Below are 71503 nucleotides of genomic sequence, written 5' to 3' on the forward strand. Positions count from 1 at the left end.
CATTCAATTTCTTATTTTTATTCTCCAGAGGACAACAACACTGCAGGCAAGCAGTGTACCAGAGAGATGAGTGATGAAGCTGATAGTACCTCTCTCACTATACCTGCACCAGCTATCCTCAAAAAAACCTGAACTTTTGGAAAACTGACTTACTAGGAAGAGTATCTTTCTTCAGAAAATAATTACAATTGATCTGTGTGACTTTATTAGCAGAAAAACAAAACACAGTTCATGTGTGAAAAACATTATTGCTGGAAATATATTCTCTAACATCTGATTATTTTTGAAGAAAACCTTGTTCTCATTGGCAAAGCAACCTTGTGCCTGCTTCTGTTGCACAATGTATGCTAACCTCTCTGGCACCCAAATTCACCAAAATTGGGATCACAATTAATTTTATTACAGACAGCAAGAGCTCTGTAGTTCTTAATTCCATTCTTTCCAACTAGCTCATTATTTGTAATTAATCTTTCTTCCACTCAAGAAGTGTCTGAGAGAGGGATGGTGCAAAACTAATTTATAGATAGATAGATATACACTCATATAATGCTTGGGAGAAATTAAAAGTAACCTTAAACCCCTATTTAAGGATTGCATGAGCTATCCAGGGATCAAACAAAGCACGTTTGATGAATGGATTTCTTGCCACTTTCAAATGGCAGGGATGCATGGGGAAAATACTAAACCAACAAAATTCTGCTGAGGAAGAGGAGTGGGCCTTCCTTCTTCTAAGAATTTTTACCAGTATTATGCATGTTTGTAAAAGAACAAGTGTTTGGGGGGGGAGGGAGGGAAACACAAAACTTCTATCTAAAGATCATTATTATACCAAAAAAATGGTGAATTATTTTTTGTCTTGAAATTAACAGTTGAATACTTTTTGTAAGTATAGATATAAGATGTAACGACAAGGCCTTTTAAGCAATTACTGCCCCACTGAAGGTACTTTATTCAACACTGACACTTGACCTATTCACTAAAGTGATATGTGCTTAGGGAGGATTAGAGTTATTTTTGTATTCAGTAACCCCAAAGTTCCCGTCATATATGGAGTGGGTAAGTTTATCTTCCCGGAAAGCAGGAACGTATGTATACATATGTATTTCTAGCATATTTGCTTCTACATGTTTTAAGCTAACCTCCTGCAGCCCACGGCAGCCGAGACCCACGTGTGCCTATGGCACGGGCGGCGATTCACGGGAGCGCGGGTGTGCCTTGGCAGCTTCATTCTCCGCTCCGTAGATTGAATGCCGTTTCCACAGACGCGACCCTTGGTCCTGGCGCCCCGCGAGCAGCAGCCCCGGGCCGGGGCGGTCCAGGGCTCACACAGGCAGGTCCGGGGGAAGCGCTGCCGGCAGCCCCGGCCTCGGCTGCACCCGCAAAGCAATTCCGGGCGCAACTTCCTTGCGCAACTCGCTCTCCCCGCACGCACGTCCCAGTTCTCCTGCAGAAGCAGCAGCCGAGTGTCACTGAGTATCTCCAGTGAGCCTCCCAGATTGGAGATGTTCCAGAACCGCGCGGACGGACACCGTGGGCTCTGGGACGGCCCTGCTCGAGCAGGTTGGACCAGGTGCCCCACTGTGGTCCCCTCTAACCTGACACACTCTTCGATTTTGCTGACCCTGGCCGCCCCGCCCCAGACACGCCGCTGAGCTGGCCCCGTCTTCAAAGCCATGACCAAGACAGGAACAGGGATGAGGGAGGCGGGGGTGCAGCGCGGGCAGGGAGGAGACGGGCCGTCACCGACGCCGTCCGCCCGAGGCCATGCCGCGTCCCTGCTCCCCGACGGCAGGACTACGACTCCCGGCACTCCCCGCGGCAGGGAGGGCGCAGGGCTCCCACGTGACCCATAGGACTGCGCGGCGATTGGTCGCTACCGGGAGGGAGGCGGGCCCCAGGGGAGCACTTCCGGTGCCCCGCGCTCGGCACTTGTTTGGATGCTGCCGTCACATCATGGCGACGCGCGGGGGCGGCGGCGCGGCGGGACCGACCCGGCGGAGCCCGATCCTCAGCGGCGGCGGGAACGAGGCGGCGGCGGCCCCAAGGGGCAGCTCCGAGGTGAGGCGGCGGCCCGGTCGGGCCCGGCGGGAGGGAGCTCCACCTTCCCCGCCCCGCCGGCTCGCGGCGCGGCGTTCCCCGCCTGCCCCGTCCCCACGCGGCCGCCCGGCCCGGGCGCACGGGGCAGGGGCGGACGGCGTCCGCGCCGCCTCCGCCGCTCCCGGGAGCCTGAATCTTGGGCTGTCCCTGAGGCCGGACCCGCCGAGGCACCCGCGCGTCCGGGAGGTCCCGGCGTGGCCCCTGGGAAGCCGCGCTCGCCCCGCGGGGTCGGGAGCGGCCCCTCGGCGCTGCCCGAGGGTCGCGGGGCGGTCCCTGCCGAGCGCGGGCGGCCGGGGGCGGCAGCACGTGGCGGGCCCGGTGCGCGGGGGGCGGGAGCCGAGGCTGAGGGGGGCCTGCCGCCTCCCCGGGGTCCCGCCCGCCGCCCCCCAGGACTCTCTCGGCACGGCCGAGGTGCGAGGCGGGAGCGGACGGTGGTTCTGCCCGCGGGGGTGGCGGGAGCCTTTTCTTCATCTCCGAAATAGGAAAAAAAAAATCAAAAAAAATCAAAAGGCCTTTTTTTTTTTCTTTTACCGTTTTCTACCGAAACCACATTGAAAGAAGGGCTGTTCCCGGTGATTTTACAATAATTCCTGGTTGCAGATCCGTTTAGGAAAAGCTTAAAATATCTGTACCTGGTCACCCAACGGCAAAGACTTAAAATACGCTGTAATTTGGCTGCTGTACGTAACATCCCTAGCTCGGTGTTTTTTGTGACAGAACTGCCTTGCTAATCTCATGTGCCTCTGAAGTATCTCATCCTATGCCCTTACATAAATTCAAGTGGCTTTTTAGCGGTAACTTTTTTCCATGGTACAGAGGATAATATCTCAGAAAGTTACTTGGTGGTGGTGGCTTAATTTGGCTGTTACAGAAGTCTGGCAGGCTATGGAGCTAGTTTTCTTCACCGAAAAGGACCGTCTTCTGCAGTGTGCATTTTTTTACTTATTTACTAAGAAGTAACTTGCAAGTAACTTCAATGTCTATTATGAAAGCAGATGATCATGATGTTAAAAGAAAAACTACCTTGCATTCCATATTATTTCAAATACAGTCAAAAGGAATTTAATTATTTTAAACAGGTGAAATATGGTGGACAACGTTAAGCAAAATCTATTTTGTACTTTTTTTTGTGAATTAAAAATCATTCAACACTCTCTTCTAGATTTCCCTCCCCCTGCCTTGATATTATTTTTAGGTTCCTTGTGACCTGTTTGCATTGGGAATTCAGAACTTGTCTACCCTGCTTTTTCCAGAGTCATACTGTGGGTGACTACGAAACTATTAAGTTTATAGTAAAGAGGAAGTGAAACCTCATTGGTGGAAGTGATTCATGCTATATTAAATGTTTTCTTAATTAGCACCTGTCTTAGATGCTTATATTAAAAAAAGGTTTTGTTAGATGCGCAGCACTTTGTCCCGTGGGTAAATGCCCTGAAAGCTTCCATGTAAGCTTTGGGTTCCTGCAGTGAATTTTTTGCTAGAATTACAGGAGGTGTTTGTCATGAATTTTTTAGGTTGTTTAAAGAATCACTGGCAAAAGCAGATTTTATATAAAAGCAAAAGTTGACAGAGTTGCTTGGCGAGGTTCATTCTGCTACTTACTGTGTGGTTAAAGCATGCAGAGAAAAAAACGCAGTAAAATCAGTCGGTCTAAAACTAAAATCAACCCAAATGAACAGCGTGGAGGCTGGGGATGGGGAAAGGGTAAGGATGAAAAGAAATAAGGGGGGACCCTCCTGTTGAGTTGCACGGTTCAGAGCGAATCCCCCCTGCCAAACTTTTAGCCCCAAGGCTTGACTGATAGTTTAGGCACAAAAGCACTTCAACTTACAGCACTTAGTCGATGCCTCCAGTTAACAAATTTAACGAAAGGTTCTGTAGAATTTACTGTCAGTACAACAGTAAGTCATTTACAGGCCTCACTCACTCTCTGACATAAAGCATTTGAGAATCTCAGCGAGCAGCATACACAGTCCATTCGCTATAGCATATTTACACTGCACAGGCACAGACTTGAGGAGTGTGTACCAGGTATGTATCTGTGAAAAACTCCCCTCAGATCCAGGGAAGTGCTCCTGTTGGATGCTTTTCCATCTTCTCAAGGGGCAAAGAGTTGAGCATTGAGGAGTGGCATCAGCCCAGGCTCCATCACCAGCGTTTGGCAGTGGTCCTCCAAGAATAGCAAACTTGGGAGTTTGCTGGGTCTGAGAGCTGCCCCCCAAAGGGAAATGCTGGCCGCAGCCTGCCGCGATCCGGAGAGCTCAAGGGGTCTCACTTAAGACCATTGTTTACAGAGTTACAAAAGAGAGGGCTTCAGTCATAATATTTTTTTCATCCTGGCTCAGTTTGAGTTGGTAACTTCCCTTGAAAACCCTGTAACAAAAATATTGTTCTGCCTGGGTTGCTATTCATGTTAAAAAAAAATAGTTTTCAAGGATGTTTGTTAAAAGCCATGAGCTTGTTAGATGTTTCTGTTTCCTGGGAACAGACAATGTTTCTAATAAGTTCGGGATGAGTTTATCCTGGGTGCTGTTTGTCAAGGCCGGTGCCTAACGAGGAGGCCTTGGGATCGTGGTGTGGGGGTGTGAGAGATGCACCACCGCTGTTTTAATGTCTTAAGCTAAATAAGGGAAGAGATGGGTTTGGTTTTTTTCCATTTGTGTTTCAGGTAAGTTAAAAAGCTTTTCTTAAAAGCAGGCATGTTGTATGTGTCATGAGGCCATTGAAAGAGCAGAAAACCCTGGTGTGGTTAGGAGTGACAGGAAAAAGTGAGGACTGTAAGCATGGTCATGTGGGAATGTTTTCTGAACCAATATCAAAGACCAGGCCTTGAATTATAAGGCCAGGAAGCTTAATGGTGGAGTTCTGCTAACACAGGGTCTTATCTTGAGTTTTATGAAGGTAAAACACAAATTTAGGAAGTAGTTGTTTCTTAATAGTCATCCTGCTGTGTTGGAACTTGTAAATTTGCAGTGCTTTGAAACTAGTGATGAGCAATGGTGCAGGTTCCTCAGTCTGGTGTTTTGAAAGTAGATAAATGAGTGCACAGAACATAGTTTTTAATGTAATGATGAAACACAGTGAAATGTTTGTTTGAAATGACTTTCAGATCTCACAACTAAGATCCTTGTTCAGTGGGGAAGCCACCTCAGAGGCCATTAGGTTTGAGAAAGGTATAATTAGACTGTGTGATCATTCAGGTCAGTGAGCACAGTATAGAGAAGTATTGCTTGGAGAAATAACCTTAATAAGCTAGTCTTGTGGTCAGAAGCATCTGAATAATTGTGTCTAGACCAGTGGTTGAAGGTGCACCTGCTATGAAATTCAAACCCAAATTGTGGGACATCTTAAAATGATGGGTTTCATGCAGAAGTTGCAAATAAAATTATTACCAAAAATGATGACTTTATTTAACATAACTGTTTGTTGAAAAAATGATTTGAGGAAAAGTGTATTGCATACATGTTTTCATCAAAATAAGCTTTTTAGCAGGAAAAACTAAATTGCTGGGATGCTGGCAGCTTAATATTTGTTATGAACCATACGCTTTTGTGATAAATATGACTTACCTTTTTTGCTGCAATTTTTTTTTTTTTTTTTTTTCTTTTTCTGCAGTGGATCAGGATAAGGGGTGTAAGGCTTTTTTGACCAGTTGTGTGTGAAATAAGTTTGAAAATGTTGTTAACTGATATTCAGATGATCTCTTTTGGAGTCTGATGTTGAGAAATTGATTATGTATTTACTTTTGTAGTTAGGTTGTCTTTGCATTTGTGAAAATCTGGTTTATGTATATATGTTTGTTCCAAAGCTTCTGGGGTATTTCTTGAAAGTATTAGCAATTCCAAAGCCTAAGGGTGGAAGAGTCTTTTCACAGTGCAGTCCAACTGCTACTGTACTGTATGTAGGCGTTGTTTTCATAGATTAATGCTAATGCTTATGTTTTTTAGGACAATTGGCTAACATACAGGAGAAAATGGATTCTGGTGCAGCTACTAATTGTGGGGTTTTCTATTAAAAGGCACAGAGAAGTATTTTCAGGTGGTTCAGGGAAAGATTGCATATGTGTATGCACAGAAGTATGGAATACAGGTAAACATGGTACTGATAATCACAGTATATTTTAGGTAGTGTTGTGTGCTGTAGACTTGTGTAGGTAGTAGAAGAAAAAAAATAAGTGGGTTTGTGATACATTTTGGCATGGTGGTAGGACAAGTTCTGTAGGACAAGTGTCTGTTCTGTCCTTATGTGCAGTGCATGTTCCTGAAGCTGTACTGTTTGAAGGAGAGCTGGCTTAGGCTCTTGTGATCATAGCCATTTTCACATATGGGATATCTGTCTTGTGTGCTGATATTTTAGGTATGAAATAAGGTAGAATTTTCTTGATGTGCATCTTTTTTGATTGAGGTATAAATTGAAGGAACAGAACAAAAGACTGAATGAAAACTTCAGGGTGAGCAGGAGCAGTGTTGCCAGTAATTTTCCTACAGTCACCTTCAAGTGGTTTGTCCTGTAACTCCTAAGTAGCTTGAAGATGACATGTTTATTCAGAAATGTCAGCATCTTGTGATAGCTGGTTTCACAGCTAGATAGGTCACACATATCTTAGTTTTGATAAATTTGTGATCTTACGCATTTGCACGTTACCCATGCAACATAGTCTTTTTTCCTCTCTGTAAATCTTTCTAGGCATATAATAGTCTGACTCTGGGTTGTCAGATCGTGATCCACCTGTGGTTGAAGATGGCTGGAAGCTGAGAGAGCATGGTAGCAGCTAGAAGAGGTAGCAGTGATTTCAGTAGAAGGTCTTTGCTGGGGTAGTTTTGTTTTGGTTTTATTCAGTCAGTACTGAATCAGCACTATAATACAATGTGCTGTGGGAAGTGCTCTGTTCTGGCTGGAATGTTAAACTGAGAAGTTCACTAGTCGGATAAGCACACATTTGAAAAGATGAGAGGTAAGAGTTAGGGTTGTTCTCACCACTGCCTCAGTAAGGAGAGAGTGAGTTCAGTGGTTAATATGGGTTAGTACTTAACATTCTCAATGTGTTGTTTATTATTCCTATACTCCAGCTTGAAGCTTCATACAGACCAAATCTGAAACTACCTATAGTTAAAATGTTTTTAAAATAGCATTGAGTAGCATGATTCTGGCTGTTAAAACTTCTGGCTAATATTTTTAATATCTAAAGTTACAGCTAATGTGGAAAATTCTTTGTTAGTCATAGTCAAGAAATCATCTAGATATTTGTGTTTGTGGCCCCTGTCAGGCAGTAGCAGACTTCTGGTTTTTAAAAGGAAAACACTTTCTAATTTAGGTTAAATAAGTTAGAATTTTAATATGTCGTGCTGCTACTGTCAGGTTTGCTAGAACTTACAGGCTACAACTTGACAGATAGAGTTTTAATGAAGAAGGGGGTTTTGTTTCAGGGGGTTTTTTTTGTGTGTGTATGCTGTTAGGTTTTTCTAGCTGCTGGTAGAGCCACTTTTTTGAACACAATATTCTAGTCAGTGGTCAACAATTTGTAATTTTATTTAAGATAAGAAACTGGATATTTTTACAAAGCCTGTCTACTGCGACACTGAGCTTTGGTTTTGCAGGGAGCATACTTGCTTGTCAGTAAGCTTGGATTTGTTCCATGTTCACTGGAAAACCAAAAGAAGGTTGACAAGTTCTGTATATTTTCACCATCTTTATAATTTTCAGATATGTTGGAGAGAAAGAAGACACTTGTACACAAACCTTTCTTCAGTTCAGTATTCTGGTAGTATTTCTGCCTTTTCTGTTAGACTTTGGAGAATGAGTCAAATTCTAAAAGTCCTTGTGGCTTTTTCGACAAAGAATAGAGAATACTCAGAGTTTAGAAATTATTATTGTCAGTAAAAAATTGAACTGACATCTAATTTGACTTCAACAAAAAGCTCTGCTGAATTAATGAGGTGGTGTTCACTTTGTGAAACTTCCAGATGCTTTAGAGTATGCATGTGAATTGCCAGCTCTGAATTGACATTTAGGTTACTATGATGGTTTGCTCAAAAAGAAATGGTCATTTTATGACTTACTGGTCAGATGTATGCCCCTGCTAGTAGTTGCTCTTTTTTTTTTACTGGAAACAGCAGAATTTTCTCAGATAAAAACCGGTGAAAATTTTTCAGTTGGCTAGGTTTGGAGCAGTCACAGACTCACACAGACTGCTCATAAACACGATCTTGTTGACGTTCCAGTCCTTCAGTAGCCGGTGTTAAGTGCGTACCTGTGGTGAGAATAAAGAATTGTGTGTTTAGTTCCTTGTGCTCTAACTGCGATTAGATTGACTTTTATTTTTTAGAGGCTCTCGTGCTTTGGCTTCTTTCCAATCATCCTGCTTCCACTTTTGTTGGCAGGATTGCCTATTGCTGTGCAGTGAACTGGGCTGAGGAACTGATCTGGCTGTAAACTATGTTAGAACAAGTTGCACAAATGTTATTGCTAGCCCAGAGAAGCTTGGGCACTGCTGCTGTTCAATATGTGACTGCAGCCAGTCAGCCCTTCTCAGCTCCTCTTGGAGCCGCGGTCAATTTTGTGCTCTGCTTTCAAAAAACACCTCCAAAGTCTATGGATATCAAAAAGTCTGGAAATGCTTAATGCTTTTGGGTGCCACACCCAAAACTTTGAGTTTAAAGCAGACTTTCTCTATGTTTTGCAAGACTACTTGGGTACAAGTATCTGAATCAGAAGTTCATGTTCTATGCAAATAAAAAACCTGCAAGTTTCAGCTGTTCTGTTGGTACTGCAGGTACTCTTGGTATCATGTTGTGTTAGAATAATCTGACCTTTCTTGTCTTGTCAGCTTAATGTGACACAGTGTCTTCAGCTTCTGTACAAATCCTGGGTTTTAGACAACATCTGTGCCGTGGTTTCAGCCATTGGTACATACAGAGAGGTGGAGTGAGCTGTGTTGTTTTCACATTTTTTGTTTTGTGTTTATTTGGCTGATCCTAGAAGGGTAAGCCCTTCCTGGAAGACCCACAGTTTTAGACAAGCCAAGGGGAGAAAAATGCGCATTTTACAGATGACTTTTCAGAGGTGTAAAATCTTGTAATTGGCTATTTGTTCCAGCAGTTCAATTACTGCATGACCTTTGTAGGCATTTATCAGTATGTAGTCTGACATGGTTGGAGAATAAATCTGCAGTGCATTTATATTTGTCCATAAAGCATGTGCATCATTTCCACACTTGTGAAGAGCTGTGCAATGTGAATCTTCCCTGGCAAGTCAAAAGTTGCTTTTTAGTATCTATAGAGATTATTTGCTGGTAAAAAGTTTTGTTAAAACATTGTCCTTTGAGAAAGACAATGTTAGCATTCCCTCTCCTCAAGAATGCATCTACCGAGATAAGGTCTAAAGAAAGGGACTTGCTTTAAGAATAGAGAACAACAAAGCTATTATGCATGAATATTGCAAAAAAAGATGTATTTGTTTAATGATTTTTAAATAACCTTTTCAAGCATGCTGAACAAATTTGGAGTTGAAATACATTTCACAGTATATTATTAGTGTTGGCTGCATTCCTTTGATGTTGGCTAATACCTTTTGAAGATGAAAACAGTCCTGTGCAGAATATAAAACCTAGTGCAAACTCCTGGCTTTAAGAATTAGCACGTTTTTAGTATGAAAATGTAAGGTAATCTGAAATTAATTTGTGCTTAAACAGCATGACTGTATAAATAAGCTCTGTTTTTATAATTCCTTATGATTTTAAGGAAATTCACCTTCAGTTCACCGAGAAAAAATCAACAAGAATTTTACTTTGGCCATGAGTTCAGCTCTGCTTAGCATGCTTCTAGCCATCCATGCACGTTGTACAGTGGGATTGGAAATGGATAGCAAAAAAACACCCAACCACCTTCAAGTATTGTCCTGAGTGCCAGCCTCTGCAGCGTAACCAAACAAACAAAACAAAAGCACGCCCAACCAAACACCCTTGGAATTCTCATCAGCTTGAAATGTTTCTAGAAATTGAGAGTGCTGTTCAGGTGATTGAGAGAGAAGTCTGCAGATGCTTAATAAGCTATATGGTGTAATATAGAGAACATCAGGTATTCTGCTCTAAAATATGGCCATGTCACAGCAGCGTTATGAAACAACTGATGATGTTTAACTTTTTGGTGAAGGGATTAAACATTTAGCATTTTAGGAAATCTTTAGAGAAAGTTCTGTTTAATTGAGCAGAAAGAATATATTCTTAAAAATCATAGGCAGTGGGAGTCCAAGCCTGAAGCCAGTTAATATTCACTTTTTTGGATAATTTCATTGACTGGAATTTTACCGTTTCCAAAGCGTTCCTGGTCCTGTTTATCATTCTTGTTATAACAATCAGTCTTCTCCAGTCAAGAGCTGACAATTGTATTTGGCTGTTGAATTAGTTCAAGCTCTTGCTCTGTGCCATTGAAACAATGTATTTATGTAGATTTTATTAGGCTTCTTCTCAGGCTTTCTTTTTTGCATTTTACCCTTATTTGTCCATGCAAAAGAAGGGTGGAAGTTGTCATTTTAGGCACATTTGCTTGACTGTTTACATCCGCTTCCTGCTTTCCATTCTGAAGGTGGTTGGTGGTGCCATGGAAGAAGCAGCTGGATCTCGGGAGATGGGGATGAATAACCAGGATCAGCTGATGAAGAGCAAGTGCGCTGAGTTGTCCGATACAGCATTGCAGTCCAACTGTTACAGCCTGGAGAACTCGGGCACCTTGGAGGAAGCCGAGTACATCACAAAGAACAGAAAGCACCCGGGCTCCACGTGCTGTTCCCAAGAGTCCCATGAGGAGATTCCTGGGAGAGAAGCCCGTACTGATCCGCCTGATGGCCAACAAGATCCAGAGAGTGAAAAACACAAAGAGAAAACTTTGGGTGTGTTCTCTTTGGCGTCTTGATTTTTAAATGGCTTTAATATTTTTGTAGAATAGCTATGGATTTGTTCTTTGTCTCAAATTTACTCTGTAGCCAAAAACTTGTCACCCGTAACAGGATATTTTGAGAAACTGTGTGCACTTCTACTTGGGAAAGACAGTTCTTAATGCATATGTAAGACTCCTTCAGCTGGCAATGCTATTTTTACACGAACTTTAATAATAATAACGTGGTAATTGCTAATCAACTTTAACGTTCTGGTTTAAATCTGGGCTTGCAGTGTTCAATGCTGCCAAAGCATGGCTGACAATCAAATTCAAAATGCTTATTAAGACCATATCTGCCAATACTTAACCTTCTAGATGTCTTTTTTTCAGATTTTTCTTTTTATCTCTGCAATTATAAAACAAAAATATTTTTGTGTTTTTATATTAAAGTAATTTTTGCTATCCTAGTTGTCGAAGGGTACATAGGTCTAGACAAATTTATTCTTGCTGATGACATCTTGTGATGACTTCCCATTTGTCATCTGTTAGGATTAACCAGCTGTCAAACCAGAGAACAACTTAAATCAGTCTAATTTCTCACAGATCTATATTTTACTTCTAAAGACAGGTTGCTTTTCTGGTATATGGTTTTTCTTCCTCAGTATCATTGTCTATCATCTGTTTATAGGAAAAGAAGTGTTATTATTAATGCAAGCCTTGAACACACTTTCTACTCCAGAAGAAAAGCTGGCAGCTTTGTGCAAGAAGTATGCTGATCTGGTAAGTAATTTGTCAAGACAGCAGAAGTTATTTATGTGTTAATATTAACTGTGGAATGCAGGAACAACTAATGAAGGACAGTTAGTGATTTTGAGTATTTTACAGTGATTCAGGCTGACTGAGTATTGCTTCAGCCAAACTTTCTTGTAGTCATTTCACTTCTACATGACTGCCCAAATCCAAAGAAAAAACAGGTTTTGATAACTTGGTGTTGAAGCATAATACTAGGATTAACAGAAAAGTTAAAAGTTCTTTTGGGAATAATAATTTTCCTAGTTATTGATAGCGCGTTTATGTGCTAGTGTTTTATCATTGTAGGATAAAGAGAAAGAACACGCTATCATACAGAGATTTGGGGGCGTGAATGTTCAGTTAGATTTAACTCTTTAGTAATTTTTGGGAAATGTGGGACTTTGGAAGGATCTAGGTTTAATTTTGTTTTGTGCTTTCTGATCATGTAAAGGAACGGAAAGAAATGGTTGCATTTCTTCAGTAACAAACCAAAAAGAAGCAGTTCATAAAGTGCACTCCTGCCTCAAGTAGGCTAAACGGTAGTTTATTCTCTAAAATAATTGATCACAAAATTGGGGGATTAGAGGAGAGGGTTCGTAAGTTTACTTTCCAGAATGTTCTTGGAGCTGACAATGCTTGACTCATTTTTCTTCAGACAGGGATAGACAGGAATGGAAAGACTGGCAATGTTGTGTGTATATGTTTTCCCATCGTATTTGTAGTTATAAAATGAATGCAAACTGAAGAGGTTACAAAAATTTTCTCTCTGTAGCTGTCAAGTGTATCATATGCAGATATTTCTGAAAATGGCTGAAAGTGGCTGCATAACATGGCATAACTCTTCTGAAATTTTTTTTTTCCTTTGAGGATGATCTAGCAGGTGGTCCTTACTCACAGAGGCAATATTGATTACTTAAGGACATACTTAGATTAGTTCTGTTATGGAAATCCTGGGTCCTCCATGGAGGTCTGTTACATTTTTGCTTTGTTTTTGTTGCTCTTGTGTGCTCTTGGTTCGTGTGAGTGCATTTCCTTTAAAACCAGCAACTTCTCTAAGAAGTCACTTTCATTTAAATGAGAAACAATGATAGTTCTGAATTGTAACTCAAGGATGGGGAACCCACCTAAAAATGAGCTTCAATATTGTGAGAGAAAAATGTCGTAAGTTAGTTTTTCCTTATGAGCAATTGCTTGTGCATATGATGTCTTTTCTGTTTAAGCAAACAGCTCCCATGTCACCTCACAGTGGTGATGAGGGCCTGCAGTAGGAGCTAGGCCAGTATGAATCCCTCAGTTCTGCAGAAAGAAAAGAGTCTGCCCTATTTCACTTTGAGATCTGATGGAAAGATCTCAAAACAAGTAGGGAGCACCTAGACCAGATAAATTGTAATGTTCTTCAAGAAGAACATTAGTAGGTAGTTAGAAGAGTTGTGACCTTGTTAAGGTTTTTGCTCTCCCAGGAGAGGATCAGTAGGCTGCAGGCAGAGTAAGCATTTAGTTGCCATCCTAAAAACCACTTGCCTTCCTCATGATGCTCAGAATGGCTGAGGAGCTGGGTGGGAGATTGTCTGGGTGTAAAAATAGCTCTGTTTCAGCTAAATGAGTGTGAGGAATGCCCCTGTTCCACTTAGAATGTTTAGGTCGGATCTGGTTGTGTCCCTTTCAAGATGCATTCTTTTCTTCAAGATAGTGGTGGAGAACCACTGGCATAGGTGTCAGCTTTAATGCCAGCAGAGGTTTGAACTGTTTATGACAGTGCACCTACAATGCTTTTTTTCTTTTTTTAAAGATTCATCATCTTTAAAGCTCACTGTCAGGTTTTTCAGTGGTGTCTCATGAAAAGGACTGTACAATGAAGGTAGGAATGCCTCTCTCCTGGCAAAAGATCTTCCACAATTTTTTTTCCGTAATTTGGAATCTATCAGGAGATCAGCCTGTGGTGCAGGGAGGTTTACATCCTTGGTGATACGTCTCACACTGGCACACTTTTACAGGCCTGAAGTTTCAGAGGTGTGCAGACAGCACGACCACTTGAAGTTGTGTTTTCTGGCCATGCAAGAAAAGGGCTTTTTATATTTGGATGTGAAAATACTCCCCTAGTATTTGGTTTCCCTGAACTACATGAAATACACATTTAATTTACTGTTGTCATGGAGGTCCTTAACTTTATTCTTTCTTTTGTGCTTTAGCATTATTTTGAGCTCTTTCAGAAAACCAGCATTGTATTATTCTTCTGTCACAGTGATGTTCCTCATTGCCAGCCCTCTTTTCCTGTGGTTTCCAAGGCTGAGGCACTATATAATAAGGAGCAATGTAACACTTAACATTGTTGCCTTCTTTGCAAAGAAATGGACTCTAATAATATGGTTTCTCAGGGAGCCCAAAAATCATGTATAATGGAACATACTCTGTGAGATATTAATGCAAGAAACTTCTCTTCACTGGATATTCATAGAATAGATTTTTAAATACGCATACAGAGTTAAACTGTCATCTACCATGTAAACAGCCTAAAGGAAATAGAACAGAAATTTCCTTCAAATGATTGAGACTGCAGATCTCTTAATGTCTGGGCTATGTAGTTGTAATAGTAACTGACTTGATTTGTTAGCGCTGTTAGTTTTGTCTGTTCTTTTCTGGAATACCACAGCATTTTACAAACTTGTATCCAATTACTGCTGCCCTTGGTAGGAACTCCTGCTGACAAGGAGCTCTATACAGTTCTGTGGTTTTTCTCTTTGATAGCAAAAACAAGACCTGTTGGCTAAACAGTTGCGTGTACTTTCAAGATAAGAGTGGGAAAATTTGTGACTTGTTGAAAAGCCAGTCTCAGTTGGCTTTTAATTGTATCTGCCACATCTTCCTTTCAGAGGGCTACTCTTAGCTCTGTAGATGAAGGTAGGCTGATAGCTTATAGTCAACAACTGGTACATGCTGCCTGTTCCTCAGAGGCAGATGTTAAATTGGAATTTGTATATTTTCATTTTCTGTCTTTATACATTTAGAATTGTCTGGATGGATGATGGCAGTTTCTCTTTAAGATCAACTTGAGGTTTTAATGAAATTTTACTTCCTTGTTTTCATCCAAAATGTTCAAAAGTTTCTTCAGTGTGCTCATCTAGATGCATAAAGATGGTTTCACCTATGTTTATTTAACAAATTTACTCTCTAACTATAGTTGGAGGAGAGCCGGAATGTTCAAAAGCAAATGAAGATACTGCAGAAGAAGCAAGCACAAGTTGTGAAGGAGAAAGTCCACTTGCAGAGTGAGCATAGCAAGGCCATTTTGGCACGTAGCAAACTGGAATCTCTCTGTCGGGAGCTTCAGCGTCATAACAAAACTTTGAAGGTTAGTTTATTGACATAAATGACAGTGCTGCTGGGGATGGACATCTTACAGATCACTGCTTGCAATCAGGACTGCTGCTTTTTTCCTTGTCACTTTGCACATTTCCTGTATGTGTAGGGGGTGAGTGGCATGTACTATAAGTGTAGCTGATTTTAAGGTAAGGAGTACAGGGATAGTTAACTTGCTGATCCCCCTTTCTCCCCTCAAACCAATTCACATTACTTGCAGTATTTGATCTTGTCATATTTGTTTCTGGGAGCAGTGCTGATAACTGCTGGAAAAAATAGCACAGGTGAAATAATAGCAGCACGAAATGGCAGGGTAACCAAAAAGCTTCATTCTATAAGAATATAATCGATGGGAGTGAAATGGAAGAGAGCCAAGATTAGAATCTGTGATTGCTGTAGAAAATTGCATTATAGTATCAATGCTGGTTTTTACATCTGAATAATAATGACACTTGCAAAGGTAGTTATGTAGCATCTTAATACCAGCCTTTGAATAATGTTCATATTGGTAAAGACAGAAATTTCTAAAAGTTTTGCAATTTCTGGATTCTTTTTCTGCACACTTTGCCTGGGTAGTCAGCATGGCATATTATGATTGTGGCTTATGTTAGTTCTAGCTCTCTAGAAATTGAAACTGTACAGAAGTGAATTACTGCCATTGTTTCTGACTCAAAAAGTGCATGGTTTGACCTGAACACTTTTAATGTTTTATCTTTAAATATTTTATGAATATTTATTCATAAAAGGAAGAAAACATGCAACAAGCGCGTGAAGAAGAAGAAAGACGGAAAGAAGCAACGGCACACTTCCAGATCACACTGAATGAAATTCAGGCCCAACTGGAACAGCATGATATACATAATGCCAAGCTCCGTCAGGAAAACATTGAACTGGGGGAAAAACTGAAGAAACTCATTGAACAGTATGCATTGCGAGAAGAGGTGCTTACAATACACTTGTAATGGGATTGTATTAGTTCCTTGACTGTAAGGATCAGATAATCATTGGAAAAGGAGGAGAAAACCCTTTATGTTTTGCAGCCATTTTATATATATATATTTTTTTTAATATTTTTTACTTCACTACTACGAGAAATTTAGTAGCTGTTTGGCTCACTGTCTGCCCTTCCTGGTTTTGAATATCTAAGTTCAAGATGCATTGGAGAAGGTCTTTCACAATGAAAGTAATCAAACAGAAATAAGTTGTCCAGAGATTGTCAAACCTCTGCTTTTAGTCATATTCAGAGCCCAGCTGGGCAAGGTGTGAGTACCCTGATCAGGCTTTGAAGTTGACCCTAGTTTGAGTGGATGAAATGGCTTCCAAAGGTTACTTCCAACATAAATACGTATTAATAGTTGAAGCTCTGCAGAATTATAATTTCACATTATAGTGGGAGGGGATATTAGAGTTACTCTGTCTTATTTCTTCCTTTTCATTAAGGTTGGGGTCTTTTGAGGAATCTCCTTTGTGTACATAGCTGTTCTTGTTGGCACAGAATCGAAGTAAGCTATCATGCTTTAAGAGCATATTTGGCCTGGTGTAATGGAAATGTCTCTGCTTTAGGGCTAACTGAGCTGTCTTTAATTGGCACCAGGATGTGAGCTAGCTGCTCTAAGCTACAGTGATGGAAAACAGCCAATTCTTCTTGTCCAAGAAAGAACTGAGCTGCATGGAGTTCTACAGCTAAGATTAGTTGGCTGGTTCTTAAGTTAGCACAGGAGGTTTGGAGTATAATTTTTCAACTGTTTCTGAAAGGTTATTTTTTTGTTTTGTTTTTAATCTGGATCAGTTAGAAAGCTCTCTGTAAGGTAATTCCCTACCTTTTGCAATCATGGAATATTTGTATCTACCTTGAGACTATATAGCGAAAAGATAGGAAGTTGCCTTGTGCTACTTTATGGATGGAAGTAAGACTGTAGAATGCAATGATTTGTGATTTCATGAGTTAAATAAACTGTTGTTGCAAACTTTGCTCATTTTGAGCTTTTTAATTATGAAGACTATAGCTTTTAGAAGTAACACAGTAAGGATTAGAAGTAGATAAATCAACTTTAGAACCAAGGATGTAGATTGCTTATTACAGGAGTTTTGAAATGTGTGGTGTGAAGTGACGGTATTGCACCAACTTAATGAAACAGGCACCTGGCTTCCATGGAAGACAAAAACGGGTAATTACAGCATATAAAAGGAAAAAAAGCCATGTCAAACAGTCTTTTACCACTTTCTCTTTTGCATGAAACTCCTAAATAATGTGCATCTCCCCAAACACTACTCCTGCCTTCATTGACCAGCAGACAGTCTGTATTTGACTACTATGATTTTGTTTTTTCCTGTAGCATATTGATCAAGTGTTTAAACATAAGGAACTGCAACAGCAACTTGTGGATGCCAAACTTCAGCAAACTACCCAACTTATTAAAGAAGCAGAGGAAAAACATCAGCGAGAACGGGAGTTTGTAAGTGAACTCTATATATGTTAAGAGAAATAAAACCCATCAAACCAGACCTTGCCTGTTTTCAAGCAAATACAGGAAATTGAGGGCCATAGTTTCAAAGTTAGGGTACATTTCAACAAGGAGACTGAGATTTAAGTTTTGTATATGATGCCTGGAACATTAATGCTAACAGGCAAGTAATGTTACTTGTTTGCATTTTCTCAGCAAATATGCTGAATATCATTTAAATTTCTCTTAGACTGGGGAACATGCTGCAAAACACCAAAGGTACTTTCTATGGTCAAGAATTGTAAGCTCTGTTTTTATGCTATAAGAAATAACAAATACAGAATAAAGCGCATGTTTTTCTGCACTGTTTGCCCCCCAAATTGTGTGTGATGTTTTATTTGTATGATGATAATCAACAATGTATTTGCAGTCTTCCAAGAAATTTTCTTCCAAAGAAGACAAACTTCTTTGACTAGACAAAAAACCTTGTTTTTTCTGTATAATCTTAAAATGACCATCTAGTGTTGGATTCTTCTATTTTTTTGAACATAGTTTCTGAGTCATAAGCAGGTAAAAATATCTTCAAACATGAACCTATGAAATGATGTCAAGTTGAAGTAAAATTGATTTGAACTAGTCTGCAAAGAAAATATGGTGACTGGGAGAAATGAAAGTTGAAAATAAATTAGAGAGGCTCCAAACAGTTATAAATAACATACAGTTTGCTAATTAACTATTCATAATTTAGCAGTTCAAACTTGCTAGAGAAATAGAAACATTGACTCACATTACTGGTCAGAGAAATGTCTCAGTAAAACTCTGCATGCTATCACATGCTTTAAATTGTATATATGAAAATATAGTATAGTAATAAAAAAAGTCTGTGTGAGAAAACATGGTTGAATAGCCCTTAGGTGATGCTAATATTTGTTCATTTTTAATCATAGACTGAGTTAAGCCATTTTTGGGATTACTTCTCTTTCATTATATGACTTTTTGCATTGTTTTTTAGCTGCTAAAAGAAGCTACGGAATCCAGACACAAATGTGAACAGATGAAGCAACAGGAAGCTCAGCTGAAGCAGCAGGTATCTTTTTTTTAATGCAGAGATCTTCAGTAACAATTCCAAGAAGAAAATACCAAGAGATTTGTGACTGTGGTGAACATAAGGCAACATCTGAAAAATCTTGCTCAGCATTGAATTTCTGGAGTTAGTGCTGTTCTAAATTAAGTGTTAATACTACAAAGACTAGAATATAGGAAAGGTTAAGAAGAAAAGCTTAGGAAAGCATGGCTTCTCTGAAAATACTGTTGTCTTGTGACTGTAAAGAGTTGTGTGGGGATTTTTATTCAGGCAGGTTTTAGAATCTGTTTCTTACTGTTTCCATCACCACCTGTTGTGGAGGATTGAGAGCAAGCAATGTCCCTTTTATCCCTGTGGTTATTCAGATTTAGTAACCTGACTATCTCTGGCCACAGACCCTGCAGTCTTCAATTTATTTTCTTGTAATGTGAATGCTGCAGCAAAATCCCCTCTGAGAGAGGAGAGATGGCCTCCAATTTTTGTGTTTTGGTTCTGGATCACTTTCAGTCACTAATTGCACGTGAGCTCAGCACGAGGCACAGGGAAATGGTAGTTTGAACCAATACCAGAGCAGTGGGAAGCAGGAGCTGTTCTCTTCACTGTGTATCTGTTACTGCTTCCTTTGAGGTTTTGTATGAAGTTTCTGTCCTGATTTCAGCTGGAATAGAGTAAATGTCTGTGTTCTGTGTTTCAGATTCACTATAAGAATAACATTTATAGCACACAGATGTTTTGGCTGTTGATAAATTGTGATTACTTTTAAGTCGAGGGCTGTTTTATGTCTCATGCTCTGCTAATGAGGAGGTACACAAAAAACCCCAAAAAACTGGGAGGACAGCTGGGACAGGTGACCCTGGCCAAAAGGCCAAAGGGGTGTTCCAGACCAGAGAATATCATGCCCAGTATAAAAACTGGAGGAGTTACCCAGAAAAGGGGCTGATGTGGGCTTGAGAATGAGATCTGGCATTGGGCAGTAGGTGGTGAGCAACGGTGTTGTGCATCAGTTGGTTTTTTTCTTTTTTATTATTATCATCATCATCTGTTACTATTGTATTTTACTTTATTTCAATTACTAAACTGCTCTTACCTCTGCCTACAGTTTTGATTCTCCCCATCCCCCTGGGGTGGGGAGTGGGGATGTGTGGTGCTTAGTTGCCAGTGGGGCTTAAACCATGACAGTGTCTTTGAAAGCTATTCCACACCCTTTTTTCACACACACTGTACCCAATTCTTTTTCAGGCTTTCCAGGAGTTAGGTTTGAAGCATGTGTGTATGTATGTAGTTAGATGCAATCACACACATCTCCATTGGACTTGAACACAGGAATATCCAGATACTTCCAGATTGGTTTTTAACCATGCTTAGTCTTCTGTGATTTTTTCCAAGGGTTACCCTTTATTTAAAATCTGCCTCTCTTGTTGTTTTATGTCGTTCAGTGGGCATAGTTAGTGGTTTCTTGAGGCCAACAGATTTTTTTTTTGTAGAATAAGATGAGCTAGAAAGTTCAGTGACAGTAATGGCAGAGAGTCATGATGTACTGCTGACAAGCATAATTCCTGTTATGAAATTCCCTTTACTCATAGAGCAAACCACAATATTTCTATGCTCTGAATTGTATTGTCCTGCAAACCCCAGTGTAAGAATTGAGAGAACCTACTACTCTTCACTGGGGATAAGAAGTTACTGTGAAATGGTCATGTATTAGAACATCCAATCACACGCTGATTCAGAATCTTTTTTTTAAAGCTATGTTATTAAACATAATTTGAAGCTCTTGGTGATTTATCTTGTGGTGCAGGGCAAGAAAATTTTCTGACATTGAATGTTAATGCTCTTGACTTTTGAAAAGTGTAATGCTTTTTCACTGTTACGTGAATTTTTTTTCAGTATTCACTTACCATGATTTTTGTTCACTGGGCATATTACGTTGGTTGTGAATGTGTATTTTGGTTTCTGAAATCAATCCTGATTATTTTGTCCCAGCCTTGGTTATTAGCTTTGGCTGGTTAAGGTGGAAAGTAGGTAATTCCTAAGTTTTAATTTCACCAACCAGGTGCTGAATTTCCTGTATATGTGTATGTCCACAGAAGTTGGTTTTTTTCCAGTGGGGAAGTAAAAATGAGGTAGTGATGAACTGTGATGTCTTCCAGCATTTTATTAAACATGATATTCTTTTTACTTCAGAATATATTGCTGTTCTATAAACACAGAATTCTACTTCACATATAATTTGAATAGCACATTTTCAGACAAGGTCTGTGTGTTCCTCAAATGGAAATGGTTGTATAATTTAAAAAAAAAATTAAGGAATTTCATGTTTTACTATTTCCAGTTTCATTTTGCTGTGTATGTACATATTTTTATATTTCTGTACACTTCAGAGTAATGTCCATGCCTCTTTTCCAATAGCTTTCTCTTTACATGGATAAGTTTGAAGAATTCCAGACCACCATGGCAAAAAGTAATGAGCTCTTTACAACTTTCAGGCAAGAAATGGAGAAGGTATTTATAGGATTACCTAGTTTCATAAAAAGTAATACAGAAATGCATGCTGTTAGTGGGTTGCGTTTTAGATTTTATGAGCATTTGCCTTCTGAAAATATAAAGAGTATTTTGACAATTTAATGTGGATCATAAGATAGAGATAAGAATTATGGAAGAGAAATGTATTTTTTTTTTCTGTATTTTGGCATACTGAAGTAATACCTAAATTGTAATTTCAGTGTTTTACCAAATATTGCTTCTCATTCTCTTTGGCTGTGCTTATGTCTTAAAACTTCTTTTCCTGGAGGTTTTTATTACTTGTTCTTGAAAGTTGATAGCCTGTTTCATTTTAGACTCAGTATTATTTTCTTTGAATGCAGAATCTGTATTTGTGAGGTTGATTCTGTGCAGAAGCACTTTTCAAAAACAACTTGTTCAAACTGGACTTGGAAAGTAATGCTAAGAAGTCTAATTACTCATGTAAAACCATCTACGCTGCAACACAAGCCACAAAATTAAATCTTTTATTTATCTTTTGTAGATGACAAAGAAGATTAAGAAACTGGAAAAGGAAACCATTGTGTGGCGTACAAAATGGGAAAACAACAACAAGGCTCTTCTGCAAATGGCTGAAGAGGTAATCATCTTTTAAGCAGCAATGTAGCTCAGCTAGAGCCTTAGTCCTAGACAACTTCATACAGTTTCTCGGTTTTAGAGAACTGGAAGTAATGCACTGTAGCCTCTTCTTGGATTGTCTGCATTATGTTTCCTGTGATGTAAGTTATTGTCCTCATCAGGCATGGAAAATGGAAGGCTGCTTTGTAAATCTGAGCTGATGGCACAAGAAAAATTGTGCCTCATCTTTGCTTACAGTTTAATTGGTGGGATAATGTGTATGAAATCACACAAGCTGAAGGAATTGACTGTATTTCAATATGCTGAGCAAAGTTCAACGAGTGCTGTGATAGAAATCTGTTTGAAATGCACAAGATTGACCTGAAGGAAGTAACCCCTGTGTGAGAGATCAATTGCTTTTTTGCATTGCTGATGCTTTTGAAGTCACAAAATGCCATTACTTACTTGTAGTGTGGCAGGAGCTGTGCCTGCACTGTCGAGGTCTGGTTCAGGTATGTGAGGTCTGGCCTTGGCAAACTGTGCTTGGTTGAGTAGGATCTGCTATAGTGCTCTTTATATTTCCCTCCCGTCTTACAAGGAGCTGGTTAGGAGAGCCATGAGTATGGTACACTCTGGCCTGGATTCTGCTGATGGATTGTGGATTTCCTACTTCTGTGCCCTTCTCCCTATAGCTGCCATTATTTGGGTTGTAGTTGACTGTTATGGGATTTCCTGTTAGGGTCCTGGTTGATGCCCTGCCCTTACTTACAGTTAGCATTAAGGGGTTATGTAGTTCTCATTGCTTGTTTTGAAAGGCATCCATTGCCACTCCAGCTCATTGCTAGGTGAAGTGTTCAGAGGAAATTGGCTCTAGTTCAGCTGGAATTTGGTCTACTGGATTAATTAAGACTTAATATTCAGGATTAAATAGTGGTAATTCTTTTCATTAATTTAAGGAGGTGAAATGATTGTATCACAGAGTTTTTATTTCCTTTGTCCTTTAGAAAACTGTAAGAGATAAAGAATACAAAGGCTTTCAAATAAAACTGGAGCGTTTGGAGAAGCTATGCAGGGCCCTTCAGACGGAAAGGAACGAGCTGAATGAGAAGGTGGAAGTGCTCAAGGAGCAGGTTTCTCTTAGAGAAGCAGATGTGGATCTGGCTGTGCAGGTGTTGCAGTCTTGCACACTCAATTCCCACGAGGAGCTGGGAACTCCCATTGACACGGAACCCGGAATCCAACCTGATGCGGAATCGCGTGCGGGAAATAGCTCAGAAAAGACTGTCTCAACAAGTCCTGTTCCTGGCACTGAATCTGTAGACTAAAATGAAGTGTAAACACTGTATTGAGAGATATATTTTGTGTATAACTTTCTCTGTTGGTGGTAACTATTTGGTTTTGTGGTGAAAATTTTCTTACTTTTTCTACCATATCTGTATTTTCTTAGAACTACTGGACTTATGTGGTACAGGAAGCTGCATAGCAGCTTTAAATAGCTTAAACTATAAATTTTCCACAACTGTGTTGCACATCTGCCTCATTTTTTAAAAGAAAATATTTTTCCATAAAAGGATGCATGTGTTTCCTCCCCACAACACAAATCACTGTCATGGAAGACTGTGTACAGATCTAATATCGTCTGGGGAAAATGGTGACAGCAGGTCACTCTTCTGTTTTAAAGAACAGCACTCTGGTTTTGTTCATTGATTTGCCACTCAGTAGGTTATCAGTTCTTTCAGTAAATTTATCTACATAAGGATTGTCTAATGGCCAGTAAAAAAGTCAGCTTTCCCCCTATATATGTTTTCATATATATGAATGAAAAAGTAAAGGTCCAGAATATAGTAAATGATATGTTTAAAGGGTTTTATGTACTTTGTGGTATGAAAAAACAGCTTTGAAATACATTAATTTGCAGCTGGTGAAACAGGGTGTACAGCTTCTTGCAGATGTCTCAGGGTTGTGTTGTAAAGGTTAGTTTGGACTATTTGCCCTACCTGTGAACATATTAAATATAAATATGTGGGTAAATGTACCGTGATGCTACCGAGTGGGATTTTGCAGCCGGGGAGCCTATATTGCACAGGTGTTGGTCACATTCTTCCCTCTTAGCTGCAGTGTGTCCACCAGGGTTATCCTGACTGGAGAAATCCATTCATGTCTGAGCAAACCTGTGGATTATCTGAAGAGCTGGCAAATAAAACACTTTATGCCAGAAGTATGGAAGACAAGAGTCTGGCATATAGATTTCCTCTAACAGCCAGGTATGCGATGTATTTAAATGTTAGTAAGACTATACTGGTTGTAATTGAACATGAAGATTCAGATACATCTGCTGCAGTGCAACGTGGAATTTCCTGCACGTTCAACCTCAAAGCTGCACCAGTTGGCAGAGTGCCTTCCCAGTCAGGCTGTCTGGTAAAGATGGTACTTCACATTCTTACACTAACGTACCACAAGCAAAGCCCCCTTGTTAACCTTAAACTATATTGTATTTTCCTAGAAAATTTGATATTGATAGTATGACTTCTTTTCTTAAAAGGAACTTAGGACCAACGTTTATTTTTTGGCAAGGCAATGTGATCTAACTGCAAGCTATGCCAAACTTTAGTTCCCATGCATTTACTTTCTAGTTTTGGTTGCTGTAATTTTAAGAAATATGAACATGTGTAGCCTTTTCTGGTACTTAAAGTTTTTTGCACTTACTTGGGAGGGGATTAGTGAATCAAGCACATCTCAACGAGCTTCCCACCCCCCATTGCCCTTGGCAGTTTAGTGGCTAAATTACTTGAATGTTCAGGCTGCACTGAGCTCCCAGTCCTTTTCCTGTAGTAATGTACGTTGAAATAACTTAGCTATCTTGGAGAGAAAGGTTATGTAAGGCCTAATACATGTGGTTTAGCTCATACCACTATGAGGAACTGTGCAAACCTTCCATTTCTGAAGTGGAGCAAATGGGAAGTTGGCCATCTTTCTCCTAGATTGAGTGGGTTTGGTGTTTGTGGTCCAAGCGCAATGCAGGAATGAAAAGAAAGTAGCAATGAGCAGTCAGTCAGGTTTGATTCAGAGCTTTGAAATGTTCATCATGCAAACCGTATAGCATAAAAATAACTGGAAAGAAATATTTCAGACTTGCTGGTCAAATAGAATCAAGCTTTTAAAAACAGGTGTTGTGAGAACTGGTTTTCAGCTAACACTAAGTAAGATGTAATTTTCCTGAGGAAAAGCAAAAAACTTTGTATCTGGTGCATCATAACCTTGGCAAGGTAGGACATGCAGTTTTCTATTTTTACAATTTATTATTTGGACATTTGTATTCTGAACAATTCTTTCTGTAGTGCTTGTTTTACATGGAGGCAAGAGTGAGTTTTTGGACCCTGCTACAAGAAGAAATGAAAGGGCTTTTAGAGACACGAGAGATGTATAGAACAGCAATACAAGTATCTTTGTCACTGGCTAAATATGTAAATTAAGTGGAATGCCCCAAGTGAAAGGCTTTTAGAACGGGGATATTTTCTCTATTTTCTACTCTCAACATACCCTTATCATAGCAACTTATCTGGCCAAGGCAGGCTGTACTTTGCCTCCTGAAACCAGTCAGCGAAGTTTCATGCATTGATTAAAAAGTATTGCTAAAAAAAAATCCAAGCTGATGTTAGGGATAAGCTCAGCACTGTCACTCATCTGCCATACTGCAGGCTATTGCACTGCCAGGCTGCAGCCAAAGGGGCTCCAGTAGGGTTTTTAAGTGAACTTGTATTACTGCCTTTCTCCCACTACTACAAAACATTCAACTTGGGATGTAAACTGATGTAGCCTGAGTGTGTCTAATTGTCAGAACTGGGGCCTGATCGACAGTTTCACCATGATTAAGCTGCAAAAAGCTAAATTGTATGTGATTCAAGACCCAAATACGTGTATACGTACACACGTAGGTTAGGGCTGTATCTGTGTTGTTTTGTCCTTCCTTTCATTACACCTGGTTATGTTACAGTTCAATTCTCAGGTGTTGCAGAAAATCTACCTCTTTGGACTGTAGATGGAAATAACTGTGAAAAAAGTGATGCAGAAATCTAGTTTGTGCTAAACACACTGCTTTATTTTTACAACCCATGTCTGCTTTCATGAGGAAAAGTGATAAATGAACAGGCAGTCTTTGTTTTGCTTTTCAAAAACATTTTGTAGAGATTTTTCACTAATGTGAATCTGAAATTTTATCTACTCAATTCTGTATAGATTAAGTAAATAAGTATGCTTAATATATTGGACTCTGAGTTTTTCTTTAACATCATACTCATGTCTTCTAACTGAATCTGCTGAAACTGTATTTATTTGAAAAGTCAAGAGTGAAAATTAAAATCTATGAAATTCAATTTCAAGTGTATTGTTGGAGTGAGCTGCCCTGGGGTCTGTGACATTGACTTGCACATTCCTGGTGCTATCTGGTGGGAGCAGCCCGGGGCAAGGGGTGAGTAGGTGCTGCACTCTGCTCACCTCACCTGGAGTGTCTAAGGTGAGAGTCAACTGGACCATGAAGGGCAGGAGCTCTGGCTGAACCTGCCCCTGCCTGCTTCAAATTCTGCTCATGCCTTCTCTCCAAAAATGTGTCCATCATTGTTCAGGTGGGTGCACTGCAAAAAACGTGGGGATTTATGCTAAAAAGCAAGGTTTCCTAGTAAGTTAATCAGGTGCTCCACATTCTGTCATACTCTGTGAGGTCATTTCTTCCTAATGTACACTCCCTCGCAGTTTCCTAATACTAAAAAGTGTTCTGTTTCCCTTTTTTTGCTATATGCTCTAACATTTGGCAACTTCCCTAAACTAGGTTTTGTTTTGGAAGTGGTTTTGAGCTCAGTTTTCCTTTATGTGTATTTTTTCTAGGGTAGTATTTGGAACTACAACAACATACTCTGATGTGCTCTATGACTCTTTGAAGATAGTATTAATCTTTAAATTTTAAAAAATTTGTTAATCTGTTTGAAGATACTTATTGTATAAAGGTGAGCAACAGAGGTCCTGGCCGTGAGCCTTTTATAGAGCTGTGCCAAGTGTTTTGAAATCCAACTACACTGTCTGGTCTTAGTTGCTCTCCTTGTACTCCAGAGTATTCCTTTGTCTCTCAGACTTGTCTCCTTAGAGGTGCTTGCTGCCTCTGTTCCTGTGTAAACACCTTTCTCCTTTCTGTCACTGCATGCTGATACAGAGGTCAAATCTGTTAGTATTTCCTTGGATCTTCCCAGTTTTCCTTACAAAAACTGGTCAGATTTGCAAGCTTTTGCTAGAGAGAAATTTGGTTGCAGTTAATAGCTGGGGATTTTTGCTTTTTCCTTTTTTTTAATCAGGTGCTAAGTCTCTCCTGCTAGTGCACATGCAAACATGTTCACCCACATGAGCTGTACTTGTCTAGTGAAGAGTAGGTCTGAGGGGAGAACCTCTTTCACCAGCTGCATTCTGAGCCCTCCGGGCACCTGTGTTTGATGTAGTCATACATACCTGGGTTTAGGCCTTCAGAAAGTTACTCCTCACAGATATTTTTTGTTCCTTTCTGGTTTAGATTAGTTTGGTTTTTTTTAAAATGTTAAATTTTGATAATTCCGCCTTTTTCTCCTTGTTTAGACATTTCTTCCTGAAGGAACGTTGTATTTTCCTTCTAACAGCCTACCTCAGCTTCATCTTACTGTGCTAGCTTTTACAGACCTTGCTGACTCTGGCACCCATCAAGCCTGAACTTCTAAGTAATTGAAGAATACTGTGGTGCCCATGAAGACTTTATTTTAATTTCCTTTAAAACTGTTTGTTACCTTTTAGCTTTGGGGTTGCACGTTGTTTTGGATTTCTTGTTCGAACAGGGAGCTGTGCTTGTCTCATGGACTGGAACACTTGAAGCGGGCCTTTGTGTAATTCCAGACTCTGCCAAGAACACTGCTTCTACAGCTCCACTTCAAGAAAGTAACCTCTTAGAGCCTTTACAAATTTAAACACTCTCTTACATCTCATATTTCAAGCTGAGGAAATGAATTTAAGTCACTCATTTTTAAACTTAATCTGAATATAGCCATGTGACAGATACTCCACGTTGGTAGTTCGCTATCACTTCCACCAGATTTACGCCCTGGTGTTAAGGGTCAAAATAACTACCTCAGTTCTGCCAAGTCCATGGTGATACTGGTGTTTAATCTGTGTAATTTGTTGGAGGTGTTTGGTTGGATTCTACCCTTTCTGCCTGTATTCATGTAAAACCATTTGATCTTGGTCATGCTGCCTGTTTTACAAATCCTGCTCATCAAAGCTTTTGCTGGCTTTGTGCGGCTGCTGTTTCATGCCGGGTGGTCACTGACTCTTCTCCTGACCCTTTTCTCCAGAATATGGATTTTATGCAGTTGATTTTTCAAAAGAGCAATCCATTGCCTTTTAAAGGGGAAGAATAGTTGAACTCTCAAAACATTTTTATCCATGTTTGACTCTGCTTGAACTGGGGGAAGCTTTGGGTTTGAGATTCACAAGACAGAAGCTGATGTTGAAAGAATTATGAAAAATCTCTGTGGCCATAAAGCAAGAGGTCAAACTGTGTGCTTGACTTAAATACTTGTTCCCTGTAGACTTTACACAGCTTTGTTCAGCTGCTTCAGTGCTGAAGTGAAGAGGCGTCACGTACACATGGAAGACAATAAAGTATTAGTATGGATAATGGCATAAACTGTGGCTACATAGCAAAAATTACCTGTTCTCACACAGTTAATATTCCCAAAGGTCTTGCATTTTACAAAAAAAGCAAATACAGTTCTTGGTACACAGTGAAGGAAAACCTGAACTTGCTTTTTGCCACACTGAAGCAAAATGCAGGAAAGTTACACGCACTCTCAGGTTTGTTGTATAGGTGTCAGTCTTCCAAAATATTTCAGTATCAGTTATACTTAATACCCTGCAGCTCCTAACAAATACTTCTGTCAAGTTTATCTTCAGAGGAGTTTGTGATGCAAACCATCCCATTCTTAGGGAAGAGTGGGAGCAAAAATTTGTGATGCACAGTAGTAGTGGCCCTTGACTTTATTAGCAATAAGAGACCACTCTGCCACAGTGCTGCTGCTCTCCAGAAGTATTGGTGTGGTCTGACGAGAGCCTGGGTGAAGATTTTTATCATTCAACTTCCGGAAAACACGTCTGTTGAAATAAAACAGCTGGTTTAAAATACAGTTTATAGTTTCATTGTCATTCATGCTGTATTTCAGTACAAAGAAGAAAGAATTTAGATTTCTTTGGTGTAGGCTGAAAACCTTGAAGATAAAAAATACTGGAAAATTACATTAAATGCATAGGTGTTGAGAATGAGGAAGTCACTCTAAACTGGCAGTTTTTCGCTTTAGATTACCTTCTGTGGTTTTTGTTATACCTGGTCTTCTGGGAACAGACAATAGAAAAAAGAAAAGTCTCAAATCTGTACACAGTTCCCTTGAAAAGAAAGGCCAGTGGATGGAAAGCCTGATGGTTCTTCCTCTCCCCAGACCTATGAACCTGCAGGAATAACACATTCAACTAAGTATACTCCATAAGTACACCAAAATTAACTCTTGTCTAATGCAACAAATAAATATCTTGCTGGAGCCATTGTTCAGGTTGACTGCTCTATTTTTTATTTTTTTTTAACTTCAGCTTCCATTATATTTACTACTATCAAACAGCAGTGCATAAGCAGTTATCTAGTTCCTGTGGGAGGCAACAGCTTTTAAAATCAAAGTCGTACGGCATTCAGCTAAATGTCTTCAATATGATGATCTTCCAATGTTTCACAAACATGCAACTCAGGCATTAAAAACATATTTTTGAAAAAACTACTTGCAAATTAAAAACCATATAGGTCCCAGCACTGCATTCTCTGTAAAAAAAAAACACTTTTAGCCAAGAGGATGTAGACTCCTAATTAAATACTGGCTGCAGGACAGAGCTGTCTTAGAGCTGCCTCAAAAAGATTGATAGGAGGTTGCTGCTACTGTAGGAAGTTGTGTTGTTTCCCTTATTAATTATCCCATCCTTTCAGCTCTGAGATAGCAGGCACTGACTGCAGCTCTAGGCCCCAGCTCTAGGCTGCTCCTCTGTGCTCTAGAGGGAAGTAGGGCTTTGTGGGACCATCAAGGTAGCACCAGTCAGTGATCCTTACAAATCCAGATCTGAGCTCTTGGCGTTTCAGTAGAGAAAATCAAGAACGGTGGCAAATTTTTCACAGTCAGTGTCAAAGAGGGACTTTTCACCAGTGCAGGGAGTGATAATGGATGACAACTTTAAACCCCAAAAGGTAGATTTAGGTTAGATATTAGAAAGAAATTCTTTACTGTGAGGGCAGTGAGATACTGGAATACGTTGCCCAGAGAAGCTGTGGATGCCTCATCTTCAAGCCTCATCTGTGGAAGTGTTCAAGGACAGGTTGGATGGGGCTTGGAGCAACTGGTCTAGTGGAAGGTGTCCCTCCCCATGGCAAGGGGCTTGGAAAACCAAACCCATATTTAGAGAATGCATTAATTTCCACTTCCTGTGCATGGCCTTTTAGTATTTGTACACCTAGAACAGCAGCAGGACCAAAGCAGTCAATCAAGCAGTGGCCAAGGTGTCCTTTGGCAGGTTTGACCTTTCATGCTGTTTAGCACATCCTGTCCACTTGTCACCTGCCTGGTGAGCTCCAGCAGTATCTCAGCCTTCCAGAGGAATATTCAAGCTCTTTTGCACCTTCCTGCATCACTTTAATAGGAACCATTATTGAAAAAGGTGTGGAGAGTCAAGACCATGCATGGTGATCCAATGACTACAAAGGGGAATGCCCTGGTTACAGCAGGAAAGCAAGGAGAAGAGCAGTGCGGTTACTACACTCCACTTTCCCTCTCCCATTCAGTTAGTGAGGCAGTAAAAACACTGTAGTGAACAACCCCAACTATACTTCACACACAAAGCTGGAATCACCAATTCTAGGGATGAGCTGTGCTCTACATGTTGGTGCCAAGCAGCCAGGAGGTCTCCTTGAAGTGAGCACTGAAGAGGACCAGCAGCAGGGAGGGGTCATGTCCCAGAGCACTGCTCTATCTGCACCAGGAGCCACCACCATGCTCTCAGGGAAGTATTTCTTTTTGCCAGAAAGCTGGGCCATTGACATCTTTATTTCCTGCTTTTCAAGAGCTGTGTGTGCCAGAACGATTGTCAAAAGAATGCAGGGCCTGACCAGAAACCACCTCTGAATTCAATGTTTAATGCTTATCATGCGCTGTCACTTGCACCTCCCCAGCAGGGCGTGGGAGAGACCAGGAAGAAAATCTCCTGGGTACAGCTGGAGGAGTTTCAGAAGCTGGTGAGGGGGGAATGAAACCACTCCCTGGTCAATGTCCTTCCACCATCCACGCAATGGCCACCACCAAAGGCCTCTTCACCTTCCTCCACCCATTTTATTGCTGAGCATGGCCTAAAGTAAGGAATATCTTACCCGGCCAGTTGGGGTCAGCTGTCCCAGCTGTGTCTGCTCCCCAGCTCATTCCCCTTCCCCCCAGCCTACAGAGCGTGCAAGCACTGCCCAGCAAGAGCCAAAGCACAGGTGCCTTATCAGCACCATTCCAGCCATAAAACCAAGCCACAGCACCCAGCAGCACAGCACCGCTCAGATGGACACGCACTCCATCCCCACCAGAGCCAGCACAGGCAGTTTCAGATATGCAGCTTCAGCAGGAGTCTACTAACTTGTAACAGTTCCAGTGGAGAGCAAGGTCTCACATTTTCAGTATCAGTCACCACTGTCATCTTTTTCAGCTTGAGCAGAAAGATCAGGACAGTCAGCAACGAATTTAATTAAGGTCTTAAGTAGCTAAGAGCTATAAACTCCACTTAAGACACTTAGATTTGTCTGACAGCTCCCACAATAATCCATCTGTCTGTAGATTCATGATAAATATGAAGAAATTTTGCTTCTATACAGGCAAAATTCTTGAGCTTTTCAGTCAGTCCAAGGTTTAGAAGCACACTGTGTTTGTCTATTGTTTGTTCAGACACTAATGTATTTTAGACAACTGCCCAATTGCCTCAAGTAAAAAATTCAACAGGAAGGCTCTAACCAAACACGGGTGACACCAATTCACTGAGAGGGCATTGGAGCCTTGGCATTTAAGAATATTATAAAGGTCAGTGCTTCTACCACCACCCAAAAAAACTTCCACAACACACTAACCCATAAAACTCACCAAAACAAACAAAATCCAACCACTAATCACCCAAACATGAAGAGGTTACATGAGTCTGCTCAAGATTTATACATGAACTTTTTGTTCATTTGATTGACTGGGTCTCCCCATGGATTCCCTAAACCTCCTCCTCTATCCATGCCCTTTGTGAAGAAGTCAAATTATCTATTCCATTTTTTTTTTTTTTTGCATGAAGACAACACTAATCTTCCCAGACCTTTAACTGTGGGCGAAATTATTAACTAAAGAATACATTACTTTATTACCAGGCAGCAATTAAATTCTATTCTATTACTGAATGCAAGAAGGCATTCAACTGATGCCAGTGGACATTAAACACACCGAACCTTTTTTTAATAGACTTTATTTATGAAAAACCAATCTAAAAGTGGTGTGTAAAAGTGAAAAGCTCCTTTTACATATTAAAAAAAAGGGATTTTTTAATACAGTTTCTATTTGTGAAGAGTGAGGATTTAACCGTTTTATTTACAGGAATGCACTAAGTTTATTTAAAAATATAGACATCGGTATTAAGTCATTCATATTTTCTCTAAAGCTAATTGCTGTACAGTATACAACAGCTCAAAGTGCCCACAGAACCAAGGGTATCCCATGACGACTTGATTATACAAGCTTTTTGCTTAATCAGATTAGGAATATTCTTGTTTTGATGTAATGCTTCTGCCCAGTTGTAATAAATACAATAGACCAAATTCTATAAATCAAAATTTTAGAATTTTATTGACAGACAAAATGACAGTCTCTGAAAGCCACAATTAAAAGGACAGCGTCGAGCCTGGGATCAGCGCTGGGTGAACGCGGTAACACACTCAGTCAGTATGTCACCCCCCAAGTTCACATTTCTGGCTTGGAGCCGTCTCTTTTTATACACGGGATCGCTGAGAGAAACTCGGGAGTCCGAGGTTCCCTCTTCCGAGGCAGCCTCATTAGACATTCATGTTCGGGTTCTGGTGTCTTTGAATGGATTTGCCCAGGAAGACAATGTCTTTGATTGTTGTGTCCAGGTGCTGTGTAGAGGTGCTAATGTCGGGAGGAGATGGATGAGATATCGATCTGATGTAAACATTTGGTTCTCCAGGTTCTCCATCTCCCTTTTCCGTTGTCTTTGTTTTCCTTTTAACGATTCCCGGCAGAGGTATCCTCGTGTCCCTTTTCCTGTAATTCTTAGCATAGTTTCTTGTGTCCCTCCTGTGTAATTTCTGGCAAAAGAAATTCCTTGTACCCCTCTCCGTGCAGCTTTCGTCTCAGTTAACATGTAGTACACTTGATTAGAAATAAAACTTATATTTATAGGGGGTGAATTACATCTTATATCTTTTAACACAAATTAACTTTAGGACATATATCACACCAGTGTTTGTGGGGTTTTTGTTTCATATTTGGTTTTGGAGGGGTTTTTTTGAGGGCTTTATTTTACGTATACAGTAGTCAAATTATATTACTATGTCATTCCCAGTAGTTCCTGAAAGAAGAAAAGTTACATTCCTTGAGCTTCCAGGTCAGCTGCTGTTATATCTGGTTCTTCATCACTGTAAATGTTTTCTGCCTGAAGACACAAAACATTACATTACAAGTGATACACACAATTGTTTTTAAACAACCTTCTACACTTCATATAGAAAAAACCTTGATAACACCAAGGTGGCACAGCCATCATCCCCTCCTTGAAGGGATTTTCTCCCTGCCCTTTCTTAAAGAGCTGCCAAATGTAGGAATGTGTACACAGTGGCTACATTTTGGCAGCTGCCTTCTTGCATAGCTCCATTTCAACAGCATTAGCAGTAGCCATTTAACCACTAGCCCTATGATGAACATTTTATTTGGAATTATTTCAACTGCAGTCTAAACACACAAAACAAGAGCAGGTACGAAAAAAAGAAGCCTGGCCCGTGACACACATTTAAGTCTGTTAGAGTTTTTTAACTCAATTTATTCCCAAATTACTTTATCCCACATTTCCATGACAGCTGATCCATTGCCTGTATCATAAAGCAATATGAACTAACTGGTGATTTAAAAGGCACCCTGCTTTACAGCCAACATATGGGGGAGGGGGGCAAGAGTAAGCCTTGGCTAATATTGGATATAAGTTTGCAACTGCTTTATTAAGAATAAATCTTAATATTAATTAGTACCTAGGACTTGGAATCAAGAATTAACTAGCGGTTGCTCTTATTCAAGTTGTTCTAGTCTTGGTTTTCTTTTTAAAGTCTTACACTTTTTGATTAGATCGAGAAGTATACAACACAGACAACTTTCAGTCCTTGAATGCACAAGCTGCCCTAAGAAGAACAAGCCTTTTCAATTTCATTTATACAAGAAGCTTCAGAGTAACTCAAGAGCTGTTGTGACACTCACCGTCTGCCATATCTGCATTATGCTGTCCTCTGATACAGAACAGATTACCCAAGGCTCATTAGGATTCCCAGAGAAGTTTGAAATTTTGGAATTGTGTCCTCCATGAATAAACTGTTAAAAAAAAAAAAAACCAACAAACCAACACAAGTTTCAGTAAGCCATTTCAACTCTAGAGAAATCTGTTTAAACCCAGGATTCTTAAGTTAATTTCATCATGCTAATGACATTCACAACAGACATAAGGAAGGTGTGTGTTCAACTGCTTCCCATTCCCTGCTTGTGGACACAGATGCAGTTGCTGAGACAGCATTTGAGATAACAGTTCCTATTATTACAGCAACAGATTTTAAATGGTCTCTCTTCACACAGGGCTGGGCTGTGAAATCCATACTTCATTCTGATTACTTCTAAGAGCACTTACAGTCACACAAGAAATGCGGAAACCTTCAGAACTGAAGAGAGGAAGCCTACAGAAAATTGGAGCAATGGACTGGAAACCAGGGAGGTGAAAAGATTTATGAACAGCTGCAGTTTTAGCAGCACAGTGACAAGCCCTCTCACGGCCACGCAGCATGTCAGCACACCGAAACCTGAACAAATGGGCACCAGCAGCTCAGGAGGCCCATCATCTGCATCTTCTGCAGACTGCTCTTCTCCAATTTTACTGTAAGAAAGCAGTTTAGATTTTATTAAAATGACAGTTGCATTCTCTGACAGCTTAACTGAACAGTTCCTGGCCTTTGTTTCCCATATTTGCAATTGGTGTTTCTCACTGTGAAATATCTATAAGCACCAGGAATAAAACACTAACTGTCTGGCACTGTCATTACTGAAATGGAATCTTGTGAAGCACATGGAAGCAAAAATCACTTACTGATGTGATGCCTGAAGATTTTTAGCCTTTTTCACATTTGTAGCTTTGTAGATTTTTAATACATAGATGTATGATTTCTAGTACTTTTCCTGCCCTTGCTCGCATTTTAGAATAATTAGCTAACCCTTTCTAACACATTCCTGAAATTCTGCTTAGTCTTATTCTTAAGAACAGAACTTCTGACAAGGGCACCTTGTTTTCCACCAGAAGCTGAGAGACATAACAAGAAATAGGGCAAAGAAAGCCCTGGACCAACTCCAAAGGGGCAGACCCAAGGGTGTTTTACTGGGCCAAATCTCCCATTGGAGGTACCTTCTAGATAAACTAATTAATTACCTTTTGAAAATTGCAGAAATCCTTTGTCACACGTACACATATAACCATATTTGTGCACGTGAAAGCTTTCATTAAAGAACTGCTTTTCGTCCTACCACTTTAACACTGTTGCAAGTTTTGTCTTTTGAATCTAGGCAACAAGTGGACAACAGAAAACAATGCTGTTAGCAAGAAATCCTAATGGAGAAGTAACTTTAGATGTACTGTGCTGTTGCTATTTATACCCAAAAGACCAGGCCTGAGGCAAGCAAGGAAAGCTAGAGAAGAGCACAAATCAAACCTGCCAAATAATGCAGGCCTGCAGCCTATTTTTTAACCACCTGTTCACATACACTAGCAGACAGGAATTGCTCCTCCCGTTAGATCCCATATGTTAAGGCGACAATCGGTACTACTTGAAGTAAGAATGGTTTCACTATGAGGAGACCTACTGGAAGAAAACAACTTTCAGTGGAGCAATTACTGATTTCTAAAGCATTTCCTGAGTAACCAGCACCCTGGCCACTAATTTTTAACTATACTCTGTAAATCAGTTTCTTCCAGCACAGAGGATATCCAGCAGTTCAAACAAACTGCTTTAGCCTTAAGATTTCTCATACTGAACAGAAAACATTATTTCACTGTTACAGATTTACCATATTTCAGGAAATTTGTCTAAAAATCACTGTTACTTGCACCTAATTGAATAGGCAGAGTTCACAAAATTAGGTTTGAATCCAAATCCTCTCTACAGCACATTATTTTAGAGAAAACTTCCACTTGTACTTACGGTACTTGTGAACACCCACTAACTTTTTAGCAGTAAGTTGTTGACTACTTGCTTCAAAGTCAAGTGGGGAAAGGCAGAAATAAACCACAATACTGTCTGCAATTGTCAAACTCAACATAGTGAATTTTGGTTCAACAGATTGGTATTTCAAGAACACAGACCTACATGTTCTTCTCCAAGTCAGTACTCTTCTTGTGGTTTTTTTTCTACAGGTTGCAAATACTTTACCCACCTGAAAAATCTCATCCTTATGAGACTCAAAGGAATGGAGTTTCAGCTTTAAGTTTTGAAGATCCCACAGAGCCACCGTCTGGGAGACACAAGCAACAGGAAGCTGGTTTTACTATAATGGCTTTCATCTGCACTACTTAGGAATGTAAAGCATACTCAAGTGAAAACCTCGTCAGCAGAGCCAGTTGCCAGAATGAACTCGCTGTAAGGATTGAAGGACAAACAGATGACCTCAGCTGTGTGAGCATCTACTGAGTGACTCGGCTTGGATATGGCATTAGATCTTGTGTCCCAGCTGTGGCAGTGAAGGGTTTGGGAAGGGTTGGGGACAGGGAGGAAAGAAGGAAAGCAAACAAACTTAAGTTTTTATAGGAAGTTTCTTTTCACTACAGCTTTTGTTATTAAACTCAACTCTGAAGCTACAATTTTCATTCCAAAACCTACATAGTGTCTGTTTTACATGAACAGCTTGCACCAGGAATCTAACATACATACTAGCTACATCTTCTTTTCAAGTGATGTGAACATTAAAAGGCATGTAGATTTCAGTGAATCTGCACCATCACTGTAGCTGATTGCCATAAAGAGCTACATGAAATCACTCCAAAACTCAGACTTTTTTGTTTTTTCCAAGTGCTGTGGACTAGGTCCACAGGCAGTGATTTTGGTTTTTACTTTTTTTTTTTCCTTTATATATTCTCTGTATTCTTTACACATACATTTATAGTCTATCATATTAGTGGCTAGTTTTCCTAGTAGTTTTCCATGCCCTTTCCTTAGGAAGAAAGACAAAACATATTCCAAGGGCCCTTATCCTACCTTGGTTCTTCCTGGCTACCAAGGTTGAAAACACCTCATTGAGACACATTTTCATAAACAAAGTACAGCCAGTACCAAGGGGGGGGGACTCCAGAGAAGGGGCTTCAACTGGGGTGTAATTGCATCACCACTTGTCCTCCTAATTGGTGCTTTTTTGTCAATTTTGCTAATTTACTAAACTTATAAAACTGTACGCACCCCTGGGGGTGTGGCCTTTTGTGGACATTCTTCTATAACTGCCCAGCAGACCTCCAATAAAGATCCACTTTTATATTACCTCCCATATTATATTATTGGGAGGTAATATCTCGATCTCGAAAGTGTGTGCTGTTTCATTTCTAGGTTGAAAAAAGGCATCAGCAGGACACAGCACGCCCTACTCAAAAATCTCCTAACTTACATCATAAGCTTCTGATCATCTGCCACGGATCCAAACAGAGACTCATGGAGCAGGTGTCATGCCACATCTTCCATTACTGTGGAGTGCCCGGTAAAGATGGCTTTTGCATCAACAAATCTTGCCCTCTTTGGGTCCAGCACTTACATCCCATAAACACACTGTCTGTAAATAGGCCACATTCTATGAAATGCAGACTCTGATTGTTATCATCTTTCAAACAAATAATCAATCGCACTCCACATTTAAAGAGATGCCACTCCCAAAGCAGTTCTTTGCTTTTGAAAAAGAACACTTATTATGCCAGAACTGAGAGCTTAGTTATCAATCAGTTTTCTGCAAGTTCAAGGCCCAAGGATTATTTAGAAGGTCACAAAAGCAATTTACACTTTTAAACTCCACAAAGAAATTTATAAGATATTAGTTATTGATCTTAGAGAGTTTTATTAATCTATGGTCTTGACGCAATCCAGTTTAAAGGACTTCTTCTGGCAGACAACTATAAAAACATTCTGTTCTTACATCAAGAAGTTTAAAAAGAACTCATAGTTGATTACAGCCTAAAGCCAAGTGACAGCCTTTAGAAATGTAATTACAAAATGTGAGAGCTTCCCCACATAACAATACACAGCTGCACTAGGACAGATTTTCTCCAATTTTCTACTACAGCATAAATTAGGAGTTGGGCTTTTTTAAACAGGAGAAAAGATGTGGTTTTTCCATGATCATCTGATGCACTGAGAAGATGTCCACTCAAATTTGAGTTCCATGACAAGCCATAGCCTTCCTTCTGGCGTCCTCTTAATCTAAGGTCAGGATTACACTCTCCACTTGGGTCTGAAAGACAGAAAATTCCCTTCATTTAGCATCTCCTTGCACATCAATCCATAAGAGCATCATGATCACCCAAGAACTTTGTTTCTGTTGCAATATTTATATTTCACACATGCACCTCCTCAAAGAGTGCTGCTTCTACCAAGATTCTTTTACAAAAATGACCATAACTAGGCAGTTAAAGTCACTGAAGATACAGGCCTTCTCCTTTGGGTCCCAGAGCCAGCAACTCTCTCCCAGTCACAGTTAAACACAAGGTTTCCCCTCTTTGCCAAGAGGCATTTTGCTTACCTCGAAGGAGTCTGACCCACCTGGTTTTGAAGGATGTTTAGTGTAGTCAAACACCAGCACATCGGCAGAGGGTGTTTTTGCTGCAATGATGCAGGGATTCTGCAACATGTAATAGGCACAGTTCACTTCATCCTCGTGGTTAATTTTAGTTTTAATCTCCATCTCAATTCTGCCAGTCACAGATCCAAAGCCACCAAATTCTACGGTTGTCAGAAAAATATCAGTTTATCCCATCCATTATTTTAGACTACTGGAACAGCATTTCACAGCATCTTCCCTACTCCAAGAAACAGTTGTAGCACATTATTAAACACAAGCAAAGACCAGGAAAGACACCATGTAACGCAACAGCATTAACAGTTTTGGTATTTGGAATCCTCCTTCAGAGCTTTAGTCTTTATCTGAGGTAGATGTGTACCAGTTTTCAGCACAACTAAGAGCTCGTAGAAATCTAGTAGGGATTGTGCATTAATGTTACCTAAGCCCTCCTGAAACAAAAACTTTCCCATTTTTAGTTGTCTAGAATTAGCGTGGACTGGTCAGTTTATGTCTACTTTTGTATTTAACATAAAGTTAGAATATCATTATCAGAACAACTGAAAGCAGTAATGATACTGCTCAAACAGAACCTAAGAATGCTGCATGCCCACCTCCTTTCTCACTGCCAGACTGCAAAGCACCAAACTGTCATTGTTGGGAATCTGCACTCTGGCAACAACCAGGTGGTTCTGTTCATCAAGTGTGTGTGTTCCCAAAATCAGCAGGGCAGAGCATAATCCGTTCCTTCTGGCTTGTTTAGAATAATAAATGTTGGAATAAAATTATGCGCTCAGTTCAATAAATTCCATAGCTTGCATCAATCACCCTGAAGAGCCAAACCTCTTCAGGGAGCTAGAAAACAGACACATCCTAAGAGATCCTTGCCTTTGTTGCAAAGACTTGTGCAATAAAGCAAATTGGACTCTGCCATGAGCAAACCAAAGACACAACCAGCAAGGCTCAAGCGACAATACAAGGCAGTAAACATCGCCACTGTGGCTTGAAAGGGACAGTTACATTTGGCACAGCAGTTAAAGGTGACACCAATACCTACTCGGGTCTAATTTCCCTAGAGTCTCACAGTATTGACTTAGGAAACAATCAGTATTCCTTTCCATAAACCATAAATCCTGAGGGGACAAGTGTCAATCTATTTTAGTTACTTCTCTTAGGAGCTTTTACCAGTTATCTTAACTAGAATCAAATTTCTCTTCTGGTGGTTGAATGCAACATTTAGTTGGATGGATGGTGCCATTTATCTCTGAAAGGATAAATTTGAACAGTAAACCCCAAGCAACCTCTGCACTCTTGAATGCAACAAACTAATTATGTTGCCTGAATCCAAGCAATCCAGAATCATTTGGGTAATCATAAATTACCACAGCTATTACTACACCACTTCCAAATGTAGAAGGGGGAAAAAAATACAAAACCAAACAAGAAACACAATGCACATGCACTTAATTGCATCAGGAACTGGCATCCCATCACGTCAGATGCCATACAAAGAGGCAGTCCTTGCCTTAAATGGCTCACATATTTTGACACTGGATAATTGGAAATACCAGGTTTTAAACTGAATATTAAGTCAATCTGCAAAATACGAGGCAAGCAGAAGTGTTCCTCATAAGGGCTCCACACCCTCAAATCCCCTCTTCGTTTTCTCTATGCCACGACCTCACATCTCCCAACATCATCCCCAAACATTCCGGTACACCAAATGATCACTTAACCAACATGTAAAACATCCCATATGCAAAGTGGAACTCTACAGAAGAGAGAGACCATCCTCTGATAACTGCATAAAGCTTACAAGTAAGATATTTTAAAATCTACCTAAATTCACCTTACATCAGTCCTTGTCCACTACCTCAGTGGAGCCCTGAGTTCTTACTGCAACAATTTAAGTTCTGTAGTAGTTGGCACATGAACAGATTCTATCATCTTCATGATTCTTTAAGAAATTAAACTCAGACCACAATTTTTTCAGGGGGACGTGGAGGAATGGGAAATTTAAATATGTGAATTCAACAATGAACCAGGGACAAAACCAGGAGGCACAGAACCAGTTTTAGAATATTCTCTTAAGTAAGTCCAGACTTAAAACATATCAAGCTTATACTACACCATAGATACTATAGCTTGGATGGAGAAGTACATATAGTGCACGTGAGGAAAAACAGTCTTTAAGAATGAGCGAATTTAGTAGACAGATTTCTTCATCAGAATTAACTATAGATGAGCACTAGATCTCTTATTTAGAAATAAACTGAGAAAGGTTTCTGTGTTCACACCTCACAAGACATTCTGCTAGGCTAATCTAGACTTTGGTGAAGTATCAACTTGTGACCCGTTTCCTCGACGCTTCTATACGCCCGAAAGGTTTTTAAAGCTGTAAACAAAATAAAGAGCTACAAGCTAACAAACAGAAATGTAACCCAAACTCTTCTCGTCTTGCACGGTTTTTACCGTCAAGTTACTCAACACACGCGGTTAATAGAAAAGGAGCCGTGCGCCTCTCCGGCACCTTCCCGTCCCCTCCTCTCTCACCTGCTCACATCGGGCAGCCACTGCACCGCGAGGCTGGGCCACTCCAGGGCGTGGGCCATCTCGAGGTCCTACAAGAAGAGGGTGCTTTTCTTCCAGATCTTGTACTCCTCTGATGGCACGCTCCTGCACCGTGTCCTCCAGCACGGCAGGAAGGGAAGGGATCAGCCGAGGGTGGAGGGGGTGAAGGGAGGAGTAGCCCCGGCCGGGACTCTACCGGGGCAGCAGCAGGGGTCCCGCAGGGCCCCCGGGGGCGGCGGGCGGGACAAAACTGCAGGCGGCCATCCCCGCTCCCGCCTGCCGCGGGAGCTCCTCGGGGAGCAATCCCGGAGCGCCCCAGCTCCGCTCCGCCGCCCCCGGGCACACGCACCCTCACACCCCACGGCCCGGCCGCGGAGAGGGGCAGGGACGGGGCTCCCTCCGTCCTTGCTCGCCATGTCGGGAGAGAAGCGGCGGCGGGAGGAAGCTGAGGAAGAGACGGCAGGGAGCGGAGCGGGCGGGAGGAAACAGAGAAGGTGGGGAAGGAGGGAGGGAGCGCGGAGCAGGGAAAGGCAGGCGGGGGGCATAAGGGGTGAGGGTGAGCAGGGGGCTCCGGTGCTGCGGGGCGGCCCCGCTTCTGAGGACCACCGACCCGAAAAGGCTGCAGGGCTCGGGCGGGACGGGAGAGGGTGGGCCGGGAGAAGGCGAGGGAGGGACGGAGGAAGGTGAGGCGGGGCCGGGGGAAGGCGAGGGAGGGACGGAGGAAGGTGAGGCGGGGCCGGGGGAAGGCGAGGGAGGGCCGGGGGAAGGCGAGGCGGGGCCGGGGGAAGGCGAGGGAGGGACGGAGGAAGGCGAGGCGGGGCCGGGGGAAGGCGAGGCGGGGCCGGGGGAAAGCGAGGGAGGGCCGGGGAAAGGCGAGGGAGGGCCAGGGAAAGGCGGAGGCGGGGCCGGGGGAAGGCGAGGGAGGGCCGGGGGAAGGCGAGGGAGGGCCGGGGGAAGGTGAGGCGGGGCCGGGGGAAGGCGAGGGAGGGCCGGGGGAAGGTGAGGCGGGGCCGGGGGAAGGCGAGGCGGGGCCGGGGGAAGGTGAGGCGGGGCCGGGGGAAGGCGAGGGAGGGCCGGGCTAAGGCGAGGCGGGGCCGGGGGAAGGCGAGGGAGGGCCGGGGGAAGGCGAGGCGGGGCCGAGGGAAGGCGAGGCGGAGCCGGGGGAAGGCGAGGGAGGGCCGGAGGAAGGTGAGGCGGGGCCGAGGGAAGGCGAGGGAGGGCCGGGGGAAGGCGAGGCGTGGCCGGAGGAAGGCGAGGGAGGGCCGGGGGAAGGCGAGGCGTGGCCGGGGGAAGGCGAGGCGGGGCCGGGGGAAGGCGAGGCGTGGCCGGGGGAAGGCGAGGGAGGGCCGGGGGAAGGCGAGGCGTGGCCGGGGGAAGGCGAGGCGGGGCCGGGGGAAGGCGAGGGAGGGCCGGGGGAAGGCGAGGCGGGGCCGGGGGAAGGCGGAGGCGGCTGGGCTGGGCTGCGCTGTGTCCGCGAGGTGGGGCTGTAGGTAAAGCAGAGACACGGAGGACACGTCTGTTAACTGTGCCTTACCTAACGAGCCCTAAATCACATAAAAAACTTGGATATTAATCCCCTTTCGCAAATGATATAGAAATTATATAATAATTGAATCGTAGAGTGGTTTGTGTTGGAAGGGACCTTAAAGACCAGCTCATTCCACCTACCCTTGTTGGTCAGGGATGCCTTCCACCAGACCCCTAAGTAAATCTATAAGTAAAAATGGTTACAGTGGACACAGCTGAATAGTTGCTGGGGGGTTTTTTTCAGCAATGGTGCTGAATATTGCTTAATTTTCTAGAAGAAAAGTTTAAACTATTTTTTAGTTGCAGTTTTGGTATAGAGGGCACTGAACAGCATTACTGAGCTCTCAGACACACAGGATCAGTCAGTGTTACCGAAGTTTTAAATTCTGTCCCTCTCCAATGGAGTCACTTTATCTCATACCCTGGTAAGTTTCATGGCTTTTTTTGAGCAGCCGTGTACAAATCAAACGTACGGCCCTACTACCATCCAAATCAAACACACCTTACCACCATGCCTGCCTAGCCCTGCTGATCCCTCCTTTCAGCTATCAGTAGACTAAAGATTGTTTAAGGCCAGCTGGAGGGAGCTCTGAGGAGCCTGGTCTAGTGGAAGGTGTCCCTGCCCTGGTCAGGGGCATTGTAACTACATGATCATTAAGGTCCCTTCCAACTCAAACCGTTCTATGATTCTAGGATTTCATTTAACTGCTTTTAATTCAGCATAAATGAACAGTGCTTGCCTTAAGCAGGGTAGATCTTTCTGTCAGCTAATAACACTTTCCAGAACAGTGGTGGAAGTAGAGGCAGTTAAGAATCAGGTTAGATTCTCCCAAATGCCCCTAAAGATTCAAAGGAACTTTTTGGCTCCAAATAGCATGTGTTTTCTTGCCATGTTGTGTCTTACAGTCTTAAGATGAATCCTTGCTTCAGTGTTAAACTCACATAGATGAATCCTGTATTACTAAGGCTTGTATGGTGGGAGTCCCAGAAGGGAAGGAAATAATCTCTGAAGTGGAGCTCACTGTGCTCAGCTATAGATGGTGGCAGGAGAGAGAGGGAAACAGCCAAATAATAGCTGGCATTTAGTTTTAATTTCCCCTCTCTGAGGACACGCTTCATGGACTGAGCCTTCTAGGCTCTGGACACCAGTTTTTCAAACAAAGAATCCAGTTCTGGAAAATGTTTATGTCTAGCAAAGGCAGAAGACTCCGAGGCTGGTAACAGCAGCCAGAGGTTGTAGCACGGGAATCAGGGAATAAGATTAAGGATGGCAGCCAGCTCCTCCAACTGGAAGCTTTCCCTAATAAACCATTGCTTTTCTGACCAGAGTGTTAAAAATCAGGAATCTTTTGGTGAAGTTAAATAAGTGTATATTTATCTTCTCCTTAACCTGCACAGATTGGGATTATATCTACACATGGCTTACTTATTTAAAATGAGAATCCTGTTGAATTGCATGGAAGCTGTGCAGTAATCAGCTCCATAGGAGTGCATGAGTTAACACAGACACAGGACTTTGTCCTGCCAGATGTGGCACCAGCTTCCCTTTGGCACTGCTTACTCGATGCTTTGGTGTTCGCTGCCAAGTATGTGCCTACTCCTTCGAAGTGCTGAGGCCTTCCTAAAACATTTTCAGAGTGAAGACTGAACCTTTCAGAGCCTGTGTGTTGTTACAGAGTGTTGATTACTTAAACTTCAGATAATGGATAAAGGAAATCTCTGTCAGGCTTCCTGGCTTTGAGTGACCTCTGTTAGCTCTCCCAGAAGGGCGATTATGTGGCCCCTTGAAAGATGAAGCACGTATAAGCATTTGGCTGTGGTGCTCTTTGTGATTTTGCTGTAAACAGCAGTATCTGTGGCCACAGCTTACCTGGAATATGATAGGGAAAATGTGAATTAGTTTTGAAAAATTATGGACAAAATTGTTCTTCAATGATGTCATGTAGGGCTTGGCTGAACTATAAGTGAAGAATTGCTCCCTGATCCTCCACAAATTTTTGCAGACTCTGTTTAGGATCTGGAAATCAAGTTGGATTGTAATAGTTTCCAGAACTAGTACTAGCTTTGGTGAACAAAATACATTACATCTAGATGTCAAAATAGTTGGTAAATGACCAGAACAATTCTCTTCTCCTTGTTAACAATTACACTTACACACAACCACATTTTCTTTTTGTTTAAATCTGTGCACCAAAAATCCTGTTATTAAGTGCTCTTCTCCCATTGAGATTTATCATGGAAGAGACAATTTATAACACTACATCTATCAAAGACAGCACATCAGCGACTCTTATGTTGGTTATTTGCAATTCATTGGCATGATCATATCTGTGGCCACACATCTAAAACGTATCCTTTGATTCCCACACTTTGTAAGGAAAGCAATTACCCAAGGCTGTTGTTCATCATTTGCAGGATGTGTAAAATGCACCATAAATTAGTTCTGAAGTGAAAGAGTGACTGGAATCATAAGCTTCATTTTTATTAAGCCATACTTCTTTCAAACCTAAGCATCAAGTACTGCATCTTCATTTCAGTAAAAATCCACCATCTCCTGCATCCTCAATTGTATGTGCTGCATCATGCTTCAAATTGCAGATATATTTATGAAGAATTATGTGCAGTTGTTAATTTTAGCTTGAAGACATGTATGCTGATTTATTACTCTGCAAAGAATTAGCTGGCTTGCTGTTGCTTCTGTCTCTTATACATTATGCAGAGGTGATGAATGTTCTTAGCATAACTCAGCAAGTAGGTGTAGGTATTGCTGGGAATGACCATCTCAGTCAGAAAATTGTGTAATGTAAAACAAGTTTGCACAAAAACTCAAAATTGCCCGTTGGAAAAGTAAAATAGCAGCCTCAACAGTTACTATACTCTAATATATTTGCTGTCATTGCATATTCTCAGAAGCCTGTTTGGAATAAAGCATAATTTTTTTAAAACATGCTTCATTTTAATTGATGCAAACATTCACTCTGAATTTCTTGAAATTTGACCATATTTCTTTTCGCCACTGCTCATCCAGTATTTCTTTTTATTTACCCAGCAATTATCATCTTCCCCAGTATCAATCACACCACACAATTATCCTGTTGTCACAAAAAATCCTGAGCTGCAGCCGTGTCTTGGACATGTTCTCTGTGACATGCAGGTTGGGATTTGTCTGATGTCTGATTTATCACGTCTCTGATAGCTCACTTCTAAATAGCTGTGACTGTGTTTTATCCTGATGTGCAACATCTGTGTGCTGCACAGCCACGTGCAAATGGCAGCTTTTGCTTTGCATTGCATAAAGAGCATTTATGGGAATGCCAGTACTTAGGGGAAAGCATGGCTCACTGGGATTATATCCAGCGTTGTGGACAAATACTCCTCTTGCATCTTCTAGGTGGCATTGTTCCCACCATTGGGGTGTTGTGGTGGGAACTCAAGCTGCAGGCTTTGGATAACTAGCAGTTTCATCTAACTGCTGTAGATTGTATTGAATTTCAAGCTGCAAATGAGAGGAAATCCTATAGCAGTCTTGTGGATTCCTTCAGTATTCAGGAATATAGAGTGTTTTACCTTTGAAGTAGAATATGTTTATTCTGTAAGGTACAAACTAAGCTTGTTCTCATTCAAGTCCCTCCTTCACCTCCCAAAGTAGCACTGCACTGAGCTAAGACTAATCCAACCCTGTTGAACACTTTTTTTTGTTGCTTGCATGAACATGGCAATATTCCCTCAACAACTGGGCTTGCTGGGCTATTTCTGTGCTCAGCGATATTTGTTTAGCATTTTCTACACCTTTTTTTTTTTTTTTTTTTTTAAATAATTCCATGTAGAATAGCAGGTAGATTATTTGAGAAATAGATATCAATGTTTATATAACTGGCTTGGAACACTTTTATTAATTTTGCACAGAGTACTGAAACTGGTTGAATTACAGAAGAGCAGGGGAATACGTGAGTGGTTTTTAACATGTCATCTTATGAAACAGTGTTGCAGTATGTACTGTTCTGCGTGCTATGTATATCCAATATGTGTTTCAATATATAGTCTGCAGCCTCTGGCCTGGACAAGTTATTGCCCATATGTGGAGTTGCAGACCTGCAGGGATATTGAAAGAAATGGCTGAGAATATTTTGCTCAGCAGAAAATACTTTGGCTTTTTGATAGATGTAGCAGATACGCAAATTTTTACAACAATCTATTTTCCTAAAAGTACAAATGCTTAAATTATTGCCAACAGGGAGATTTTCAATTAAATGGAAGAAGTCTGACTTCTGAGGCTTCCAGCATTTGGCTTTATGGAGTTTCTTGTTGCTTGTTGCCTTGGCCTCCCTCTTTGTGATCTTGGAGGAACTTGGGGAGCACAAATTGGGTAGTTCCAAGTCTGTGTCTGGGTCACAGGAATCAGAGGAGACTGTAATCCAGACACTGCTGTTTTCAGTTATATGGAAAGGAGTCGAGGCAAACTGCTGCTCTCAATGATGTGCCGAAGCACAGGAAAGTCTCAGCCTTTCATGCCAAAGAAGGTGAAAGGGAGTTGTTTATTATAATCCATTTCCTCTTGAACTTCCACTCTAGGGCTTAAAAGCCTCTGCAAGTATTCAGTGAAAGAAAGTCATCTCTTCTCTTGCCTTCTAATCTTCAGGAATGTCTCTCCCCACCTGAGCTGCCTGGCCTTCTTTTTCAGAGACTTCTCTGAGGTCACCAGATGGTTTCTCTTTGTATTCTTCACTCTTACTCTTTTGAGATTTGAAGCAATTAATAACAGCATTATCTTCAAGGTTTGTGATATGTCAGAGGTTATTCCACTGAGACAGGAACCATGCCAAGCTGTTTTCGCTCACTGATCCTGTTCTTGTGGTAATGAAGATTTTTGCTTATGCTGTTTGCTTTACTCAGTCATTATGGCAGAACACCCTCACATGCAATCTTTGGAAGATCTAGAGATCTTGATTTTTATATTGTCTTCTTTCCAAGGGTTTGAAATACCGAGAATCACAGTCCTGCACAGAGTGTGCATTAATGGGCAGGTGTGACTTCAGACATCTGTGCAGCTTTTTATTTTGGGAGGCAGAGACTGGGGCCAGAGGAACTATGGATTCACAGTGTGGACATCATGTAAGGGAAGCAGGAACAGGCAGACAGATCTGCTGACACCAGGTTGGTGCCCGCTTACATTTCTGCAGTCGGCTCTAAAATTGGTGGGTACCTAAGAAAATAAATTTTGCTGCATTTTCTGCTAGTTACTCCCAGTGGTGACTCAGCTGAAGTGGTACAGCCACATGTTCAGAAATGGAAGAAAAAGGGAGAGTGACATGGCCCTATTGTGTCAGTACTTAACATGTTCTTATATTCTCTGTGCACCAGTTCAATGCTGCTAATGCCATTTTGCTCAACGTTTTAGAGGATATTTTTGTGAACAGTTTAAGCCAGTCTAAGACCATAATAATATTAGCTGGTCTCCCCTCTTGCTCACCACTCTTCTGCTCTGCCCAGTGCAGAGCTGAATTAGATCCCCAGGGTAGCTTTTTTTTTTTTCCCTTTCCTTTTTTTTTCTTTTTTTTTTTTTTTTTTTTTTTTTTTTTTTTTTTTTTTTTCCCCCGCAGAGTTGATTTTCAGCCGGATGATCAGGCTGAGCACACTCATTGCTTGTCTACTTGGTTTTAAACCTAGTACCAAGGGGAGGACATGGCCATGGGCAAGAGCAGGGATGGTTCGTTCAGGTTCTGGTTTCAGATTAGTTTGCACCAGTTGTGAGACTGCACCATGGGCCATGCAAGTCAATAGTTGTAGCACTCTACTGCTGGTTCACTGCCAAGTCTGGAGTGTTCAGTTCTGTGAACCACCCAGCTCGAAGTATTGTCTCTCTGGCACTTGTCTGTCTTCTGCAGAAGTAGAACCTGAGAAAGAAGGTGAAAAATCCATTCACATGCTTTCATTTGCTGACATGGGAGGAAAGCTTTAAAATTCCTACTTAGTTACTGGTACAATCAGGATATATAATTAGGACTTCCGTGGGAGACAACTGAGCTAAATACGAGTACAGGACTTCACATTGTCATGGGACACCGTTGAGACCTTATTTGACATGCATTTAAAATATTCTTCAAATAGGTTTTTTAAAAGAAACAGGGTCTAACAAAATTGCTGCTTTGCTGAGAGGCAGCACAACTGGATCAAATTAAATAAAACCTGAATTTTAAAAGCATCTTGTGATTTGAGATACTGCAGAGAGCCTCTTTAAAAGGTATCTGAGACTAAGCATCCATCAACTGAGGAAATCCCTAGCACTAGCGGCTTTAGAAAAATCTAAGCTTTCATACTTGAACTATATTCTCCATACAGCTGGAAATCTAATGTAAACAAGGCCTAGGCAACTTGGCGAAAGTAATTTAGGAAATCAGAGCTGCTGACTGCTAATTCTAGCTCAGGTTTCTAGCCCCATGCCCAGAATGCTCACATTTGGCTTTATCATTTTGATTCCATGATTCTCTGCTGTGGGTGCAGTGGGGGAAGAGTAAAACAGAAATAACTTTTAACATAACACCTCTGCCCTGTTTCTTAGGAAGGACCTGTGTTTTGCTGAAGCTTATGGAGACAAGTATAGACTACATGATAACATATTTCTGTGTGAAAAGTAATTTTTGGCTCTTTCTTACCTTAAAACAATTACACACAGGAGGTTAAGGAGGGCGTGAATAACCTCGTTTCTTGTTTGGAGGAGTGACGCAGATGCAGTAGGTTGGATGTCAGAATGGCTCAGTTATTAGTGATGTGTTACTGTAACATCTCCAGGGCACAGCACAGGACAGCACCTCATTCTGTCAGCGCTCTGCAGACACCAGAGGGAGATGCCAGTTATTGACCTGAAGATCTGTCTTTCTCCTGGATTCTCAGAGCAAGACAGTTCGATCCAGGAAGACGGGGCAGTGCAAGGTGGCAATTATTGGTGCACAAAATAAGCAGTTCTCATGGTTGTAACCTCCCTGGCAGCAAAGAAAATATAGGAAGAGAATTGAAATTTGAATTTGAAAGAGGCACAGTGGGGCTTTGTGAATGCTTATGGGAGAGCTGTGACTGGATGGAACAAGCAAGTAAGAAAAAGGGATGACTTTTCAGATAAGTCCGGGTTGGGTTTTTTTTGTTGTTTAATTTGGTTGCCTCTCAAAGGAGTTATTTCAGAACCCTGACTGGAAGTCTTGTGGGGTTAACATTAACACTTTTGTTTGAACCAGGAGTGAACTTTGAAGCAAACCTTGTGATTGTCTCCACTTAGTGCACTTCGGTTTACACTGCAGACTGGTCACAGAACACTGGTCACTGAATCCTTCTTGATAGAAACTAAATCAGAAATATGTTCCACCTGGCATCCATCTGAGGGTATCAGATGTATAGAACTAGACAAAAGAGAATCTAAAATTATTAACACCCCCATCAAATATATTTAGCCTGGAGTCAAGGTCCTCAGAAACAATAGTTTTACTCTACAGATCCACTTCTATGCCATGGTACTATTTGCTCGTGTTAGACATAAAGTACCTTGTTTCTTTGATATTTTTTGTCAAAAGGAATATAGATTTTTGGTAGACTTTCAAGTGCTCTTTGCATATATTTCTTAATCATGTTGGTATCTGATCATCTCTAACACCTCAGTGACATTTACTTAGGTAGCATTATGTGGTCTGCTTAGTATTTGCAGTGAAATTGCAGCAATTTCAGAACAGTTTCTGGATTCACAGTATGTGTTTTTTAAGCTAAAATGATGTACTGAAGGTAAATCTCAAATGCCTGCTCAGCATTTTGGCCTTGGCACATATGGAAACGCACAGTTAAAGATAGTGAAGATCAGAAATTCTGTCTCAGGGGATTTTGACTTGAAATGTGAGAGTTTTAAAAAATATATTACAGGTTTTAACAGAACATTTGGAAACACTTTTCCCACTTTCCCATGTGTGGCCATGGAGTCATTCATCAGTCTCTTCTCTCCACTTACTTGGCTCAGCAGTGGAAATATCTAGGGGCAGTATACTGTTGATCTTGTATGTGTTTTATTAAGGCCTAGCATGCTTTCAGATCCCACAGAAGAGTTCAGAAGAGAAATATTCTGGTAACATGTAGAGCACAAGATGTTGAGGTGGGCTGAAATGTGGAAACACTTCCCAGTCTCCATACACTTAGAGAAAGGGAAAGGAAGAATTTCCCACAGGTTATTAAGGGGTAATGTAGCACATTCTCACAGTCAACCACAGGGTAAAGGAGGGCCCCAGAGAAGTGAAACCTGGTTCTTCCCTCAGACTTTTCCTTGGACTGATAGAGCTACCCACAGCCTCTCCTGTAGTGAGGCATTTGTGTCTCTTAAGGCACAATGCAGGAGTATGCAAAGGTATGTAGGAGATGGTGGTCAGAGAGGGTGGTCACAGAAGGATCCCAGTTTCATTGGGACTGGACTGCTACAAGAGTTAAGGATTGTAAATTTGCCCTGCTTTCACCACAAATCCCAGGCACGTTTATTTAACAAAGCTTTTTGTAATACAATACATATAAGTAGCAACATGGGCATTTAGTAGCAAGGGGGGGAAAAAAAGTAATGCCAAAATTGAAAGCACAGAGCCCACCTCCTAAGAAGGGATAAAAGAATACTAAACCCCATGTTACAAGAGTCAGGTCACACTTGTAATTCATTCTTAAGACTCAAAAGTGTGCCATGAAGACAATAAAGCTATTTGAAAATAATAGAATCCTTGAAATACGTTGTATTTAAGTAGCATTTTTCTAAGTAACTGATAATGGCATTTATGTGTTCTTCATATAACAATATAAAATCAAGTCTGTGTAAAGACCTGTTCTGAGTGGGGTAGGGCAGCATGTCATGCATAATATGCCATGATGCCTGGGTTTTTTCAGACATCAGCTTTCCCCTCTTTTTTCTGGGATAACAGCAGCTTACAGGAAGCCTGAAGAAGTGCCAAAGTAGCTACTGTCTCAGAGGAAAGTGAGACAGCTGCTTCCACAGAAATCTTGCAAGTGTTGAGCAACAGAGCTGGTTTGGGAATTGGTGTCGTACAGGAGGTCAGTTTTATTCATGATTGTCATTTATTTGTGTTTAGAATGCATCAGGACCTTAATAATGCACACTAGGTGATCTTTCAGAATAAAACACAGACTACCAACGGGTCTTTGACCCTTTCTGCTAACAGGATCATGTTTGATAACTTCAGAAATTCTTACTAGCAGAGAGAACTTGTGTTAAAAGAGGACAAAAAACAAACCTCTTGGTACAGGTGTTGCTGCCAAGCAAAGACTAAAGCAAAAGAAGACACTCCATGGAAATGAATGAATATACTGCATAGCAGCTAACATTTGGCTTATCACACAAAGTAATACTGAAATACGCAGAGGGCTTCCAACATTCTGCAAACTGATTTTCTCATGGGAAAGTGAGGGCTAGAAGCACCATATATCTGTGCCATCAGCTGGGTGAAGCCATGTCTAAGCTTTACACCAGCATGTGCTGTGGAGTTCTGTGCAAGTGGGCTACTGGCTATATTTCTAGATAGTTTTTTTTTTGACAGGAAATACCTGGGTTTGTGTGCATGTGCACATTGCCTTCCACCAAAATTTTCTTTTTCTCCCCAAAACAAACCAGATATGGAAAGATCAAGCAAAGGAATGTGAAAAAACCACATCTCTTATAGCTAAAACATGCTGTTTCCTGTGATGTCCTGTGTTTACTGAAGGGTGAACTGTGAGATAATTTCTGGGCCATTTTGCTCTACACAGCTGTATGATAATAGCATCTGCACATCTATTACCACACCAGTTCAGGATATTGATTTGCAAGAGCTTAACAGAGTTACCAGAGCCTGCTCTTTCTCTGCATAAGCAATCATGCCATATATTTCCACCCAAACTTGTTTGAATTCACTTTCAAAACCGTTAACTAAGTTTGACTTGCTGTATATATTGGAAAACTCCATGTGCCCGCATTTATCCAAACCTGAAATTTCTGAAGGAAGTGTTGTGAGAACAGGATCAGAATTTCTGATTCATTCAGCTCAAGACAACAGCAAGTCCACAGCAAAGTATTACACAACTGGAGATACAGTTAGTGTATCCTTACAGGCTGTTAGTGCAACAAAAGACAGTACAAGAGGCAGGGCAGAACATGATTTTAATTTACAATTTCCTAAGTAAGTTAATTTTACCCACTCACACTCTCATGCCCACATACTTGCAAGCACTAAGACGTTCACACCTGACCAGATTTGCCAGGATCACCTGTGTGCCACAGAAAGCATCAGCAAATAGTTTTCAGGTCCTCACTAAATGTCCTCGGTTCCTCTCTGTGGGAGAGGAACAAATTGGTTTAGCCAGGTTTTTAAACTCTCTAGGCATCAGCTGTTATTATGGGACAATATTTTTGCTGAATGGCCTTATTTTATCCTCCATAAATATTCAATAAGATTGCTGCCTGTTCTGTTTGCTTCTTCATTTCACATATCTTTATGACAATGGTCTGTCTCAATGCTGAGATAAGAGGGAGGAGAATGGCTCTTCCACTGTGCCATGGCTTTGCTGCTTTGCTCTGTTGTTTCTTCTGGTGCTGTTGTAGATTTCCACCCAGACCAATTCTAGTATTTCTTTACCTAGCTTTATACACTGTCATGGTAAGAAAAGTTTTTCCACCTTTTGCTGTAAAGAAACTTGCAATACATCTGAGCATACTTGGCTGAGGATCCAAGGCTATGGCCCCAGAAAACTTGGAGCTGCATGCCAGATTTACTCTCAAGTGCATTACTTCAAGGGACATCATTTGAGTGTAACTAATTATCACGCTGCAGTGAAGTCAACTGAACATCTTTTTATATGCCTGGATACCTGCCTTTGGCCCGGGGCTACTACTCCTGCTTTCTAATCAGTATTCCTCCTAATATCCCGAAGAGGAAGGTGGGTGAATGTCTCATATCTTATATGAAAATACAAAGCTTATATGAAGAAATAATACTTTTTATTGTCAAAACTGAAACTCCCCCTCCCTTCAAACCAAGCATTCAAACTCAGTTCTTTCAGAAGGTCATTCAGGGTACAAAAACATTTTAATGATGACTACCATAAGCCTTGCAAATACATATTTCAAGCTGTTTCTTCTTGCTGCATATATTCAGGGGTGCAGATGTGTTGTGTCAGGTCAGCTGCAGAATAAAATGGAACCTTTCATACATTTTCCCAAGTTCTCCATTTTTAGTGCACATGAAGAAATTTTGATGAAGACCTTTTAAAACCTATACTTCATTATTTTCTCCTAAGATTAGGGACACTAGGGTTTGACACTTTTCCAGTTATTGCAGGTTATTGACCATTTCAAACTGACATTGGTTGTCTCTGAAAATAAAGAGTATTCAGCTCAAATTGCAATAAATTTTTGTCACAAGACAGGAATTTCTAATATAAGAGATTTACCTCTCTGAAAGATGGCCTGATGGAAAATGTTTTGTCATCTGGAATACGGGATTTGTTATCCTGGCTTGAATGAGTCTAGTGGAGCTCTGTCTCAACAAATGGATCTAGCCAAGTAATGAGGACTGTGGAGCCAAAGGGAGTAGTTTTTCTTTTATGATTCTTAGAAAGGTTTGGTTTATTTGATTAGATTTATTTAAGTGGGTTACAAGAAATTAGTAGTCACTAAAATTACACAGCACTTAAAAAATGTTTGTGCAGTAGATAACTTGATGATCAGCTGCAGAGTTTAACTCTGCATTTATTCCCTCTGGTTTTGCAAAACTGTAGCTTAGGTCTTGGAAACACATTCAGTAAAGAAATAGCTGCAACAATATAAATTGTTATTGACCAACTCTTTGTTGTCCTTCTGCCAAAGGTAAACACAAGCACATTTTCAGTGTCTTCCCTTTTGGAATCAGTAGAGCAAAATAGTCCTTCAGCCACTTTACTGTGAAATCTAGTGGTTTAGTAACAGAACCCAAATTACTGTGAGACGCAGTTGATCCTGAGCTGCTAGATTTCATATGATATTGGCTTAGAATCACATAAACGTTACTTGTAAGAGATGTGGAAAATGTAACTGGGTCTGGCCAGTGTGGAGAGTAAGGACTGGCAGCATCTTAAATCACTGCAGCTATTTCTGAAATGAAAAACCACACAAGCCTTGGAATTCTAATCTGCCATCACAGTAATTTCTGTGCCACAGCTTTTTGTCATCCATTACAAACCTCTTGGAAAGGGTGACAAGAGTGTTAAGAATAGATACGATGCTCACTTGCATCCATTCCAGAAGTATGGCCATTAGTTGCCCAGGAGATAGTTTAGGGAAAAGTTTCTCTTTTCCACCATATGGAAAAGGAGATACTATTTGATTTTTTGCCTTGAAATGCAGCTCTCAAAACACTGAATTAGAAACTCTGCATGAAGAATGAAAGGCTAGATGATCACTGATTCTAAAATTTAACAGGTGTTAGGTTTTTGTCCCATAAATTGTCAGTTTTCCTCAATGAGAGGTAAAAGAATGTGTAATGTTCTGCCTAGGATGTAAGAAACTGTAATTGCTAGGGCCATGAAACATCTTCACAGAAATGCAGCTAGGAGCAAAAAAGGTACCAGACCAAAGAAGCTTTGAGGTTCAGTGAAAAAATGAGGTGCTGTTTCCCATTCAGCACCGTATATGCACAGCATAAAAACCACAGAAAACTGAGGAGGAAAACTCTGAAAAGACTAGCAGTTATCTTCCACTGTATTTTTAGCACGGGATCATAGCCAGACAGCATCACTCAGCAGCCTCCCATAGTGTTCCTTGGTTCAGCCAGACAATCTGAAAGCCCAAGGAATGACTATGCACTTGTGCTTGTACCAAGCAAACTGCAGGAGGCTTTCCATCCTTGCTTAGCACAGTCAGTGGTACTAAGAGCTGTATTTGTCAACAGCTTTGTGTTGCCCTCGGTATCATGCCAGTTATCCTTTGCTCCTGAGGTTTCTACTGGCAGCACTGTCCATGTTAATGCTGCTAACAGCACTGCAGCTGAATCACTGTGAGCAAAATTCTTCACAGTGCACCAAACTCAGGCTGACTCAAAATAGCAGTGATGCACTGTCATCAGAAAGTACCTGCAAGTAGAAGAGCTCTCATTAAAGCTGGTCAAAAGCTTCCCAGTGGGATCAGCTCTGCTTCTTTTATCTAGCTGGGCTAGACAGTAAATTTATATTTTAATACAGTAGTTTTGTCAAGAAGGCTGCAGCTATTTGCAATATTCACAAATACACACAGCTGAGGGTGGAAATGTGAAAAAATACTTAGTGGGAGATTTTTAGTGATGCTGTAGTCAGAATATTCACCTTTCCTTCACCGGCTGTGGGATCATGGTCAGGTCACAGATCTCATGGCACCTCTTCCCTAAGACAAAGACAGAGGTATAACCTAAGCAGATGTACTGAGGGTAGCTTGAGACTAGCTAGAGACTGTAGGGAATAATACACATAGATCAATAAAGGCTCCAAAGCCCATTTAAAAATCCAGGTAAACATTCAGTGTGCTGGCCACCCCAAGATGCTGCAGCATCCTTCTCCAAACCACCTGCACATAAGTTCACTCTGGAGTGTCTCTGCAGGCTGCAGTCACACACTGATTGCAGTCCGGACACATCGTTATACTTTTAGTGGTCAAGCTCTCTGCATAGGGGTGACTGGAAATCAGAAAGTATTTGTTAACATGGATTTTACATCCTCTGCCCATGGGACTGTACTGACACAAGGTTATTCTCAAATTATGTGTGGAGTAAGAGTGCCTTTTTCTGTATTAGTATATTCAACTTTTCTAGTGAGTAATGCACTAACATTAACAAAAATTCCTAATTCTGTAGCAGTTGTTGTGCATACATGGAATTCCTCTGAAGAACTAGCCTGCAAATTCTCACTCTGTTTTACTCCAGTCTTGTTTGCAGGTTCCCTGATGGGAAGGAGGTGGTTCACTCTTATTTCTAGAACAGCTCCCCAAAACATTTTCAATACCTTGATATGGCTTTCTCCACATATGTCCCTCTTGAGAGAACCTGACTGAAGGCCTGTGCCTCTTCTGCTGGTAATTCAAGATATTCTGTGCTGTAAGCTCTGTTCCAGCATTTCTGTCTGTGTGATTTATTAAATGCAATGATTACTACCTGATTACTACATTTGCCTGCTCCCTGACACCCGCCAACAGTAACATTTACATGCTGTGTGAGCTTTAGGGGCTTGTTTGAAAGCTGAGATGTAGCTGTATCTGAGCAGACAGGTATTTTGGAGGAGAGCTGCAGGCTTTAACCTTGTTTCAGATCCCTGTAGCCTTCTCTACCAACAGAGAAAGACTCCATGCTTCCATTCACATCCTGCACTAGCCAGAGCCAAATTGGCATTCCTGCTCTGTAGCAATTAACCAGAGTGGCATCTCTTATGATGCTGCCAGTGAGACAGCACAAGGATGTTAAGTGCCTGCCATTTAAGCTCTGCCTCGGGTGTGTGTGGGGGGGAAGGATGCCAAGGATCTGGCTGGATCCTAACAAAACCATGTTCCAGCAGGTGCTTGCAACCCACAGATAAGGTGCAGAACCACCCCAGGATGCTTGCCCTGCTGAGCTAGCTCTGGGGGGAACCCCAGACTGCCCTCAGGAACAGTCAGGAGGGTGTCCAGCACCACCTTATACTAGAAAGTGGATAAAACACCTTGTATGCTACAGTATGCAATTTTAGCCATATGTGTAAACAGGCATAATCTGCTCTTTTTCACTGGCCACAAGCATTTGTAATCTATATACCTGCTGAATTTTATTACTTTGCATATTTTTCCAGAGCACTGAACTCAAGTGATTTTTATATTGAAATTATTTAAAGGGTAACAATAAACAATCATCATTCTCTGAGGTCTCAAATGGAAACAGCATTGCCTTCCTCCGAAAACCCTCTTGCTGCCCTTGACAGGAGGCAATTTTATTTATTGAAGACACCCGTACTTCAGAAGACACTCATACTTCACCTTTAGGTGTCAAGTAAATTATTCATGAGCTCCTTTGTCCCCAAAGCATTCCAGCTGCTTCATCTCATTGTAAAATTGTAAAAGAAAATTAAAGTTTTTTGTGAAAGTGCAGCTGTTGCTTTGAAAAGCATCTGTTTACCAACTATTGCTGAGAGGCAGTAACATCCTCAGCTTTTGCTGTTAAGTAGCAGACGACCAATAGAATTGTGTAAACAGATACACTGGAGAGAAACCAGAACAACTGATAACATCAGCGCTGTGAGGAAATCAATAGTCAGATATTTTTAGGTGCTTCATGTTCTGCAATTAATATCTTGAGCAGTACTGAAAAAAAAAGGAAGCAGCTGAGCTTTTTTCCCCCCCTCTGTATTCCCTTTTCCCTTAACGTATGACTGTTCCTTACTGTGAGGAATTTTGTTACAGAGCAGCCCTGTCATTAGTGCAGTACGTTGATAGCTATCTTTACTCGTGAGGAAACCAGTACAGTCAGCACGGCCATAGGTAAACACAACAGTCTGCACTTCATCTGATTTGAGAGCTGGGATCCACACTGATCCACGCTGGGCTGATTCAATTACAGAGTAGAATTCCCTCCAGCAACCAGGGGCCTTATTCTTGCCTCATTGGCTACATAGTTACTTAAATTTCCACAGATGTATAAAAGTGTTGCAAAAGAAAAGATAATATTTTTCTTGGTGATATTTTAGTATTGTGGAAGTAGAAGCAAGCTGTATTGAGAAATATGGTTAAAAAATCACCATACCCTTAGAAGTCAGACCAGACTGCATATATCTGTGCCTATGCATATTTGTACAGGCCACATCTACCACATTGCAGATAATTTGGTAAATGCCATCACTATTTAGCAAATAGGGCTGAAAATTAACGAGCTTGTTTTACCTTTCACCTTTCAGCCTCTGTGCCCATAAAAGGGCAATAACACTGTGTAAGGCTTCTTGCTTGTGATATGTCCTAGCTGTGGGGCACTTTACTTCTTAAACTTTTTTTTTTTTTTTTTTTTTTTTTTTTGGGGGGGGGAAGATGTTTTATCTAGAATAATCCTAATACCATGACATCTATCATCAGATACAATTTTCAGTTATCAAACCAAAGTAACATTTAAAAATATGATCATAATCTTAAAGGTTTGAACATAAAGATAAGAAAATACATATTGATTAAAAAAATTACTCTTTTCAGTGCAGAAGTAGATTTCAATTACTCCTAATTAATTCTGGTTCTGCTGAGATTGGTATCTGATTTAATATAGCTGCCTTGCCAACTGCATGCTCCTTTCTTCCTCTTGAGCATGAAGATTTTTCTCAGTATTAATTTAACTGATAAAATAGGGTTTGGCTAATAGCTGTGGCAGCTATAGTGCTTTCTCTCCCTGTACCATAGAAGGCTGAATTTCACAGATGATCCAGAGAAGCTACAAGCAAGTACTTTTTGAATTTGAGCAATACACATCTGTCCAGGACAGAACTTCAGGAAAGGAAAGAGGGATCGACAAACTGATTCTTTTCCACCAGTAACTGCTGGACTATAGAAAGCAAGGGAAAAAAAAACCCAAAAACAAACAAACAAACAAACAAACAAAAAAAAAAAAAAAAAAAAACCACACCTGAAATTCTACAAAGGAAGAAGAAAATATTGCAATTATGTTATGAGATTGCAAATAAAACCTAATGCTGACATCTTCAAGCCTTCAGAAGAGAAGAACTTTTTCAACTAAAGCTTTCTGTCAGTTTTGTGAAGGTGGAGACAGACCAAAATTAGTGCTCCTATTGGGGAAAGTCAGGGGGCACCCAAGTATCCAGAAAAGAGAGAAATGTGGGAAAGCCACACTTCAGAAATTTTGCTTCTCAAAATTCTTGGATTTTAAGGGGGTTGGTTGGTTGATTGGCTGGTTTAGTTTGATTTTTTTTTTTTTCTTTTTTTCCCCACATTAGGAATGCTGATAAATTACTTTCCATTTTCATATCTCTGCTGAGTTTTCTCAGGATAAGAAAATTCAATTTTTCTGGATCTATAGGATCAAAGATTACTAGAACTGACATTAAAAACATCCAGAAAGGAGAATCTGTCCTTCTCGAAGGCTTCAGCATCTATAATATTTCTCACACAATTTTGATTTGTAACTACTCCAAGCAGCAGACTCTCTGAACAGCTGTTCACTGAATGTCCCAGAAGGATTGGTTTTCTAGTGCGAATTTCAAGCATCTCCAATATTACCCTGCGATACCATCCTCTTTTCTCTCCGTGCTGAAATGTTTTTAATGTTTTTAGATTATGTTTTTTAGAAGAAATATATTTGTCTGAAAGCTGATAATTGCCTATATATTTTTTTAATTCCTACACATTTTTCAAATATTGAAGGATTTTGCAGAATTCATACCCAGTCATCCTGCTTAGCTATTGTCTTTAGCCTGCCCTTTTGTTTGTATTTAATTTTCTTTCCATGGCATTTCTTATAACTGGAAAAGTTGTTTGACTTTTTAGATGACTTTTCATTTAGATGCCTGCTCAGGATGCACTGTTCCATTAAAGCCTCAATGACAATTCACTAAAATAGAAAATCATCCTGAGATCAGGCCTCATCTATGGTCATTTATTACAAATCTATTACAGTGCTATCTATCTTATAGTAAATTTTTAGACCATTAACCAGCCCATGCTTAACTTAGCAGCTGTGTGTAGCCCTAGGTAAATTCAGTATTATTTCATAGATTTTTAAGGTAAGCAAGTACAAAAAGATCTTGTTCTCAGGGTACAGGATTACCTGACTGTGTTTAAATACCAAGAGTTAGCACAAAAACCACTCAGTTATGCTACAAAGCACAGTAAAAATTCCCTCCCCCTGAAACTCCACATCCCATACTCTGGTTTTGACTGTAGATATTCATACTTTATGAAATTATTTATATTGATTTATTCCAATATTGCTAGTTAATGAATACAATACTGACAGCATAAATCTGACATTGACACATTGACAGCTACTCTTTTCTAGAAATAAGTAGACTATTCTCTAACTATATTAGAACATACATTTCATAAAACTGTATCTTATTTACTTTGAAAGACAAAAAAAAACCAAAACAAAAACTTATCAAGAAAACCCCAACAACACTCCCACCAAGAAAGCCAACCAACCAAAAAAACCAAACCCCCCAAAAAACAAAATCAAAAACCTGAATATCTGAACAATTCTTACTCCTTCAAATTAACTACACAGCAAGTTCATTAAATTATAACCAACATTAGGAATATTTCTCCCTTAAAATATTCACAGTTTTAGAGAAGGCAAGTCTTGCCAAGTGTTTATTATTTAAACTAAGTGCAAAGTACAACAGTGTTCAGAAATACAACTGTTCAAAAATGCTTGTCTGCTTGCTAGGAAAGAAGATACACATTCACTACGAACCCAGGGATTCCAGGAGCAAGGGCTTTGCTTTTGAGCCCTCCTAGTTTGAAACGCTTCACCAGTGCCTTCAGCAGATCCCTTTGAGGTTTCCACAAGGCTACAAGACATGGACACTTTTAATTGTTTGATATGTAAAAACAAAACCACCAGACATCCCTGTAAGTTTTAATGTAGAATGGCAATCTTTTGTAAAACCTTTTGTTTCTAGCTGTGCTTTTTCTGGACAGAACTAATGCTGAGTTTCACTGCAGAGTTCCTGCACCTGAACAGAAGGGATTGAACTATTAGTTGTGAGCAGGATTGGAATGGTATTGTAGGAAATATTTGTAAACATCTAACTGACCAAGCACGAGAGAGTAGCTACACATCCTGAGGCCCAATTCCAATTGTTTTTCTAATATTAGGGCCAGGAGCAGTTGATGTACCACACCCAGAGTAGTAAACAGGAAAGGCTGCATCTATTGCTTTGTCCTGCAGTGCTGCGTGACAAGGGGAGACACAGGATACATCCAGGAGAATCCATGCAGGCAAGGGGAGACACAGTATATGTCCAGGCAGATCTATGCATGCAAACCTGAGCTCTTCAATGCTACTGCTCAGACAGGAGACAGGTTGCACTGATGCAGAGGGCTTAAACTCTGCCTATGCAGATATGTCTTACTTTTTTTTGCTTTTTTTTTTTCTTTTTATTTGGTCCCCTTCACCCTTTCAGAACATCCCAATGCCCAACAATCTCTCAAGAGATTGACTGTATCTCATAAGACTGCCGTATGATTGGAAAATGTTTTCTTTTACTACCACTAAAGAATGTCTGCAGGGTTACACAGCAAATGTAGCAAAGGTAGGAGCAGTACCACACATTCCTGAGTCTCACTAAAATACACTCTTCAGTGACAAGACTAATCTATCTTTTTTGCACATACCTTTCTTCACTGTGATGAGATTTAATATCTCATCTCTGTACTGAATAATAATATGTCAGCTGTCAACTGCCTGGAATTCTTACACTGAAAAAATGGCGAATTTATATAAATGACAAAGCAGATAGTACTCTAACAATATTTAGTCTTTGCCAGTCAAATACTGGCAATAAGAACATATAACTAATAATATAAGATTTTTATAGTAATTGACATGATACTGGCTCAATAACACAAAAAGTATATATGCACAGACTAGCCTCTATTTCAGACCTGATTCTATTCCTATTTTAAATCATGGCTTTAGATGCCTCAATATCAAATCTATGAAAGACTTTAATCATACTGCAAAGAATGGAAGACATTTCTTTTTTCACGTTGCTGTAAATTAAGAATACCTTCAGTGAAGTTGATCCACAGTGGGGAAGCAAGCTGGCAATACTCTCTGAAGAGTGGGTCAGCCATCTCTATTCCCTCCTGGAGTCTGCAAGCAGGAGACATAGTTTGAAGAGGGATTTGGGGAGACCATCTTTCTCTATGCTGCAAGAGGCTCCCAGGGGAAAGCTGTTCCTGTGACCATGCCATAAACCATTTGTGTTCTGTCTCCACTGTGGCCCAGATCAAGCTGTGTAATCCATGTGGGACCTCTTGTGTTCAACTTTGCAGCTCTGCCTTCCACATGGGAGAGAGGCACTGAATTACCTCTGTGGTACCTTCCCCTGCTTGCTGGCTGCTGACCATGAGCAGGCTGGTGATGTTTGGGCTGGCAGTGACATTGAGAGGCCAGCTATAGTCTGTGTTATTTTTCCTTTGTAACTCCTGTTTGTGGCCTCAGGGGCTCTGACTGTCCGAGGCTGTCCTTGCTATTGGAGGGCTTTACTAGAAAACGAGAAAAAAAGCTGCTGACAAAAAAAAACCTGATCCAAATGAACACCACTCAGGTCTCTCAGGTTTCTTATCTTTGAAAACAATATCCCAAGTATCTGTTGTGAACTTAGAGGGGTAGGAGAAGGGAAAGGAGGTTCCTTCATGATGGTGTCAGAGTGGTTCTGCAGCTGGGCACTGGCTGGCACTTCTCAGAGCTGTTCCACCAAACTGTCCATGCTCCTGAGCTCTGTCCTGCTGCCTGCACCAGGCACAGCTGCCCAGCTCCAACAGACCCCACTTGGTGAGAGGTTGTGAGGAGGTAGAGGGGCCAGGGCCTGGTGCTGCGGGTGAGGGAGATGCAGCTCTGGCTGCTGGGGAATATGAACCAGCTGTGGCTTTCTCCGTCTTTGCATGTGGGATTTGAGAGCTGGAGGCTGCTATCACATTGCAGGGCTGGCTGCTGTTACAGTGCCTTTTGCATAAGGAGCCACGCAGTGACAGTACAGCCCTTCTCAGGCTGATGCTGAATGAAAAGCTTTGTCATGCACAGGTTACAAGCTTTACAGCACAGTGCACGCTCCTGCTGAAAGTGCCGGCCACAATACTTTCTGCAGCTGCAATGACGTTGTTGTAGCTGGTTTTAGTCAGGGAAAAAGAGTCATAAATAGAATTTATTCTTGGTTTATCTTCACTGTCTGTACCAACAGCAAAAGCCAGAGTGGATTGCAGCTGATTTGTTTGTGGTTTATACTGAGTACATGAATTAACTGAAGGACAAGGTGGACCATTTGCTATGTTAAAATGTAACCAGGAAAATGGCATAAGGACATATGCTATTTGCCAAAAAGGGAATTTATTTAGGTCAAAACTACTTAGGAAACTTGAGACTGCAGTAGCAGCACTGAAAGCCCTTTATGGTCGATATGTTATCTCATAACTGAACACTTATTAGAATTTGTTTCCAAGTTTGAAGGCAAAAATTTGAGCTGCATATTAGCTGCAGGACACACAGATGAGCAAACGTACAGTGATTTTTTTTATGTCTTCAAATGGAAAATACGCATTTTGCTTTGCATTAATGGCTTCATTGCAGTGATTAATGTCTCTATGCCTTTCTGTGATTATTTTTCTCTTAGGAGTGTGGTTACCAGTAACAGCTAAAAGAAACAAGCAATGGTACAGGAGCTGCCACACAAAGCACTAAGAAATTTTCTTTAATTATCACCTGTGCTCTTATAATAGCCCCTTCTGCCTAACATGTGTTTCTCTCCTTGATCATGAGAATGGACTTAACTTCAAGAATATCAACATATTCTGAAAATATAAAAGTTTTACATTTTTATCTTGTGTGTGTGGGAGAAGACATTAATAAGTCCCCCTTTTATTTTATTTATTTATTTACTTTTTAATTTTTTTTTTTTGTTTGTTTGTTTTTCCCTGTGTGGAACTCCCAGGATCACATAGATTTTTCCCTGGCAGTATTTCTTGGTTCAGGCATTCAAGTATCTGATGATGACAGAACCTTTAGGAATGAACACCCTGCAAAATAAGGCTTGGTGTGTTCTGGTTGAAACCTGGTGTTTGAATGGTTACCGAAGGCTTTGTGAATTTCCTAAGTTAAAGGACAAATGACAGAGGAACAACATGTTCTAGTGCTTGGTTTTTTGAGTGACCTTTTGCTTCTTTTACAAAAGTAAATGGATATTTCAAAACTAAAACTAAAAGGAACATGCCTCTAAACTGTTTTCCAATTTTACATGAAGCCACTATTTTAAAAGAAATAAACTGGAGCACTGTGATGGAAATCTATGGAGATGCAGCTGTACTTTCCTGGAAAGTTATTTACCTTACACTGTACTTTTTTTGTCCTTGCTCTTAAAAAGATGTGTGCATGTGTTTTGCCTTCTGCCACTAAATCTACATGCATAAATCTTCATAAAAGGGCTTTATAAAAAGACTCTCTAAACATAACTAGTTGTGATTTCATTTCAAGTTACAAAGCTTTCCTGGAACCATGAAACTGTACATACCAGAAAATCAAAACAATTCAAGTATTTATTGTTTGCTAGAAAAAATAATGTCAGTTATGTAAACTGGATTGCAATTTGACTTATGAAAGTATGGCTTCGATCTGTGTGTGGTCCTTTTTCCCTCCTTCCCTCCTCTCCTTCCAATTAATTAATATATGGATATTTGTCAGATATTTTGTGACACAAACTCTAATTCTCTATTATATATTCAGGTGCTTACAGAAAAAAAAAAAAAAAAAAGGAAAAAAAAAAGCCAGGAATCGCATCTTCCACAATGTGCAGTTTATGAAGCCATCTAATTTTTGAAAACAATGAATTGGTCAGAGTAGAAAACAGTAACTATTTCTTAGTCTTTTTCTTCCTTTAAAGGTGTTAACAAGCTGGAGAATAGGGAATCAAATTTTACAGTTCATTAAGCATGTCTCTTGTTTTTCTTGTAAGTGGGATCTCTTCATGTAAGCAACAATGCAAAGAAGAATATGAGTATTTGCATGCTGAATCTCTATACATTTAAACAGCAAGCTTCTCAAGTACATTCCAAGCATGTCTGATACCATAGTCAGGAAACATGCTCCACCAGTTGCTTGCCATTAAAGTCTTCTTTGATTTTGCAAAGAAAGTAAATAAAAAGAATTGTTATGAGGAACAATGGGTGAGATTCACTTGAGCTGGTTTGGGAAAAGCTAAATCACAGTTTTCCAGCCAACCATTTGCATGGGTTTCCAAAGCTTTACTTGGCGATATATGGAGTGTTTCCACTGTCAATGGAAAGCAGCTGCCAGCCAGATCTCATGCCTTTTGGGCCAAGACAAGTCTGACATGATCTCAACCCTCTGAGACATAACACATGAATTTGAGTGACTAGTATTTGGTTGTACTGCTCAAATAAAAATTCCCAGGATCTCCTAAATACTAAAATATTGGGAGAATTTTTTTACTGGAGGTTATGTATTACATCATATTATACATGACAATTTATGCCAATTTATATCCTGAACAAAAATATACCTATCATCCATATTACTGTTATTTCCATTAGCACATCTTTGGAAGTAGTATTTTTTGGGGTTTGGTTTTCTGTTTTTTGGTTGTTTTTTTCTTACTACGACCTCTGTCTCCCTCCCACACGTGATCACACAATTGTTTGCAGGATTGCTGCTGGCTGATTTCAGAGTAAGTAATTGCATTGCTAGTTGGGTGGGGAGGGAAGGAGGACCACACACAGATCTAAGCCATAGTTTGATAAGTCAGATTTCAGTTCCGTTTACATTACTGACTAATTTTTCCAGCAAGAAACAAATACTTGAATTGTTCAGATTCTGATACTGATATGTAGCATTTCTTAGTTGAAGGGAAGCTTTGTAACCTGTAATGATGTCACAACTTCCATGTAAACAGGAAGGTTGAATCTCTCTTCCTACCATATTTGTATGGCTTTTGTTATCATTAAGTGCCTCTTAGTCTGAACTAATGTACCCTCACAAGAATTTTAAAGCACACAAAGGCCGTAAATGTCAGTGCACAAGGCGCACTGGACTGTGCAGAAAGTTGCTCTGGCACATGGGGTGGATTAAAGCTCCCCATAAGGACAGAGAGCAGCGGAGTAAGTCAGTGGGGTTGGCACTGCTGAGTGCAGAATACCTGCATGGAGCAGGCAGACACCTGAGCACCCCCTGTATTCCCCAGAGGCGAACAGGGATGGTCAGCTCACACCTGGTACACCTCTAGGCTCACACTTTGCAGGCATCAGAGGTGTGGATTTCCCTGCCTCCTCCCTCAGCTTATGGTGGCTCACTTCTTTCATGTCTTGGAGACAACATGTTGGAGATAACGCTGGGGTAGACTGGTTGTGAACACAGCCACTGTGTCATTTCTTATGAGAGTGGGCTGTATGGAGAGAGGAATGCAAGTTTTAAAGGTCAAGGAAGAAGAGAAAATTGTCCAAAGGAGAAAAAAAATAATATAAAAAGCAGCTGTGTGTGTTGGCAGTAAGAGGTGTGGCTGGTGAGACAGACTGTTGTGTTCTGGACAGTGTGTGTTTCCAAAATCTTCCTGCCAGGATCCACCTTAGAAAAACTTTGAAGAATTCGCTGATGCATCAACAAAGATCAAATGGTGTCTGGTGAAGTGCTGGCAAAGGGCATATGTGTTGTGATGAAACATCACAAGTATTGAGCTGGTCAGTTACAAATGAGCATCTTCAGGCATAGGAAAATCCACAATTAGCACAAATTATTCACAGTGCTTTCATTTTCTTGTCAGGATAACATCTCTCCTGTTCAAGTTCAGCTAGAAGCCAGCTGTTCTTCCATAAGCTAGGTTGAAGACATTTTATCATGAGAGTTATATAGTTAAATACAGCAATAGTAAGGTATGGCCCTACATCCTCTTCACATGGCTGGCACCATTTCCTCAGAGCAGTACCTTGTATTTGGCTGGAAATACAGAAAAAGGCCAGTGACATCTCGGGACTCTCCAGGTGATGTAATTTGCTGTCGAAGGGTCATTCACTCTCTGCTCTGCAGAGCCTTCTCAAGAGGTCTTGCTTAATTGTTGAGCTACTACAGCTATTTGCCACTTTAAGCTGGGCTGCAAGATTCAGTTGGTGAAATAGTCTTGCCCTCCTGCATAACAATATGTTTTAAAATAAGAAAATAAGAACAGAAATATAAATTTTCTGTCTCTAAAAGAAAAAAGATTTATCAAAGACACTCCATCCTTAAACACAAGTATCAATTATTCACCTGCTAATAGCTGTGTTTAACAACCCATTCAGCATTCCACACGTTGAGAAGGCACGAGCAGATCTTCATTTTGGATTAGAGGAATTAAGACTTTGCATGTTTTGTGCAAGTGAGAAGGAGGCACAGATATGTGGTGTGAAGATGATAAAGCATCTCAAAAAAAGATTTTAAAAAGAGGTAACAATGTTCAGTTAACACGAACAGAAGTGACGAGCTAGTGATTTTTTTTTCCTTACAGGCCATAATGGAACTATTTTCTTGTAAAAATGTTATGTAAAATTATTACACTTGGATTTCATGGGGTTTTTTCCTGAATTAATAGTAAAGAAGCATATAAACCTTAAATCACATTGACTTCCCAAATGTTTTGCGTTTAGGAACACAGGTAACAATGCTGGCCCAACCTTGCTAATGGTACAGGATGGAAACAAACAGCAGGTAGTCTGATTTCTCCTGGGCCAGGCCATGTCTATGCACCAAAGGTGCTGTGAAGAGAACCTGTCGACTCCTCTGTGGGTCACAGATATTTACGAGGACCACCTTGTAAATATCTGTGATTAGCTTATTCCTTCAAATTCCCCAAAGTACTGCTGGGAAGAAAGTCTGCAAAAAACCAGTATGAGACACACAACCAACCTTCCGGCTGAGATGTACCAAGCCCTCCCACCTCGGCGGTGACCTGCAAAGAGAACATTTACAGCGTCACTGCTGACAAAGGAGTAATAAAGAGGAATCTAGTCTCCATGAACAAGGGGCTCTTTGTCCTTCACGTTGAAGCAAAGACTATAGCCAACACGGTGAGACGCTGCTCTCTCAGACCGTCATGGCTAATTGATTAGGTCTCACTGCAGGGTATCGAATTACGCCATTTCTTTTCTGTGGTACCCACGTGGCACGTTCAGCAGCAGGTGGAACTTTGAAAACACTACTGGTGAGGGATGCCCCCGTCCCTGGCAGCGTTCAAGGCCACGTCGGATGGGGCATCGAGCAACCTGGTCTAGCGGGAGGCGTCCCTGCCCACGGCAGGGAGATGGGAACGCGACGTTCTTTAAGGTCCCTTCCAACCCAAGCCGTTCCGTGATTGTACGATCCGGGAGAAACCCGCGAGCTGCCGAGCGCCGTTCCGCAGCGGGGCAAGAGCAGGACGCCGGAGGGGCCGCGGGGAGGGCAGAGGCGGGGCCGGCGGCAGCGGCCGGGGCACTGCGGAGCCGGCGCGGCGCTCACCGGGCGGGGACTGCACCTTCTCCGCCGCAGCGCGGCACCGCCCCCGGCCCCGCCACACCTCCCGCCCCACCTCCCGTCCCCCCGGCCGTCCCCCCGCTCCCCGGCGGCGCGGCGTCCGCTGCCCCGCCGAGCGGCTGTGCCTGCGCCGCCCCGCCATGGAGCAGGGGCCGGCGGGGGGGTCCGGCCCTGCAGCCGCCGCCGGCGCCGGGGGTCTGCTCCTGCCCCTGAGCGAGACCGAGCAGCAGCGCTACTCCGAGCTCTTCTCGCGGTGCTGCCCGCCCCCCGAGGCGGCCGCCGGGGGCAGCAGCGTGGGCGAGCTGTTCCGGGCCTCCCAGCTGCCCCCGGACACGCTGCACCAGGTGGGTCCGGGGGTGTCCGCTCCAGCTCCCCCCGGAGCTGCGAAGTGCGGGCGGGTTGGGGGTGTGCGGGACGGAACTAGCTCTCGCAGCTCTCGGCAGAGGGGCTGGCGCTGCCTCCGCCGGGAAGTTGGGGGCTGCGGGCGGGACGGTGCCCCTGCGCCGTCCGCGGGGCCGGGACGAGGCACAGCCCCGTCGGCGGCGGGGCAGAGCGGAGCGCGGCCGGTCCCGCCCCGCAGCGGCGGTGCTGGGGCTGCTCCGCGCCCGCTCGCCTCCTTCACACAGGCGCTGGCGGTGCCGGCGCGCAGCGCTCCGCCGTTCTGCCCTCGGGGGCCGGGTGCGTGAGGGGCCGCCCGCTCTGCCCTCCGCGCTGCCCTCTGTGCCCCTCCGCGCTGCCCTCTGTGCCCCCTCTGTGCCCCTCCGCGCCGGGCTGGGCACCCGAGAGCGCTGCGCACCCCGCGGGCTCTGGGCCGGCTCTCCCTGTCAGGTCGGTAGTGCTGTCGCCTTTCTCAAAAGAGCTCCGAAAAGTCATAAAGGCAGTTGTAAGAAAGGACGTGCCGTGTGCTAAATTCCTGGTTTACCGCTGAGGTGTTTTGTTTTTTTTTTTTTTCCTAAATGTTGTTTCAGGGGAAAAAAAGATCCGCAGGTGAAATGCTGCGGTGTTTTATGTCAGTTCTTAAGCGCGAATGCAAGGTGCGAAGTGCGAGGGTCCCCCCGCCAGGGCACAGAGCCCCAGAAGTGGTGCCCAGCAGGGGCTGTGAGGCGGAGCCCCGCTGCTTCTGGAGGAAAAGCTTGTCCGGGGTGGGAGAAGGCTTGTGCCAGCCAGTCTACAGGAACAGGGAGGAACCGGACTTGGGTGGGTCTTAAGCACCTGTGAATTCGTAATTTAACTAGCACATTGTAGTTGTCTAATACTTCCTAAACAGAGAGGGGATATTCCTGGTTGTTTATTTATTTATTAATTTAACTTTTATTTTCAGGAATTTTGTTCTTCAATGGCTTTTACTTGTCAAGCAGAAAAAAATTATGTTGAAATGGAGGTCATGTACCTGGGCGCTGTCCAAAAGTAGTGAACTCTACTGCTGTCCTGATAGCTGGCAGATCATCTCTTAATGGGTTATATAAATTCATATTGCGCAGGGGATTCCAAATTAAAATTGTGGTGTTTCAAGGATATTTTTCTTCCTACTTGTTCTCTTTACCAGATCACTACAACAAAAATCTTGTCAAGCACTCTGTTACTACCTTATACTGAGCCACACTGTGACCTTGGTCTTGCAGGTCAGTCGAGTGGTGAAAGTAAAGATTTCGCATAGATACAGCACTAAGAGTGTTCTTCCTTTCTTCTTTTTGCAAAGAGGAAGAGCGGGACTTTTAATTTTGGATAAAAAAGCTTATCTGAATAGCCACTTAATTTTTCAAAGAAGTATGGGAAAAAAATCTCTTAGTTTTACTATGCAGTTTCTTACCCTATCATTTAAGTGAAATTTAATATGATGTTGTTATCATAGTTTGTTTTCAGGGTCGTTTTGGTACTAATGTGTGATTTAAGCCTGGAAACGGTGAGGTATTGATTTTGGTTTTGTTTTGGGTGATTTTGGTTTTGGATTTGTTTGTTGGCTGGTTTTGACATTCTGGGGTTTTTTTTACTATTTTAGATTATTTCCAGGTATATTTATGCTGTGGGGAGAGCATTACTGGCAAAGAAGCCTGTAATTGGCTTCAGGAATATTCAGATAATAAGGCCTGTGGGATCTGGGTATGTTTCTCTTTTTCCATCCTTCCCTCCCCTTGTTTATAGGGCACTGATCACTGTGGCATTCTGCTCTTCTGCTGGTGTGCCTGTACTCAGAACCCACCTCTGTCAGGTATTCTTACATTTACTGAGACTTAGGAAAAGTCAT

At 41.4% G+C, this 71503-nt stretch overlaps 1 protein-coding gene and 2 long non-coding RNA genes across 11 annotated transcripts; 1 reads left to right on the top strand and 2 right to left on the bottom strand.

The window, feature by feature from the left end:
- Window positions 1–1938: 1938 nt before the first annotated feature.
- TXLNG (taxilin gamma) lies at window positions 1939–26007 on the top strand. 4 transcript variants are annotated; one of them, XM_040056332.1, is made up of 10 exons: window positions 1939–2058; window positions 10680–10983; window positions 11659–11750; window positions 14941–15111; window positions 15866–16060; window positions 17456–17575; window positions 18576–18650; window positions 21057–21149; window positions 21673–21768; window positions 22751–26007. In XM_040056332.1, the coding sequence occupies exons 1-10, from the start codon at window positions 1954–1956 to the stop codon at window positions 23069–23071; spliced, it is 1572 nt and encodes a 523-aa protein (XP_039912266.1). In that variant the 5' UTR covers window positions 1939–1953; the 3' UTR covers window positions 23072–26007. The 4 variants fall into 4 exon arrangements, with proteins under 4 accessions (XP_039912266.1, XP_039912262.1, XP_039912263.1 ...); XM_040056328.2 differs by lacking the exon at window positions 1939–2058 and adding an exon at window positions 4652–4765; XM_040056329.2 differs by lacking the exon at window positions 1939–2058 and adding an exon at window positions 6849–6877.
- A 6699-nt stretch (window positions 26008–32706) lies between these two features.
- LOC120749650 (uncharacterized) lies at window positions 32707–42156 on the bottom strand. 6 transcript variants are annotated; one of them, XR_009207597.1, is made up of 6 exons: window positions 42105–42156; window positions 41477–41544; window positions 38908–38986; window positions 36548–38599; window positions 34337–34447; window positions 32707–33524 (listed from the first exon to the last, which is right to left on the bottom strand). It is a non-coding gene; the product is annotated as an uncharacterized LOC120749650 (long non-coding RNA). The 6 variants fall into 6 exon arrangements; XR_009207595.1 differs by having other exon boundaries at window positions 38908–39087; window positions 42105–42130; XR_005699712.2 differs by lacking the exon at window positions 42105–42156 and having other exon boundaries at window positions 36548–36625; window positions 37766–38599; window positions 38908–39087; window positions 41477–41782.
- A 23505-nt stretch (window positions 42157–65661) lies between these two features.
- LOC120749035 (uncharacterized) lies at window positions 65662–69167 on the bottom strand. The gene is made up of 3 exons (XR_005699502.2): window positions 68909–69167; window positions 68656–68698; window positions 65662–67899 (listed from the first exon to the last, which is right to left on the bottom strand). It is a non-coding gene; the product is annotated as an uncharacterized LOC120749035 (long non-coding RNA).
- Between the last annotated feature and the right edge of the window lie 2336 nt (window positions 69168–71503).

Source organism: Hirundo rustica, chromosome 2 (genome assembly GCF_015227805.2).
Source record: "Hirundo rustica isolate bHirRus1 chromosome 2, bHirRus1.pri.v3, whole genome shotgun sequence".
Classification (NCBI taxonomy): domain Eukaryota; kingdom Metazoa; phylum Chordata; class Aves; order Passeriformes; family Hirundinidae; genus Hirundo; species Hirundo rustica.

Coding starts and splice junctions, on each gene's coding strand:
- TXLNG (XM_040056332.1), top strand. CDS start 1,954: ATGGCGACGCGCGGGGGCGGCGGCGCGGCGGGACCGACCCGGCGGAGC. Junction 11,751..14,940: donor GCAAGAAGTATGCTGATCTG/GTAAGTAATTTG, acceptor CTCTAACTATAG/TTGGAGGAGAGCCGGAATGT. Junction 17,576..18,575: donor ATCAGCGAGAACGGGAGTTT/GTAAGTGAACTC, acceptor ATTGTTTTTTAG/CTGCTAAAAGAAGCTACGGA.